The sequence below is a fragment of the Muscardinus avellanarius genome, assembly GCF_963383645.1.
Source record: "Muscardinus avellanarius genome assembly, chromosome: 4".
Lineage (NCBI taxonomy): Eukaryota > Metazoa > Chordata > Mammalia > Rodentia > Gliridae > Muscardinus > Muscardinus avellanarius.
The window spans coordinates 80,901,824-80,973,912 of NC_137789.1; the positions used below are offsets into that span (position 1 = coordinate 80,901,824).

At 41.7% G+C, this 72,089-nt stretch overlaps 1 protein-coding gene across 1 annotated transcript; it reads left to right on the forward strand.

The window, feature by feature from the left end:
* Nucleotides 1–12,589: 12,589 nt before the first annotated feature.
* On the forward strand, nucleotides 12,590–27,399 carry LOC308262334 (epidermal retinol dehydrogenase 2; the record flags this gene model as incomplete). Its single annotated transcript, XM_080694773.1, has 6 exons — nucleotides 12,590–12,922; nucleotides 16,834–16,965; nucleotides 20,047–20,146; nucleotides 23,054–23,198; nucleotides 24,197–24,322; nucleotides 27,306–27,399. The coding sequence occupies 6 exons, from the start codon at nucleotides 12,590–12,592 to the stop codon at nucleotides 27,397–27,399; spliced, it is 930 nt and encodes a 309-aa protein (XP_080550899.1).
* Between the last annotated feature and the right edge of the window lie 44,690 nt (nucleotides 27,400–72,089).

Consider the following 72,089-nt stretch of genomic DNA (forward strand, 5'->3'; position numbering starts at 1 on the left):
GCCTAGTGGAAGAAAGTTAGGTCATTGGGGAGGCCCTTGAAGGGGATTTGGGGACCTCAGCCCCTTCCTTCTTATTTCCTGCTCTACCATGAGTTCCTGCCATGATGTTCTGCCTTGCAAGAGCCTCCTCCCCAAAAAGAGAACCAACTGATAATGGACTGAAACCTCTGAAACCATGAGCCAAAATAAAATTTTTCTCCTTTAAGTTGACTATCTCAGGTATTTTTGTCACAGTAATGGAAAGCTAACCAACACACCATCAACTTGGGATTCCACTAATGAGGAGCAGATATGTTTTAGGAAGAAGATATACTGGGTTTCAAACTCACCAAGAGTAGAACATGGGTAGGAACAGAAAGGAAGACCTCACAAGAGGGAAGAGGTCAGGTACACTAGCCTCTGGTCCTGATCAAACTTTGGGGAAAAACAGACATTCCCATATGGCAACTCTAAAGAAGTGCTTCTCCAGAAGTTATTACTATTACCATTTTTAAATTATAAACATAAGATGGTGGAGGCATGACATGTATAAAAACTATAATTATTAAATTGTCAATGAGGAAACTTCCTGTGAATGAACCTACCTCAAGAACATGAATGTACTGTTAAACCTTTCAGGAATCAGAACTTCCGGGAAGATGGCGACCGAGAAAAGCGGGGCTTAAGAGCCCCGCTAACAACAAATCTCCATTACCACAAAACCAGCGCCTTTCATAGCCAGAAAACACCATCACCAGTGAAACAAAAAATCACCAGGCTCCAGAGAGAAAGCGGACTGAGAACAGAACCACAGAGGAGATACACTGGCCTCATGTCCGAGGACGCGGCAGACGCGGCAGCAGCGCCATACTGCCGGTGGCACCGGCGAATTCACGGGACGGCTACAGCAAGCCGAGGTGAGCCAATGCGGAACAACCAGGCGGGATCTCTCCGCGCAGAGAGCATCTAAAGCTCCCAGTGGCCGAGCTCAGCACACGCTGCAGGGATTCAGAGTGGAAATCAAAACCAAGAAGAAAAACACCAGCCCCACAGCCGAGGGCATAGCAGCGGCGCCATATTGTCACCGGCGGCAGCAGCAGAGAATTCACCGAATCCAGTACAGCTACATCTGCGTACTCAAGAACAGTGAGTCAAATTGCGGGCCAAAGAGGAGAAATCCCAGTACTGCACTCCCTGGGACTTGACCCAGTGGGGGAGGGGTGGTGGCAGAGATATCACACCATAGGAGAACAGGCAACCTGGCACCCCCCACAGTCTAAAGCAGCCTCTATCGACTCTCTGGGTCGGAGACTCTGAGATACAACCCAGTAAAGGAGTAGTGGGATCTGAGATACTACTGACTCGAGATCCAGAACACCTTAAGTGAAGTCATAGTGACCCAAGGGAAGAACCCAGAGAAGGCACAAACATCCGAAATCATGGGAAAGAGGAATAATACTGGAGCAATAAATGCCCACAACCCCACAACATCAGAACCCGATAAAACTGAAAATCAGAGATTTCTAGAAGATCAAATCAGGAAAATAACTGTAGAAATAATAGAGGTGCTTTGAAAAGAACTCAGAGAGAGCCAAAAAGAGATAAAGGATGCAATTAATGAAGTAAAGGCCTCAATTCAAAGCACAAACAACCGATTAGAACACATGGAGAACAGAATCTCGCTCTTAGAAGATGATCATTCCAAAAATGAACGCATAGTTTCTAATCTAGAAAAAAATACCCGACAGCAGGAATCTGACATTGAAGAAATATGGGCCCATTTTAAGAGAGCTAACCTAAGAATAATTGGAATAGAGGAGGGAAAAGAAAGTGAAACCAAAGGGATCAACAATCTCTTCAAGGAAGTAATAGCAGAAAATTTTCCAGACATAGAGCAAGAGGTCGATACACAGGTCCAGGAAACTTATAGAACTCCCTTTAGACAGGATCGGAGAAGAGGATCCCCACGCCACATAATTGTCAAAATGACCAATGTGGAAGCCAAGCAGAGAATCTTAAAGGCAACAAAAGCAAAGGGCCAAGTGACATTCAGAGGCAAACCGATTAGAATCACTCCAGACTTCCCAAACCAAGTCATGAGAGCCAGAAGGGCTTGGAGTAACATATTCCAAACTCTGAAAGAAAACAACTTCCAGCCAAAAATTTCCTACCCAGCAAAACTTTCTATCAAATTAGATGGGGAAATAAGAAGCTTCCATGACAAACAGAAACTGAAGGAATTTATGTCTTCAAAACCAGCACTAGAGAAAATACTCAAAGAGATTAACTACAAAGAAGAAATAGGTAACACACTCCAGAACTAGAGAAACAAGATTTTCCATCCAACAGACAACTAAGATTGGTTATCTGTGGAGATTCATTATTTATGTTAGTCTTTTACCTATCTCTAAAGGGTATTGTTTGCCTTTATTGTTGTTAATTTTTAGGATTTCTAGTTGGAATATTAATATACCTTCAGATATAGCAATTGGAAATATGTTATCCCATTCTATTAGTAACTGTTAACTCTGTTTACATTGTCTTTGGATATACAATATTTTTTTTATTTTTTAGGGAGTTTGTATACTCCTCTGTTGCCTGTGCCATTGAAATCATATCCAAGAAATCACTGCCAATTTCAATGTTGTGAGGTTTAATGACCCAGATTTTCTCCTAAAAGTTTATAGTCTTAAGATTTATATTTAGGTCTTTTATCTATTTTGAGTTAATATTTGTATATGGGATTAGGTAAGGGTCCAATTTTATTCTTTTCCAATGTAATTATTATTTTTTAACAATATTTAGTTAAAAGATTAATATTTCCACCACCAAATGTTCGTGGAAACCTTGTCAAAAATAACTTGACAATATAGGGAAGAATTTAGCTCTATGCTTTTATTTAACTCCAATGGTTTATATATCTGCCTTTAGAACAGTACTACACTGTTTCAATTATTGTAGCTTTATATGGTTTTAAATCAGAAAATATATATCTTCTAGCTTTGTTCTTTTTCAAGATCATTTTGGGTATCTAGAGTCCATATTCCATATTAGGATAGATTTTTTTCTGAAAATAAATATATAAATATATGATAGTTTCACCTAAAAAATAGAAAAGAAATATTCTCTGGTAAGAAATAAAGCAAAAAGAAATATTGAAATGTTATCTTTAAGTCATCAAAAGCTTGGTATCAGACAAATGAAACTGTTATGTGAGATTATCATTTTTAATTTTAGATAAATTGCCATAATACTAGATGTCAACTACTAAGCCAAGCATGAGAGGGAGGGATAGGGAGAGAATGGGGTGGGGATTGGGTGGGGGCTGACTGGGAAAAGTGTGCACGTATGTCTACAAAAGTATGTATCCTACTATAATGTATGAATACAGTGCACCAATAAAAAAAAAAAAACCTTTCAGGAATCAAATCTAAAAGCAAGATATTGCCTACCTTGATGCTGGAGATTCCTTCTGCACATGGAGAGCTCCCCTGGTAGGTAGGGCAGAGGAACTTAGGACAGGGGAGGAGAAAGATCAGGAGTAGGAAGCCAACATCAGTGCTGGCAATAGGGGGAAAGAAGGCTACCTGCATCAACAGGGCCCCCTGGGCCTCTGCCTAGGGCAAGGTTTACTGTGTTTAGGTGTATCTTTGGAAGCCAGCAACTTCCCCCTAGTGGCTCAGATCACAAAGAACTTACAGGAAAGTTTCACCAAATACCACACCAAGTGCAAGCCTTTGCAATTGGACAAGAAAACCCTCCTTTAGACCTAAAATTATCAAATTTTCTATCCTGCCAGAAATGAAAGATGCTGCAATAAACAGAGCTCAAATGAAACTTTTTATGTAATAATTCCACAATTACACCTTCTTAACAGTGATTGCTTCAGCCAGAAGGGCTGCAGATTGGCATGAATCCTTAACAAGGAGGAACCTGGCAAAAAAAAAAAAAAAAAAAGTGCATTGTTTGCACAGACTAAAGCTAAATAATATTCTAAATGGACAAATGTTCATCTGAATATCATCACATCAGCAACAATAAAAGATGAATTAATATAAGTTACCATGCACTGGCCTTGAACCTGCAATCCTCCTGTCTCAGCCTCCTGAATACTGTGATTATAGACGGGCACCACCGTTCCCCACACTCACACCCACTTCTTGCATTGGTAGTATAGCATAGCTGCCTTCCATGCACACCCAGCTTGTAGAATCCTTGAGTGTTCTAGATATTATTATGAAACTCAAAGAAAATGTTTACAAGAATAAATATTATTATTTCCATTTCTAGTTATATGGATAATGAGATGTTCAGAGAAAGAATTCCAGTATTAGATCTGAAAATTATAGATAATTTTCAAACTGTATTAATATAATTGGCTGAAATTTCAGGAAATAAGTAAGATCTATATCCTACAAAATAAGAAAATAAAAATCCTGAGAGTTAAGCCTATCTTGTGCTAAGTTAGTTCAGAGTTGGAAGAGGGGGATGTATTGGCTCTCCTAGATGTTCATACAATGGGGAGAATAAACATAAATATGAAGCCTGCGTCCTTGTCCATTTTCTGCTGCTATAACAAAATGCCACAAACTGGGTAAACTATAAAGAAAATAAATTTAATTTATTTCTCACAGTTCTGTAGGCTGGAAAGCCCAAGAGGCTAGTACCAACATCTGATGAGGATCTTTTTGCTGCATCATAACGTGGAGGAGGGCATCACATGGCAAGAACAAAGAACCCTGGGTGCTCAGATCTCTCTTTCTCTTTTAATAAAGCCACCACTTCTCATACAATATGAGAAAGAGACTATCTTGCTCCTTACACTGATCACATATCTATAAATGACTTTTTTCTATAACTAAGATAAGCAGTTAATTTCTCACTACAAGTATTTCCACTAATTAAATGTATAATCCAGATGCCAAGTGTGGTGGTGCATGCCTATAATCTCATTATTTGGGAGATTATTATAAAATTATTATTATAAAAGGTTGTAGGCCAGCCTCAGCAACTTAATGATACTGTCAGCAATCTAGCAAGACCCTGTTTCAAAATTAAAATTAAAAAGACTGGAGGTGTAGCTCAGAGGTAGAAATGTCCCTGGGTTCAGCCCCCAATGCCTGCTTTTCAGCCCCCAAAAAAATATCCAAAGGGAAAAGAAATCCCCAGAAAAGAAAGGTTAAGTGATGACTCATCTGGGCCATGAGAAAATGGCTGTATTTGCATTATCTTCCAATATGATTTAAGCTTGCCAACAATCAAGGCCAGATCTACATAAATCCATTACCATGCCATTCACACTATGATTATCCATTTTAAAAAAAAAGCTTGTTAGCAGTGATAATGATCTTGAAATAAGTAGGAGAGCAAGAACCTACATATAACAATGTGTCCTTTTGTCCTGTTGGTGAGAGGTGGAGTGAGCACAGGGCTCTGAGCCCAGCCATCCAGCCACCCAGGGAGCTCCAAGGGTCCTAGTCCTCTCAGTCCTGCCTAGTCATCTCATTGTCTTCCTCTCTGAAACGTTTGCACTTCTATAGCATATGATTACCTTTCCCAACAAGGTGGCAGGACAAACCTCTTGGGTTAATTACTCGCACTTATGGTTTGTCCTACTCTTTCACATGAATCAGATGAGTCTGTTTCCTATTTCAGTTCCAGCTAACACTGTTTCCTCTTATTATAGAACAAACAAGTCCCCCTTGACACTGACAATGTCCTTCTCTGAGGATTTTATAACTTCCTTCTAAAAAATCACATTTTTGAGCCGGGCGTGGTGGCATGCGCTTGTAATCCCAGCATTCAGGAGGCTGAGACCAGAGGATGGTGGTTCACAGACAGCCTCAGCTTAGTGAGGCCCTCCACAATTTAGTGAGACCCTGTTTCAAACTAAAGAATAAAAAATAGGTCTGGGTCTATAGCTCAGAGACAGAATATCCCTGGGTTCCATCCCCAGTACTGCAAAAAAATTTATTTTGGTTAACAAAAATATTTTTTTGGTTAACAGTAATATATTTTAAATATATCATTCAGTGACTGGGCTTCCTCCACTATTTACCAAAAATAATATGTTCTTACAGTTCTTTTTAAAACAGAAAGTTTGCTTGGTTTTTCATTTTATTTTCTGTTTGTTTTGTGGTACTGAGGATTGAGTGCTGGGCATTCTACCACCCAACTACATCCCCAGCCAGTTTCTCTTCCTGAAAGCAACAAAAAGTTCTTTGACAAAAAGTCCCATGGGTAGAATTGGATCAGAGGGTATTTTTGTCAATCCTTATATGTATATGATCTCCAGAATTGCGTAATTTACACCACTCCCGTATGAAGACATTCTGCTTTCTCAAAATAGTTGCCTATTTGAGAGGCAAGAAACTTCCTCATATGCATTTCTTGGGTCCTAAAATTCTAGAAATTGAAAACATGGCTGGACCATTTTTTCATATGCTCATTGGTCCACTGTGCATTTATTAGTCCTTTTTTTTTATTTTGAAACAGTCTAAGTTACAGCATGATGTTCTGGAACCTGTGATCCTCCTATCTCAACCTTCCAAATGCTGGGATTACAGACATGTGCCTCTGTGCCCAGCCTTGTTTTTGTTTTGTTTTTAATATCACAAAAATAATGCATGATATTTGTAAAGAGTCAAGCAATACAGAAACACAGGGGAAGATACCTCCACTGTCTTCACTCAGTCATGTTTCCCATCAAAGGTAAAAAATTTGTGGTCAGGCCGGGCGTGGTGGCGCACGCTTGTAATCCCCGCGCTTGGGAGGCTGAGACAGGAGGATTGCGCTGGTTCGGAGCCAGCCTCGCTGGCTTAAGAGATCCTGTTTCCACATAAAGTTAAAAAATAGGTCTGGGAGTGTAGCCCGTGGGAGTGTAGCCCGGAGGTAGAAGGGCTTCCAGGAACCCCAGTACCACCAAAAAAAAAAAAAAAATCTGTGGTCAGTTTGGTTGTATGATCCTTTCAGATACAATGGCCTATGCCTTTCCGTCTGAACATGCGCATGTGCACGCGTACACACACACACACACACACACACACACACACACACACACTGTAATTGTCATTAAACTTCAGTGGAATAATTCTGCATCTTTTTTTCCCTCTTGTGATACAGCAGAGAGCTGTCCCTGTCAGTAAATACATTTCTGGCTTCTTTTTGTCAGCTTCATAGAATTCTATTTCATGACCACACCATGATTAATGGAATAGGTATGTGTTTAAGTAGTTTTGAGTGTTTTGCTATTACAAATAGGTTTCAGTGAAATAAAAGGGGGAAAGCATGCTAGCTACTGAGCAAATGACATCTGAAAGATTCCATCAGCTCACACTCCCACATTGGAAGGTGTGGCAACAAGTCTAGATTCCTGTCTAACTTCTTAATACGTGAACGCTGATGGATGACAAAAAAAATGAATTTCTTTTGAACTTTCCTTTTCCTGAATACTAATGGAATCTAGCATCTTTTCTGACATTTCGTTATTTGTGTTTTTCTGCCTGTGCATTTTCTTTATCAGTTTTTCCTAGTTTTGTTCAAACTGGTGCACAGAAATGCTCCATATTATAGCTAGTTACCAATGGTCAATTCATTATGTAAAAAATATTTTCTACTAGTCTGTTATCATTTTATTTGGCTTATATTTTCTCACTATACAAAAGTTCACGTGTCGTATGCAGTCACCTGCATAAGTTATGCTGCCTGAGTTTCTGTCTTGCCTAGCCTCAAATTGCAAAATAATGCTCTTCCATTTTATTTCAGTGCTTTGGTAGTTGTGTTTGTCATATTATCTCTCTACTCCATCTGGGTGGCCCACGTCCCATTTCCACTCTGTATTGTTTACTGACTTGGAGTTTCTTTGGATTTCTGTTGAGAAGAATGAGTCATTTTTGTAACGCCTTCTCTGGGTGTGGTTTAGCTCTCAGTATCTTTTGCTCTCATTTCTGGAAATGAGATCCATGTGCTTACGTGCTTACCACCCTCTACTCAGCCCTTACTGGAAGTGCCATTTTCCCCCAGCATTATTATGTTTTTAATCACATTTTTACATCTTCCCTTTCATTTCAATGGAATTTTGGAAGAAAATAGGATAAAATGCATACATGTAGCCTGCCATCTGTGTATGTGTCTTCAGCAACATTTTTATCATGAAATAAAAATACATACATAATGAAAATTTTGAAAATGCAAAAAAAAAGGAAAAATTAAAATCAACCAAAATTCCACTATTTGACCATAAGACATGTTAAGATATGCTAAGTGAATCACTTTCAGCATTTTAATGCCTATAATTTTTTTTTCTTTTTCTGAACACTCAGAATCCATTCTACCTCTGAGCTAAACCCCAGCCCTATGTTTTTATTCTTTTTATTTTGAAACAGGACATCACTAAGTAGCTGAGGCTGACCATGAACCTGTAATCCTCCAGTCTCAGCCTCCCAAGTACTGGGATTACAAGCATGCACCACCATGTTCAGCTCATAGATAAAATTTTTATAAAAATTTGGGGCCAGCCATAGTGGTGCATGTTTGTAATCCCAGCATTTGGGAGGCTGAGACCAGAGGATCACAGTTCATGGACAGCCTCAGCTACTTAGTGAGGCCCTCCAAAATTAATGAGACTCTGTTTCAAAAAAAAGAATAAGAAAATAGGGCAAGGGGTGTAGCTCAGAGGTCAAATGCCCCTCGTTCCATCCCCAGAGCCTTAAAAAAATTGGGGTCACAGCATATATTAGTCTTTTATTATGTCTTTTTTTTTTTTTTTTGGTGGTGGTACTGGGGTTCCTGGAAGCCCTTCTACCTCTGGGCTACACTCCCAGGCCTATTTTTATACTTTTTTTTTAATTTGGAAACAGGGTCTCTTAAGCCAGCACGGCTGGCTTTGAACCTGCGCGATCCTCCTGTCTCCGCCTCCCAAGCGCGGGGATTACAAGCGTGCGCCACCACGCCCGGCTTTATTATGTCTTTAAAATATATACTATGTGAGGAGAATTTTCCATAGCCTTCAAAAACATGATTTTATAAATAGCTATAAAGAACTTCATCTACAAATACTTCTTAGAAATTAATAATGAATGTTATTAATATACCTGTTTTCCAAATTTAATATATTCTATGATTCAGTGGAGTAAAAGGCTTCTTTTCAATGTCTGATTCTCAGTGACCCAATCTATCTTCTTGACAGCAACAAACAATTCTTCAGTAAAGATAAAGTCCTGTGGGTGAAATTAGATCAGTGGGTGTTCACGTTTCTAGATCCTCATACATACATGTTCTCCAGGATTGCATAATCTGCACCACGTCTATATGAAGACATTCCTCCTTCTCAAAATAGTTGCCAATTTGAGGGGCAGAAAACTTTATGTCATCTCTTTGGTTCTAAGATCCAAGAAATTGAGAAAGTGGTTAGACCATTTTTCTACATGTTCATTAAGCCCATTAGACATTTTTCATCATAAACTGTTTATTTCCCTCCTTTGCCAAAAAGGGCCTTTTAAAAGTCCTTTCTTATTTTTCAGGGTAATGACCAAGCCTCTGTCTTCCTTTAGGAGCAGGGCCTCTAACTCCTTTAACTGCATCAGCAGTTCATCCACCAAAGCCTACATCCATATTTGTATTGATGAGATTTCTAATAAATCCAGATATTTCTTTCTTGAGGTCCACCCCCAACTTCTGACCAGAAAGAAGTGTGACAGCACAGGATCTGCTCAGAGAAGCCATGATGACGGAAAGTCAGTTTTGCAGCATCCGCCATCTGAATTCAGACAGCCTGCAGGACCTGAGGCCCATCGTTTGACTTCCCTGTATCTCAGCTGACTCTCATTCCCAGGTGTTGTACACCTCTGCACCTTGGCCCATTCTATCTCTGCATTCTGAAAGGCCCTTCCAGTCCAGCTACCTCTCCTCCTCCAGGTGGGCCAGCTGTCCATCTTTTACAGACCCCGCAGGAACCTAAGGTGCCTGTCTAACATCCTCACCACGCAGCTTGCAATGTGTCTCTCCTCTCACCCCTTCTGAGAAGCCTCGCAGCTCCCAGCACAAGGATCCCCATGATACCTCAACCAAGGCCCACAAGCCTGCCCCCATTTACCTTCCCACAGAACAGCCACTCACTTTCCTCCCCACAGGAGCCTTGAGTGTCTTTCCAGTGCTTCCGAAGTTGCAATCCCTTTTACCCCAGATGTATGTTAGCTAAGCCTGCTCTCCCCGGAGCCTTCAGTGTTCCTGTTCTACCTATCCCTCGGGTGAATCCTAAGTACAACCTCTTCCTCACTCCGTGTCCTTCAGTACCCCATACTTTACTGCCATCTCTGTTCCTTGTGCCACCCATCAGATTCCACCATTTATTATAATCCTTTCAGCTATGGCATGTTTTTAGTAGATCATTCGCTAATTTTACTAAAGGGGGCGGGAGTTGCTGGGGATGCAAGCCAGGGACCTCTGATATACACCCCTAGCCCTATTTTATTTTTTATTTGGAAACAGGGTTTCACTAAGTTCTGAGAGCTTCCAACCTTCCATCTTCCTCTCTCAGCCCCCCAAATACTGGGATTACAGATGGTTTATCATGCATGGCTTATTTATTCTTGGCTCATAGATCATGGTTGTATCGCTATTTTTTTATTTTTTATTTTTTTTTTTCTTAGCAGATAGATGGTGGCTGTATTGTCTGGATCTTCACACACAGAGATGTTCGCTTAACAGGTCAGACGGCAATGTTGACTTACTTTCATTTCTCAATTTCATCTTGTTAGAACAAATGTCTCTAGCCTTCTTCCTCTTGGCCACTAGCCAGCGCGATCACCATCCGCCAGACCCAGCCATAGCCAGCGGCTCGGAGTTCCCGCCCCAGGCCTGCTGCCCCTGGGCCCCGGCGCGGACCCCGGCGCGCAGGGAGCTGCCCTGGGCCCCGAGAGCCCCGGGCCGCCTGGGGTGCAGCGCGGAGCGCGGCCTCCGCCCGAGCTTTGCAAACGCCCCCGAGGAAGGAACTTTTAGGTGCTAACACCTGGGCCCCTTCCAACCCGGAAATTCGGACTGAATAATCCAAGGTGCACCCTGAGCAGCAGAAACTTTAAATTTAGGAGCGACCCCGGCGCAGGGTCTGGTGTCCAAGACCTGATAGGGAGAAGCCCGGGCGCGGGCGGCTCCTCCCTGCGCGGGCGGGCGCGGGCTCCGCCCCGGGACTGCTCGGCCGCGGGAATAAACCCGCCCGCCCGCCCGGGCCAGCCAGAGAGGCCGGCGGAGCAGGCGAGCGAGCGAGCAGGCGGCCGGCGAGGGCGGCGGGGGCGGCCGGTGAGTGGCGGGCGGCGGGCCGGGGGTCCCGCGGGCGGGGTGCGCCGCCCCCTGCGCCCCGGACCCCGCGGCTCTCCCCCGGGTCCACCTCCTTAGGGACAGAATGCCCTGGGGCCGGCGGAGCAGGGCGGGGCGCTCGCTTAAACTACCCGGAGTTAACTCAGCTTTGGGGCCCAGTCCGTGAGGGTGGACACACCAAAGTCTTCAGCCTTGTTAAATTTAATGCGTTCATATCTTCTAAGAAAAAGTTTTAAAAAAAATGTACATTTACTTTTGTTTGTAGTTATGTGTACAATAAAGTTGTTACTCTGGCTCCGCAGGAGTCCAGGTCTGTGGCACCCTGTACTGGGAAGTGATGGAGAATTGGTGGCCTGGGGTACTCAAAACACGGGGGAGGGGTAGATGGTGCTGACAGCAAAGCCATTGGAAAAGGCTTAGAACGTCTCAGTACTTCTCTTCAAACACTGTTATGGTGAGGCTCTAGAATGTCTCCCAGAAAGGCTCACAGGTTGATAGAATGGCCCCAGTGCAGGAAGGTTCAGAGGTGGACCATGTCTGGAGGAAGTGTTGCTGGAAGCCAGGCCTTGAGGACTGTGTCTGTCCCAGCCCTGCCTTCCTTGTCTCTAAGCTGTTGAGTGCCTTTCCTCTACAGACCTTTTTGCCTTGATATTTCTACCTTGGAACCGGCCAACTCTGAACTGAATCTTTGAAACCATGAGCAACTTTTCTAATTCAAAGTTGTTCTGGTTAGGTATATTGGTCAGAGCAATAACAAAAGCTAACAAACTTAACACTTCATACAAATAGAGTTTTACATATTCCTCTTGAATCTCACATTTTAAATAGCACCACAAAATCAAAGAAGCACAGAGCAAAAGGAAACCACAAACCTAAAAGGAGACAAAAATAAAACCAAAAGGTAGCAGTTATATCATAAATAAAATAATGTGGCCAAGTCTTCAAACAACAAATCGGCCAACCAGACTCACGGTCATTATAAAGAAAGGTTAAGTAGGAAGAAATAATGAGTGCATCCTTTGCATTAGATATGGGTGCAGTGGTTACAGTTTCTGGTTAACAAGCATTTCTAACAGGTACAGCCCAGAGTGAGTATGTAGATATGTGCAGAGCTGGGGCTGTGTGAAAACTAGACAAAATATTGTCCCTGTGGGCTCCTGTCCTTTCTGAGTCCAGTGTCTGCTACCTGCAAAGATATATGAACAGCTACTGGGTTGCTTTCACAGCTTTGGAAAGTGGAACTCCATGGAGTAAGAAAACTCTCTCTCTCTCTTGCTTTATAGGTGTCAGCCAAAACATGTCTTTCAACATAAAATCGGCACAGAAATTGCTTGTTTTCTTAGGAAAATCACTCTTTAGTATTCTGGAGGCTCTGGTTTTTGGCTTAATCCCAAGGCCACGGAAGAAGGTCGCTGGCGAAATAGTCCTCATCACAGGCGCTGGGAGTGGACTAGGAAGGCTCCTCGCCTTGCAGTTTGCCCGCCTGGGATCTGTGCTTGTTCTCTGGGATATCAATACAGAGGCAAATGAGGAGACACGGCAGATGGTTCTGGAAGCTGGAGCCACCAGGGCACATGCCTACACTTGTGATTGCAGCCGGAAGGAAGAAGTATACCAAATAGCTGATCAGGTAAGTCTTGGAGACACACTGTTTTTCATGAGTAGTGAAAACCCTATGTAAATAACTTTAGCATACATCAATTTTGTTGTTTATTTGTCTATCTCCAATGTCCCTTTAACTTAAAAATGTTGCAGGGAAATAAGAATTCGGATTTTTTAGTATTTACCATATGCAAAATGCTCCTTGGCTAAGTACTGTGCATCATAACATGACACCATAAAGTAAAACCCATTATTATTCTCTTTTCAGAAATAAAGCCATTGAGGCTAAGATATTGTGTATAGCTTACCTAAGAAATGCAAACAATAAGTACCCAAGCTCCAGCTAGGACTTGATCTTGTTGATTCCTGGGTAGTGCCCCTGACTAACCACTCTCTGACTGTACTGACCCCTGCTGCAGTGTAAGTAAAAGGAGAAGGTGGCAACAACCTTCTTTGAGGACAAAGAAAAAAAAATATTAGTTCTCTGCCTGGGATTAGAGCTAGTGCATGACTGAGCAGGATTTACACCCATATTTAGTCTGATTGTAAATCCAGGCTATATCTGGTCCTCCTCCAACACACACACACACACACACACACACACACACACACACACACACTTTATTGGAATGTATATTTTCCACAAAATAGTCATGAGAAAATCAGAATCCTTAGCTTCTAAGGTAAGTGTACAGATGTACATGTAAAGAAAGTTTCAGGACACCAAAACTACAGTATTCGAATGCTAAGGAGGGTCTTAGTTCATATGGACACGTGAGGATTTGGGTGAGCTCCCCTTGATGTATGACCACATGTCACTCTGCTCACCACTCATGGTTCCCAGAATGGCTCACCTTAGAGGCAGGAAACAAACAAGCTTATTGCAAACAGCCCACCTACTTTTCAAAGTTCTCCCATGGCTTCTAGGATCGCCTTGGTTCTTCCTTTCTCACCTCCTAGTGTAAAAAAAAAAAAGTTTGTGGGTCAGAGCCAGGTGAATTTTTGTCTTTCCTTTTTACATCTTACTTACTACCAGCTCCAATCACAGACTGTCCAATAGAGCCTGGAGTCCCAAACTGGACAAGCTCACACAGGCTTCTGCTGAGACCACCCTCCAAATGCAGCCAGGCCCCACATTCGCCTGTACATATACAAAGCACTCACCTGGCATGATGACACACTGACTGCAAGCAACTGCTTTAGCTGTGATTTGGTTCTATCCAGCTGCTCAGCTCCTGATGTAGTCAAACATATCATATTACTCATTTATTTTCCAGCTTTAATCACCTTGGAGTCTTGGAGAGAATTAATGATGTGCTCTTCTGAATCCAGGGGAAGAACATTACTTCACCACATTTATAAGCCAACCATTCCTACTTATTCTGGATAACCAGAGAGTGTCAGAAAACTTTTAGGAAGTATTTCCTAGGAGCATGACCAAGAGGGAGATTTTTAATGTAGTATGACAATATTTTATCTCTGCTGAGTCTCAATGACTTTAAAAGCTGCCCCTCAATCATAACATAGCCTTGGCAAGTCAAATGAGAGTAGTAAACATAAAGCCAGAAGGAGCTAAGTAGTTGTCATTTATCTTTGATGTGGCCTGTGGGAGCATCCTAATTGTATAATGGCTACGACCTTTAGACAAGTCCAGTCAGAATCAGTTTGGCTGGCATACTGCCCACTGCATTGCTACAGTCAACATCCAAAAAAAAGATAAAACATAAAATCTTGAGTTTACTTGTGCTATCTGAAAAAAATTTAAACTGATTACTTATTCCTAAAGTCCAGACTCCTAGAATGCCTGTATATTGATAGAAGCCTGCCTTTCCCACTGCCTGCTTCCACTAATGAGCAGTGGTTGGGAAACTTCATGGGTTGGGGAGTCACATTAGCCATAGGTTCCCAACATGGATGATACCATCTTCTCAGGGGATGCTGGAACAAAATTTAGACACATAAAAGAATGCAAATTTGTCACTGCATCTTTTTATTTATTCACTTAAAGAAGGTAGACTTCCAGGAGGGACTCTGCTTTGTGTTTGATTGTTTGTTTGCTTGCTTCTAAAAAGGGGGCAGTAAGCCTAATTTGTTTGGAAACCTTGGAGTTAGACAGTGTAATACATAGCAGCAAGGGCCTTCCAGTAGGTTCTTGTTTTATAGTAGGGACATGCAGAGGGAGAGCTCAGATAACAGACAGGCACAGCTCATGTACAGGTTCTTTGAAAGTTGTCATATAGGGCTCAACAAAACTGATGACTCACTTTTACATTGAGAAAAATAATAAATTCAAAAGAATAAAATTGCTTAAAAACTAGAATCTGTTGCATTCTCCCTCAGATATGACTCCTGGGCCCTTTGTAAAACAACACAGTACCAACAAGCTTATTCTCCTGAGAATGAGTATTAAACGATGTTATTATTTTTCATCAAGAGTTCAATTATAGTTCCTAAGCCTGTTTGTTTTCTTTGGTATAACCTCTGTTTTTTCCATCCTGACCCTGAACAAGGACATCAGCCTTTGATACTGACTGGTGCTGTCTTCCAGCCCAAGTCTCTTTCTGGCTTTTGCTCTTCCCTCAAGAAGACATGATCTACTTGTTTCTGACCTTGACTACTGTCCAAGTTGAATTTCATGAAATATTTCAGCTGTTCTCCAAACCAAACTTGTAGTTATATCGTTTCAAGTTCTTTTATCTGAAAACTCCAGCATAAAATGTGAGGCTACTTTAGTCTCTATTTCACTCTAACTTTTTCTAGGCTATGGAGTTGGCTAGTATAAAACACCTTACACACATTACACACTGCTAGATCCCAAGCCACAAAAACACCAGGAAAAAATGATGGCAGCTACTTCCTGGCCTCAGTAATACACTTTTCACACACACACACACACACACACACACACACACACACACACACACAGAAAGAGAGAGAGAGAGAAAGAGAGGGTGGGTGGGTGGGTAGGATTTCTGTGAGCCTCTAAGAGCACATGGCAGGTACAGTAGGTGGTTCCCTCTAACTTTGGGGCTAGGGCTGCTGCTGTGTGGTCTTAAGTACAGTGATAAGCCTCAGACCACAAGCAAAAACTCAGGGACAGTGCCACCTTCTGTTGTCAATCCTGAAAAAGCTTGGACCACTTTTACCTAGGAGCCAAGATTACACACTGACAGGTTATTATAGAATGGAGCCCCCCAATGTTATACCCATAATTTTTATTTCCTAAATAAAAGTGATTGAATGCCTATTTGGGCACATATTACAGCAGTGAACATGCCTTACAGATCTTGCACCTAAAGGTTTGAGCTAAAAAGAATAGAAGCAATCTGTTGATAAAAATGGGTCAGGCAGATTCTAATCTGTGCTTTGTGTTTAAGTATATATACTTATATATGCTTGTATATATGTGCATATACTGCCCACTACATTGCTATAGTCAACATAAAAAAGACAAAACATAAAATCTTGAGGTTATTTGTGCTATATATGCATATATATGCACATGCATACCTCTAAGTATGAACATATATTATCCTTTTTCTTCTGTTTGTTCCCTAATCACCCTGTCTTGTATGTGCTAAATTTTGATCTATATGCATCTGGTAATAGTAAAGCTGCTCCTACTTCCCATCATATTGATTAAAATGATACATTACTAATACAAAGCATAGAACAAAGCTATTAATCACAGCTTTTAAGCATAAAAGGAAAGTAGCATTTTAGTTGGAACCATCTTAAAAGAAGATGGAGAAATGAGAGAAAACCCATGAGAACTGGATCTCGAATGCAGTATAAACTCAAGCAAAAGAAACTTTATAGAGTACATAAATTCAGTCTACATTAAGGATATATATATATATATATATATATATATATATATATATATATATAGGCCTAAATTATATACTCTGATGGTGTTACTCTTACTTTTCAACTCAGGTTAAAAAAGAAGTTGGTGATGTTTCCATCCTAATCAACAATGCTGGAATCGTAACAGGCAAAAAGTTCCTGGAGTGCCCAGATGAGCTCATGGAAAAGTCATTTGATGTGAATTTCAAAGCACACTTATGGGTAATTATGTTTTCTTCTCATAATAAGTGTACGGTTGCTCTAGTATTTCAGAGTACTTTCCTCTTTAACAGTATTATCAAACACTAAACCAAGCACAGATGTCTTTTTTTCTTTGTCCCTATCTTCCTTCCTTCCTTCCTTCTTTCCTTCCTATTTCCAGTGCTGGGGATTGAACCCAGGCCCTCATGCCTGCTAGACAACATTCTTCCACTTAGTAGCTTTATTCTCAGTGACATCTTAGGTTTGGATTTGTCCTGGCTCACTTAATCTATAGCTCTAGAACCTCTGCTCAGGAATCCTACAGAGACAGAACCATCCTCATGGTCATACTCTCATGTGTTGATTGTCAGCACATGTTGGGGACTGTATCAGGCAGATCACAGATATAGTCAGCCCTCCATATACACAGGTCCCATACCCATGGATTCAACCAGTCATGTATCAAAACCATTTAAAATAAAACTGAATGTCTTCATTGTCTCATTCCTAAGCAATGTAGTATAACAACTATCTACACCGCATGTACATTGTGTTATATATTAGAAGTAATGTAGAGATTATTTAAAATACAGGGGAGGGTATGCATGGGTTCTAGTCAAATACTATGCCACTTTATTTAAGGTATTTGAGCTTGGAGTTTGGTGTCTATTGGGGCCCTGGAACCAATCTTCCATCCCAGATACCAAGGGAATGATATCTCTCTCTCTCTTAGAACAAACAGTTCAGTGAGATATTTAATGGCTCATAGAACTTGAAAGATTTTTTCAAGGCTACATACTGAGTGAGTACATTTTGGCCTGACCAGGGTAGCTTTATAACTTGCCTCAGCAGGGACATTTTCTTTAAATGGGGATCTCACTTTGTTGAACAGCCTAAACTCAAACTCCTGCATTCAAGTGGTCCTCCTGCCTCAACCTTCTGTGGAACTAAAGCCATGTGCTTCCTCACCTGACTCTAGCAGGGACCTTTTGAATGCGAAAAGGGTTGTTACTTATTTATTGGGGCTTTATAATTGTACGTAATTGTGGGGTCCTTTGTGATATCGTGATACATGCACAGAACATAATTTGGTCGTTTCATTCTCCCGTACCTCACCTCCCCCTCCCCTACCACATTCATTTCTTCTACCTTACTGATCTCCCTTCTACTTTACGAGGTTCTTTTTTTATTCAAAAGGATGAAAGTATTAAAAAGCCAACCTGTTCTGGGTAAGACCTGACTCAGTACCTAACTAGAGAAAGAGGTCCTCCCAATAGTGACAGGTGCTGCCAGGCTTAGGGGCACAGCCCTGACTTCCAAAGTGATGTGCCACTTCCAGACACCACGTGTTCTGGCTTTGCTGAGACCAGCCATCTGCATGCCCCTGTGCCATACGTGAAGCCTCTTACTGCCCCTTCCAGCTTTTGACCCTTAGGTTCCAGCCCTGCTCGCAACCTGTCTTGCCCTCAGCAAGGATCTCTCCTGGGAGCATTGCTCTGTTCTCTTCATACCTGTCCCATCCAGCTCACCTTTGGCAGCCCTCAAATGAAATTTGGAGTTTATAGATTTTTCTGATCCCTACTTTCAGTGAAAGTACTGGTGTTATTTTTGGTGTTCTGTATAGTTCTCAGAAAAAAAATGGGAAAATCTAGAACATGGTGATCAAAATGGTTCTAAAAGAACTACTACAAATAATTTATCTTGTCTCAAATGTCCTTCGTGTTTTATATATCTCTATACATATATAATATATAAATATATATTACATATTTATACTTACATAAATAGTTCATCTTTTTGCTATATTCACATATATATGCTGTTCTACACTATGAATATGTGTATATATAGTGTACATCTATACATATGTGTATATAGGGTTAGAATGAAGACTAAGACTATAAATCCCATAAAAGTCTTCTCAGATGGGTGTGGTGGGGCACGCTTGTAATCCCGGTACTTGGGAGGCTAAGACAGGAGGATCACAGGTTCCTAGCCAGCCTCAGCTACTTAAATGAAATATATTTCAAAATAAAAAAGAAAATGGGCTAGGGACATGACTCAGAAAGAATGCTTCTAAGTTCAAGCCCCAGTACCAAAACAAAAAACAAAAGAACAGTGTGTACTCCTGTGGCTTTTGTATCCATTTCTTGCCTCTGTTTTTTCCAGGTCAGTCTCCTTCCTGGTCTCCTCCGTCTTTTCTTTCTCTTTCTCTTCCTTTAGCTGTTCCTTAAATGCTGTGCTGCCTTGGCCCTCACCATCCACACCTGTGCTTGCTGTTTAGTCTTTCTGGACAAGTTCACATTCATTCTTTGAGTTCCTGCATGTGGCCAGTCACAGAGTATGGGACTTCATTATCAGAGGGTCAAGAGCCATAGGACAGCCAGGCTGCGGGCCGGCCCCTAGGCAGCCTCCCAGCTGAGAAGCAGACGGAGTCCTTGCAGGTTCTGAATGAAGGTGCATTGTGTCCTTACCTCTTTAGATTTTTCACTTCTGTGTGTTAGTTTCTCTCTGAGCCCTAACGCAATGCAAGCAGATGAAGGGGTATGGCCTTCATGAGAGACAACTTGTCTTAACATGGTTGTCTGTGCATGTGATTAATTACTGCTTTGTTTCAGATGTCTTCTCCAAAGGCTCATTTCTCTCTCCTTGTACATCCTTTCTCCAGGTCTCCATTCAAAGTTGAAAGTGTTCTACAGATCTGAGACACAGCATAAGTCCTTTCTTTCTAACAAATCCTCTCTTCTATGAATTGGAATAAAAATAAGAAAGAAATGGTTCTTCAAAGAAATAAAGATAGCTGGGTGTGGTGACACACGCTTGTAATCCTTGCATTTGGGAGGCCGAGACAGGAGGATCGTGGTTCGCAGCCAGTCCCAGCTACTTAGGCCCCTTACAACTCAATGAGACCCTGTTTCAAAATAAAGAATAAAAAACAGGGCTGGGGGTCTAGCTCAGAGGTAGAATGTCCCTGGGTTCCATCCCCAGTACCCTAACAACCCTAACAAAAAAAAGAATTTTTTAATCACAATATCATATATGCATCTGAGAAAAAGATACAATGTGATATTAAATGTTAAAGTTTTCCTTTGCTCTCTGTAGACTTATAAAGCCTTTCTGCCTGCTATGATTGCTAATGATCACGGGCACTTGGTTTGCATTTCAAGTTCAGCTGGATTAGTTGGAGTAAATGGGCTGGCAGGTAAGAAAAATATTTTTCAGTTGCAAAATTCTTTATAACCTTAGCTTACATGATAGCTCTGAGTAATCAGCACTTGCTTAATCCCCTTATGATTTGTGGCAAACTTTAGTTTGTAGGTAGAATTACTAAGATAAGTAGTTGAGAAGTTTGTGGTACAGCAGAACTGCCCATCAGATATGTTGGACTGCCCTTTGGAATCATTAGGTCTTATGCAATCCCTTGAGTTTAAAAAGAGAGAGAGTTTGTGTCAGTTTCTGCATTTCCACACACATGGTTAAATCTGACACTGTTACCAGTAGAGTAACACTATTCTGCCTTCTCCTGAAGCGTCCATTAAGTGGTCTCCTTTGCTCTGAATTTGGAACATTTTGTCATCTAAAGAAACCTAAAAATACTTTTCCTCTTCTCCCCTGGTTGGAGAACTGCAGGAAGTAGCACTCATTTTCATCACCTTTATACCTTTACCCAATGAACTTGAGAAGAGCAGTGGGCAGGGGGCAGAAAGGTCCACCAAGATCCTTGGCCAGGAATCCCCACTCAGGAGGAGCGGAAACCTTGACCTCACCTTCCAGGGGTCCCCAAGAGCAAGTGCCCTGGGTCCTGGCTTTACAGGGATTGCTGAAACTCATCCAACAGATGCAAAGGTCTGGTGATCAGTCACTTCCTTGTGCTTTTAACCAAGCATCATGGCTCAAGGTTCACAAAACTTGTCTCAAGAGGCTCAGTACATCTCAGATACGTGAATAGTGTTTTTAGAACCACCAGTCCCCTCGACCTTGGACTCCTCCCACCCTGTCCTTCTTAGAATTTGTCAGGGTTAGTCTTACCTCTCTCTTGCTTGTCTGATAAGTTGTAGGCTTTTGAAATTATACAGGCATATTTATATCAAATGTTAATCTTTTTTCTGATACAATATCCTCATCTTCAGAGATAAGAATTGTCCACCCCCTTGTCACATGGGAAATAAATGTAAGCCTTTTGTATTTAGCACAGTGTGAATCTTGGCTTCTATACGTAAGAGCCACCTACCTGCCTACTAGTTGAGAAAACAGACTCTGTCCTGGGCCCAGTCTGCTTATCAGAACCTTGGAGCTCAAGGGCTCAGTGAGCTGCGACTCAGGTGATCCTAGAAGTTGCTCTAGCCTTCATCTCCCCTCTCTTCCTTTAACCTCTTACCTACTATCTGAGGCACCACTGAGGCCTGACAGTCCCATACCTGGCACTTTTATCCTGGCCCTTTCCAGTTGTAATAGCTACATCTCAACATAGCCAAGAAAGTATTCCCATTTGGACTGTGAAGCAGAGGAAAGTGTTAATCCACCTAAATACTATTTCTTCTCCAAATTTTTTTTGTTCAGCAAGTTGAATATTCAGGTGATTTCTTGACGTAAGTGTGATTAGAGACAGAATGCTGGAAGCTGACATAAATAGCACTCGCCACTTTCCCCTGCATTTTGAAGGTATTTAAGACATGGCGGTTGAAGTTAGGAAGTCCTTTGTTTTATTTTTTTTTCTGGCTTTAGAAGAAAGATTTATAGTTGAAGGTGCATTTTGCATCTTGCAGACACAGCAAGCAGTTTGTTTCCAGATATTTGCTTTAAACATTGAGAATGTTTGTTAAATATGGTTTCACATATATGTATGCTGTAACATGAGTAATAAGAATCATTATATTCCATTCCCCGTTTTGATTATGCTATTACACACCACGTTGACAATAAGTGAATTATGGTTAGAAGAAAACTATCTGAGTATCATAGCCAATGCTGACCTCTCTTGATCATATTTCTACATCAGTTGCTCTTTTATTTATTTTTGTAGGGGAGATATCTTCACACACCAGTGATGAGGTTGAAATTTTTTTGAGATAGGGACAGGATGCACATCTTGTGCTTCACAAAGCAGCTAATACAGGATCAGACCATCACCAGCTTGTAGGCAGAGACTACAGTGTGACCTTCAGGGTATCGCTGCAGCCCTTCTTGTCTTGGAGTACGCTTAACCATGATCCCCTAACCATCTATTGACCACATTCCAGCCTGTTCACTCCCTACTTCTTCCAGTGAGAGTAGACCAAGATTGTACAAAGAAGAACTGTGAAATTATTTTCACATTTTCTGTTACTATTAGTTTTATGAGTAAATGTTACTGTCATACTATTTACAAACTTTAGAATGCAGACAGGCCAGCCAGACATGTGGTGCACAGTTGTAATCCCAGCATTTGGGAGGCTGAGACAGGAGGATTGCTGTTCAAGGACAGCCTCAGCTACTTAGTGAGGCCCTTTGCAACTCAGTGAGACCCTGTTTCAAAATAAAGAATAAAAATAGGGTTGGGGGTGTCGCTCAGAGGTAGATGGCCCTGGGTTCCATCCCAGTACCCAAAAAAAAGAATGCAGACATACCTCAAAGCTAATGCAGGTTTGATTCTAGACTACTGCAACAAAGCGAGTCTTATGATTTTTTTCTAATTTCCCAGTGCATATAAAATTATGTTTAGCTGGGCGTGGTGGCACACACTTGTAATTCCAGCATTCAAGAGGCTGAGACTGAGGATCGCAGTTTGCAGACAGCCTCAGCTACTTAATGAGGCCCTCCGCAACTTAGTAAGACCCTGTTTCAAAATAAAAAAATATTTTAATTATGTTTATGCTATACTATACTTATAAAGTTTAAAATAGCATTTTGTTCTAAAAACTGCATATATAATAATTTTAAAATGTTACAGAACAAAAAATACTAATGATCACCTGAGTTGTTGGGGAAATGGTGCCAATAGACTCACTCAATGCAAACTTGCGGTGAACCTTCAATTTGTAAAAACCTCAATATCTTCAAAGCACAGAGAAACAAAATACAATAAAAGAAGGTGTGCCTGTATACATCAGCATTTTTTGTCTCTTCTCAGATTATTGTGCAAGTAAATATGCAGCCATTGGATTTGCCGAATCTATGTTTGTAGAAACATTTGCCCAAAAACAAAAAGGGATCAAAACTACAATTGTATGCCCGTTTTTTATCAAAACTGGAATGTTTGAAGGCTGTACTACTAGGTAAGATTTTTTTCTTCAAAAGATTGTTAAAAAAAAAATGACTGGCTATCCATTTAATTTTGTTCTCTTTTTTAAAGTTGTTGACAGATTTTTCTAGGATTCATCCTGATGAATAAATCGTTTCAGAATTCTCCCTTCTCATGTGTTTATGTTTAAGACACTGAGTCCAAAGAAAATAATTTCTCAAAGTGCAACATCCAGGTCCTGGATCTGCTCATTTATCTCCCCAGCTGCCCTGCCCTTGGCCCCTTTCTGCCACCAAATTCTGTTCAGCCCTCTTGCTTGATTCCAGGAAAACTAGAGCTCACTGCAGGAAAACCTAGTCAATAGTCCAGGTTGCTATAACAATGCCATAGACTACAGAATGTGGCGTTAACAACAGAAGGTTCTTTCCCACAGTTCTAGGCAGTTGAGGGCCAGGATGTATCTGGTGAGGGTAGTCGTCCTGGCTTGTATATGGCCACTTTCTCATTATACCCTCTTTTGATGGAACGTAGAGGTTGGAATTATTGAAAACAAAGAATCTGTCTTGTGGCTTTTCTCATAAGGGCATTGATCCCATTCATGAGGGTTCCACCATCATGGCCTAATTAATTTCCAAACACTCCTACCTCCTAATGCTATCAAATTGGGATTAAGTTTCAACATGTGAATTTTTGAAGGGAGTGGGGACACAGTCATTCCATAGCAGACACGAATGCCAGTTCTGCCCCTGGTGAAGCCAGCATGCAGTTTGACTTCAGTGGCTTGCTTTAAAACATCTATATAATTTGTTTACAATATAATTTCACATTGATGTTTATTATAAGTATGTTTATTAGGATTATTTTCCATGTCAGATTCTAATTATATTGTTACCACATCGATATTAAGGGAGTAAATATAGACATAGATAGAATCTTGAAGGGAAGTAAATTAGTGATAATGTCTTACAACCCTTTGATCCATAATTTGAAAGAAAGATTAATTTGAGTTTTGTGTGTTTATTTATCTTCTAGGTGTCCCACTCTGTTGCCAATTCTGGAACCAGAATACGCAGTCAAAAAAATAGTAGATGCTATTCTACAGGAAAAACTATATTTGTATATACCAAAGTTTTTATACTTCATAGTGTTCCTGAAAAGGTAGTGGTATCAGCTTTCATTCCTTCCCTAATGTGCCAATAAGCCATTTACTGCAGATGCTGCCAGAAGCCACTTTAAAATATCTGTTAAATTAATGAATTTTCAAAATGAAAATCTTCAGCTGGGTGTGGTGGTACATGCCTATAATCCCAGTAGGAGGCTGAGACAAGAGGATTGCAGGTTCAAGGCCAGCCTCAGCAATTTAGCAAGCCCCTCAGCAACACAGTGAGACCCAGAAAATAAAAAATAAGCCAGGCGTGGTGGTGCACACTTATAATCCCAGTACTTGTGAGGCTGCGACTGGAGGATCCAGGTTCTTTGCTAGCCTCAGTTACTTAGTGAGGCCCTCTGCAACTTAATGAGACCCTGTTTCAAAATAAAGAACAAAAACTGGGGCTAGAGATGTAGCTAGGTGGTAGAATGCCCCTGGGCTCAATCTGAGGTACCAAAAAATAAAATCAAAAAAGAAAAATCTCGCCGGGTGTGGTGGTGCACGCTTTTAATCCCAGCATTTGGGAGGCTGAGACCGGAGGATCGCACTTCGCGGACAGCCTCAGCTACTTAGACCATCCGCAACTCAGTGAGACCCTGTTTCAAAATAAAGAATAAAAAATTGGGCAGGGGTGTAGCTCGGAGGTTGAATGCCTCTTGAGTTTCATCCCCAGACCCACTAAAAATAAATCTATATCCTATAGATTCCATTTTTAGACCCCATTTGGTGCAGAATTCCGTATTTGCACACTTGTGTTGCCCCCTGCCTTAAGTCCTGAAAAGGAATTGGGCCCTCCCTCCCATCTTAGTTTTTCATTGTTGCCAAAAAGAAGTGAATTTCCTGAATTATCTATGCATAGGTTAAAGTTACTTTAAATGATATTTTTTTTTGCATGTATACCTATCATAAAATAATCATCCTAGAACAGATACTCTATGCATGCTTCCTGGAGTACATAGTCCCAGTGTCAACACCAGACAGTCAGCCAGATATCTCAGAAATGTATACTATTAGGAATATTGGCAGTAGTTAATCAGTTTGAGCAATAGGACAGTTAAAAAAAACTCAAGGGGAAAAAATTGAAAGAACACCTCCTTTTAAAAGCACAAGAAAGCATTTCTGACCATTCTTCCGCACTCACCATTGAGTTTCATGACTGAAGTTTATCAGCTACAGCTTGTAAACACCTGCTCCACTTAACAGGAATGGTAGTGTCGACCAGTGCATCATCAAAGCTGTGATGGGTCCTCTATTTACATTTCTCTCATAGAGGTCTCTCCTTTGCAAGAAGGCACATTCTACTACTCTCTCTTGAGGTGAAATCAGGCTCATTGTAACTGTTTCGTGGTGATTATAGCTTTGCTCCCCAATCTATGTGTAACTCCACTCCTCTTGACTAACAATTCTTCAGTTATTTGAACATAAGTAAAATATTTCATGTTCACCTTATGGCTAGCAGCCATGACCCTTCCTACATAGAGAATGTACTTTCTCATTAGCTAATTACATCCACTTTGTACAGTGAGCCAAAAGTCATTCTTACCTCCTGCCCCTTTCCGTCTAGTGCAGGAGGGACCACAAGGGGTACAGGAAGGCTGTGTAAAGCAGAGCAAAGGGTCCCAAACAAGCAGTTTGAAATCCAGCATTGTGATCTCACATTTACCAAGTCTGTGGCTCTTAGCTGCCCTGTACTCCCCAGGCCTCGGTTTCCTCATGTACCTTGTAGAGTCAGTGTTTGTCAAGCATGGGAGATTAGCATTTATTGAGAAATGTTCATTGGGCAATGTATGTGTTCGCAGTACAATGGATATTTCTTGCACAATAGCAGATTGTAGCAAAGCAAAGCCCACTGTAATAATATGGGACTTGGTTTTTCTACTCTGATAATTGTGGCAGTTTTATATGTTCTCATGGCCTCTTAGTCCTGGGCCATGTTTTGAAAGGGCTGGTTTCTGAGAAGGCTCAGTAAAGGGGGGTCCCATTAAGCACTCCTCCAAACATTTGCGCAAAACATTTAGAGAGTGCTGTGTGTGTGCCGAGCCCCACTCACCATCCTAGGAACTGGGAATGCAGCAAAGAACGAGACCCACCGCAGTCCTTATCAACATGGATATTGTCTTTTTGGAAGGAGCGCGGCAGGGAAGAAACCAAAAAAAGTAAAGAATAGGTGTGATTGTGGTTCTAAGTGCTATGAAGAAATAAGTAAAGCCAAAAAAGAGATATCAGAGTGGAGGGGGCAAATTGAGACTTAAGTAGGATTCTTAGGGAGGGGGATCCCCATGACATTAATATTCAACCAGAGACCTGAAGTTGGGGAGGGCACTTGGAGTTCTTCGGAAGCCCGTTCAGAGGGACAGCTAGCACAGGGTCCTTTCCTTTACCCCATACTTAGGACTAGTCTAAGGTTGACCACACACACACACGCCCAGTGTTGAATGGTTGAATGTCACATCAACAGGGCCTGAGTGCTTTCTCTAGATGGTGGTCATGGGTATCGTGGGCTTGCAGAGGGGAAAGTGGGGATGGAAATTAGCTTCCCTGAATTGTGAGGAGCTTGCGTCTCATCCCCCTAGCGGTACGAGAGGGAAAAGTGGGTGCCCTAGATTTACGCCCCAGAACACTGAGGCTGACGAGTGAGTCAGTTGCCTGAGCTGGCTTTGCCAATGACAGGGCTGGGATTCCAGCCAGATGCATCTCCCTGCAGAGCCCCTGCCTGCAGCACAAGACTTCCCTGCTTCCTCTCAGTCAGTAGATAGAATCTGTGGAATCTGAAGAGAGAAGTGAATTGAACAAACCTAAGAGAGCTATAGAGGCCTTGAGCGAGTATCCCCTGTATTACAGTGAGGCCCTAGAGACCCTGGGGCAGATGGTCCCAAGCTGCACAATGTGTATGAGAGAGTTGTCTTCTGAAATATGAAACTACTGCTCTCGGGTAGTTAAAGATGCTTTCAAGGAATGATAACCAATACCTTACTTTTGTATTCTCTTTAGTTTCCTGCCCATCAAGACGGGTCTGCTTATAGGTGACTATATGGGTGTCTTTCATGTAATGGATGGCTTCATTGGCAAAAAGAAGAAAGTCTAAAAAATCACCTTTGTGGCTGATGTCATCTGATAACCAGCACTACTTCATGCTTATGTCAAAGAAGGAACATTTTGTCCAACAATAGTATATACCTGGCGAAAATTTCCATTACTATTCTACCATTTCAAAACCAATGGCTTTAAAAATAACATTGCTATCTCCTTTTTTGTTGAGTTTTGGTTGTGTTTGTATGTTTTAAAAATAAAGACAGTGCACATTTATCATTTCCAATTGCAGCATCTATAAGATAGACACTCCTTATCTGAGCTGCTTTGAGTTCTGGTCCTTGAGGAGGTGGCTCCCATGGAGCAGGTGGCTGTGGTTGACCCTGAAAGAGAAGCGAGGGGCAGAGGAAGTACAGCAAGTGGCTGGAACACCCTTTCTCCAGAGGACACCAAGCTCTGGAGATCCTGTCACCTTGCTGAGCTTTGGCCCTATGGAGCCCAGATCACCTGGTATAAAAGGAACAGGTCCTCCTGTGCCTTTCTTTCCAGAGCAGATTCACAGACATTTCTCATGTCCTGGAGACTCATATCAAGTGCCAGTTGCCCAGCTGAAGGTCATGGTGTCAGGGAGCCTTCCCGTGCCATCACGAAGGTCCCTCCAGAGTTCTCAAAGAGGCCTCATTTATTTTTCCCTAGCAGAGATAAAAGAATGATTGCTTCTTACTCTGAAAATGAAATCTCATCATATTAGAACTACTGCTACAAATAGATTCAAAAGACACTTATGTGGTAAATTTCACCTGTTAACTCAGTAGTTCACGTTGGGATTCTTGTTGAGGGGCTTTCTGCAGGATGAGCGATTGTGTGCAGTTGTATTCATCAGCACAGCCCTCGCCAGAGACATTGTGTTCCTACAGTTTAATCAACTGGCAAACTGTTCTCATGCTTTAAGGATAATTAGAAAAGCAAGATTAAGAAAAGGCTGTTAATTATCATATCCCTGGAACTCCTTCCCAGGCTGGTGGGGGCACCTGCCCGGTGAGAGAAGCAGAGTCTTTTTGCCCCTTGCCCTCTTGGGGAGCAGGAAGGGATATAAGGTACCTCAGAAGAACCCATGAAAGTAAAAAAAAAAAAAATAAGAATTTGGATGTCTTGAGAACAAGATGCTCTTAGGAGGCAGTGGCCCAAGGAAGTGTGTAGCCTAGCATATACTGCAGATGGAACCATCTTGTACCTGTGGAATCCTAATAGCCCCCTTTATCTCCTTTCCACTCAGCCTTATAAAACAGTTTTATGATAATAGTAATAACTATTATTTATTATGCCTGGCACCAAGCTAAGCACGTTTCAGACATTTCTCTAACAAGAGTATCACATTATGACACAAAGAATGAGAAAGGTATTTGGTGCAGGACAAAGAATGCAAGACACTTGATTTCACAGAGAGGCGTCCTACTCAATGTAGATGTGTCCTGAGATCAAAGGTCCTCATTGACTAATCTGCTGAGGTTCCAAATCCTTGGTTAACAAGGTTAATTAAAAGAGAGGCTCAATATTGCTCCTATGTTACAGTTCCAAGAACGTATGTTCTGGGGGCCTGTCTAGTTAGTTGAAGAATAAAGAAAATACTCAGGGGATTTAGCAGAACAAAAGTCTAAGGGGCAGAGTGGGCACTTAGCACATCACAGCATTAGCAGCAATTATTTCTAATTGGAGTCTATCTTGGCTAGACAACTACAAAGGCCTAAAATTCAATTGTGGTTTTACAATACCCATAACACTGTCTAAATGAATTCACATTTACTTGAGATGATTCTATGAGAAAAGACCACGTGTAAATTAGAGGATTCTAGAGGGTAATAAATAACAAGGTGATTTAATGGCCCTGGGGAGCAAGTGCTCTCAGCTGAAATTTCATCCTAATGAAGCCGGGAGCAAGAGCCCAGTACCTAACAAGACTGGAGGAATAGCAAGCTGCAGGCCAGGCCAAGCCCAAGGGCATGGCAGCTGCCCTGGGGTACACCAGCAGCATCCTGGCCTCGCTGTGTTGCTCAGAAATCAAGAGAACCAGGTATTGTGGCAAAAACCTGTAATCTCAGTACTAGGGAGGCTAAAACAAACTCAGCAACATAGCAAGACCAAAAGCAACTCTAAAAGACCCTGTTTCTACTTAACAAAAATAAAATACGGCAGAGGGCATAGCTCAGAGGCAGAATTAATTTCTCTGGGTCCCTAATGTTAGAAGGGGTTTGGCTGGGTAAAAATATGTACTCAGATTTATGTCCTCTTTATTTTTCTAAAGTGGGGTTTTACATTGTGCTGCTGTCTTAGTTTATTCAAGCCACCATAACACAATACCACAGACTGGGTGAGTTAGGTGACAATTTTATTTCTCACAGTTCTGGAAGCAGAAAGTGGAAGCTCAAGCTGGTGGTGGTGCCACACACCTATAATCCCAGTAGCTGGGAGGCTGAGGCAGGAGGATCACAGGTTCAAGGCCAGCCTTAGCAATTTAGTGAGACTCAAGAACTTAGTGAGACTTTGTTTCAATATAAAAAAATTATAAAAAATTAAATCTGAGGGTATAGCTCAGAGGTAGAATGCCCCTGGGCTTAATCCCCAGTATAAATATAAATAGAGAGAGAGAGAGAGAGAGAGAGAGAGAGAGAGAGAGAGAGAGAGAGAAAAGAGAATGTTGTTCAGAGAAAGATACTTAACCAGGTAAAAATCTATGATCATGTTCTTATTTATTTTTTTAAATGTGGTTTTACATTATGATGTCGTCTTAGTTTTCTCTAGCTGCCACAAAATACCACAGACTGGTTACCCATGCTTAAATGACAAATTTATTTCTCTCTGCTCTGAAAGCAAAAAGTCCAAGCTCAAGCTGGTCATGGTAGTGCATACCTATAAACCCAGCACTTGGAAGGCTGAGACAAGAGGATTGAAGGTTTGAGGCCAGCCTCAGCAATTTAGTGAGACTTTAGAGACCCTGTTTCAAAATAAAAAGAGCTGAGAATGTAGCTTGGCAATAGAATCCCCTTGAGTTCAATCCCCAGTAATACAAAGGAAAGGAAAGGAAAGGAAAGGAAAGGAAAGGAAAGGAAAGGAAAGGAAAGGAAAGGAAAGGAAAGGGGAAAGGGAAAGGAAGAAAAGAAAGAAGCCCAAGTTCAATTGCCAGCTAGTTTATTTTGTGGTGTGTGTTCTCTTCCTGGCATAGGAACAACTGACCTCTATGTCCTCATGTGGTCTTTCCTCAGAGTGCAGAGAGAAAGAGATCTTCCTCCTCCTGTAAGGACAATAACTCCACCATGAGGGCCCTAACCTTAGTCCTCATCTAATGGAAATCACCTCCCACAGCCCCTCCCTCCTCATACCACCATGTCAGCTGTTAGGGCTTTAACAGGAATGCCAACACATGCCAGGTTAGAAAAGGAAAGCCAGGGGATGCCTGGTCTTACATTCCTTAGAGTCCTGATGCTGAGATGTTCACAGTTAGTCCAATGAAACCTTCTAGAATCTTGGAGGCAGAGTGAACCGGGCATACTTGAAGGAGCCTAAATTTAACTTCTGAAAGTAAAGTCACCACTTGAGAATATTTGGGCCACTAAATAAAAACTGATGTGAGGCCAGATATCCTATCCAGAGCCACACATGGTCACCTCAGCACCCTCCATGTATCCACACTAGTGGCCAGTCGTGATTTATACAAGCATTCCTAGTTCAGTTACTGTTCTGTTTGGATATGAAATGTCTGTCAGAAAAGCTTGTATGCAGAAATGATCAGAGGTGAGACAATTGAATCAGGCCTTTAACCTCCTCAGTAAATAAACCCAGTAGAGGATTCATAATTTGAATGAGTTCACTGAGTGATAACTATAGGCGAGTAGAGCTTGGGGAGGTGGATCATTGGTGTGCAGCCTCGGGGACTGCATTCCTGCTCCCTTTCTGAGCTCTCTTTGATTCCCAGCTGCCATGAGCTGAGCAGCTCTCCTCTGACACACCCTAATGCCATGATGTTTCTGCCTTAGAGCCAGCCAACCCTGGACTGGGCCTCTGAAACCATGAGCCAAATAAACCTTTCTTCTTCTAAGTTGTTCTCATCAGATATATCAGTCATGATGGTAAAAAGCTGAATAATGCATCTCCCTTCCAGGTTTCCACGTGATTCCCTTTGCTGTCAGTGAACAAATCACAACCAGGCCATTGAAGAGGAACCAGTGTCCACGTTCTTCTTTTGTTCCCTATGACCTTGCTAGCATAATAGGAACAAAACCAGTAACAAGTGCACTAGTCACTGGTTGCTCATCTCTTGAGGAGTTTGTTTGCAAGGCTAGAGATGAAGAGGAGCCTGCCATTGTCTCCACACACTCTGCATGCGCCTGGATATCCTTCCTGTTCATTGCTACTAACTGAAGCAGTGGTGCTAGGGTTGTATTAGCTCATTTTAATGTCATTAGTTCTTGCTATAATGGACTCAGAGATAGGACCTTCCTGGTCCCTGGCACCACAAAAATAATCTATAAATATTAAAAATATTCAGTTAGATTTTAAAGTAAATGTATTAGGAGGGATTAAGATTTAGGTCCATCTTAAAATGAATGCAGTGAAGATTTTTCTACTAGGCATGAAGGAAACCACAAATCTCTTCCAGAACAAAAATAAAAATCTTTTAAAGAAGCCATAGAATAGAAATTGCTTGCATATAAAAGAACAAGCCTGGTCATATGGTGGTTCCATTACTAGTTTTCTGAGGAACCTCCATACCAACTTCCATAGTGGCTGTCCTAGTTTACAATCCCACCAGCAGAACTCTATTTCCCCATATCCTTCTCAGTATTTACTATTGTGTTCTTGATGATTGCCATTCTAACTCATGTTAGAATATCAGTGTAGTTTTGATCTACATTTCCCTAACTACAAATAATGTTGAACATTTTTTAATATATGCATTTGTCAATTGTATTTCTTCTTTAGAGAAGTGTTTTTGCTTATCTGAAGCTTGGGTAAAGACAGAGTCTGCAACAAGAAAGATTTGAGAAGCCAAACCTCAGAAAGAAGGAATGTGATTGAAATATCAGGGAGATAGAAGCTGTTATTGTACCCAATTTATTTCTTAATCTGTCAACCAGTGTATGAGGCTTTTGGGCATAAAGATAGCATTCTGTGTTTGCTCCTGAGCAGTACAAAGCTTGGTGCAAATGTCACCACTCAGTGCTGGATTTGATTTAAACCCTGTCTGGAGCCGGGCGTGGTGGCGCACGCTTGTAATCCCCGCACTTGGGAGGCTGAGACAGGAGGATCGCACGGGTTCAAAGCCAGCCTCAGCTACTTAGTGAGGCTCTCAGCAACTTAGTGAGACCCTGTTTCCAAAAAAAATATAAAAAATGTCTGGGAGTATAGCCCAGAAGTAGAAAGCCTCTGGGTTCCACCCCCAATACCACCAAAAAATAAAAAATAAAAATAAACCCTGTCTGGAAAAAAGGGGGGGGCACTATTTAAAACTCAAAAAATCTCTTTCTCTCTCTCTCTCTCTCTCTCTCTCTCTCTCTCTCTCTCTCTCTCTCTCACACACACACACACACACACACACACACACACACACATGCACTTGGGTAGTGGCTTATGTTAAGAAGGCACCAACGGTCATGGCAATGTTTGCAGTAGCAATGTCTCCTTTGGGGTGTATGCACCTTTCTCTTGGTATGATGCTCACCTGTTTATGTTACCTGACTTCACATGCCACGCAGATGTTAGAATTTTTGGATCCTGACATACATTGTCCTTTCACAATCTTTATAAACCCCTCACCCTGTTGCACAGACCCTCCAAGTTTCTGGGATGACTAGCCTCCCACACATTCTCTGCCCACACCTGTCTACTGACGACATCAACTTGGTGTAATAATAGATAACCCTATCCAGACCCTTATATTTTAAATATCATATAAAATAAAATCAGAGATTGCTTCTAGCTCTTAAATTTAACTTTTCATTATGGTGAGAGTGTTTAAATGTTTGTAAAAAAAATTATGTTTGTAAAAATCGTACAATAAATGGTAAGACTGATATAAACTGTTTTTAAATACAGAATAACAAATTGTATATAATCACAACTATGCCAAATAAAGGTTAAATTTTCAAAATAACTTGAGGGAAAATCTTATGGAAATGCACCGAAAATGCCTCAGGTTTTACTCCATAGGTAATGACTATGGGTAAATTTTTTTTAATTGTGTATTTTCTGTGTCTTTCAGTTATAGGAGAATGCCATAAATGCTGTTGGTATACAGATTGATACCCCTGCTACCCCACCCACAGCTACTACAAGTGATTGCTAGCAGTTTGTTCCTTTTTTAGCAGAAGAGAAGGGGGAGATTGAACTCAGGGGCATTCTATCTCTGAGCTACAACCCCAGATCTTTTTATTTTTTATTTTGAAACAGGGTCTTGCTAAGTGTCTGAGGGCCCCACTAATTACTGAGGCTGGCCTTGAATCTGTGAACTTTTGCCTCAGCCTTCCAAATACTGGGATTAAAGGGGTGGCAGTTTACCTCTGTAATCTTCTCCCAAAATTCCAGCTTGGCTGATTAGAGAATACACACACACACACACACACACACACACACACACCAGTGGCCAGATATTGTTTGAGGATACAATATGAGATGCAATAAGAGTTCCAGAATGTCTTGCATCTCTACTACTTAAGGCAACTTGCCCATACTCTTGCCAGATCTAACCCTTTCCCTATTTAGATTCCCAAACTGCCTTACAAGTTTTCAGCAATCAGCCGTTTATTGGTGATGTTGACATCACCATTAGTGTTAATGCTGCTGGTTTTGAGCTCCCCACAATCATAAAGGGCTCTATAGTAGAAAGAAGCTATAGTATAGACCATTTGGCCAGATGATCTGAAAGTCCCATGATACTAGAAGCTTCATCCTAGAGATGCAGGTGTGCATCCAGGTTCCTGGAGCATGATCTTTCTCTCAGTGGAAGAAAATCAGCTGTGGGCATCCAACTGGGCATTGGTAGAGATGTCAAGTAACTCTGTGGCCAGAACATCATTTGTGGGATGAAGACTCTCAGATTCACCAAGTCATAAATCAGGCAAGAACAATAATAATCCAACAAATGTAGGGAAATAGAAACTTTTAAACACTATTGGTGAAATGATGAAATTATAAATTGGTATAAACAATATATATATATATATATATATATATATATGGTACTGGGGCTCCTGGAAACCCTTCTACCTCCGGACTACACTCCCAGACACCTATTTTTTATATTTTTATTTGGAAACAGGGTCTCTTAAGCCAGCGCAGCTGGCTTCAAACCTGCACGATCCTCCTGTCTCCGCCTCCCAAGCGTGGGGATTACAAGCGTGCGCCACCACACCCGGCTAGTATAAACACTTTAAAGATCAGTATAGAGGCTCCTCAACAGACTAGGACTGGAATGCCATATAACTCAGCTATACCACTTCTTAGTATCTTTCCAAACGAATTAGTCAGAACACTATAGTGAGATATCCATGTTTATAGCAGCACAATTTACAATAGCCAAAATATAGAACCAAACCAGTTGTCCATCAAAAGATGAATAAGTAACAAAAAATGTGACATATACACACAATGGAATTTTACTTAGCCATAAAGAAAAGCAAAATTATGGCATTTGCCAGAAAATGGATGGAACTAGAAAATATTACGCTAAGTGAGATCAGCTGGTCTCAAAGTCAAGGGCTGTGTGTTTTCTCTCATATGCTCAGATCAATGAGGAGAGGGACTAGTAGATAGTAGAAGGGGGTTGGGGAAGGGAGATGAGGAAGGGGAATAGGAGAACTAATGAAGGAAACGGTTGAAACAATGTTTTGTCCACATATGAAGGTATCACTACCAATCTCACATGTACAGGGAGAGAGAGAAGCAGGGGGCAATCTGGAGGAAAACACACTAAGTGCTATGTGTGTGTATGTTTGTATCACTCTGAACCACACTATTATGTGTAATTATAATGCGCCAATAAAGGTCTAAAATTAAATAAAATGATTTTAAATGATGGAATGGGATATTCAAGGGCTTGGTCAGGCCCAGAAAGACAGCAAGTGCACAGCCAGGTGCCTAGGGCTCCCAGGACTCCTTCCACTGTTGCAGTGATGCCTCCTTCCACCCGGGCCTCCCTCGGGGAAGTTCCCTGTGACCATGTGATACAGAAAAAAGCCTGACCTCTACTCACAGATGGGTAGGCACAGTAGCTGACACAAGTCAACAAAGGTTTGCTGCTGCTGCACCCCCTGAGGGGGTGGGAGAGGTAGGAGGCAGTGGTGAGTGGAAATTCTTTTGCTGGGAGTAGCTTCAGGCAGTTTACCTGACCTTCTTTTTGTGGAAGTACAAGGCACAGATAAACATGGTCTCCTGTTGGAGTAGGTGGCGGCTTAGTGAGTAGTCGGGGCCTAAAAAAAAGGCAGCCAAATTACAAAAACAGAGGGCAGAAGGTCTGGGAAGGAGCACTAGATGGATATGTGGCAGTGGTTATGAAGAGTGGGGATACTTTTATCATGCAGGCACTCGACAGGTTTAATGCCTTGAGGAGGGGCATTCAACAACTAAGCAGACAGGATGACTTGGTTCAGGGGGCCTATCAGCATTTGTCTTCAATTGCCACTAGGGTAATAAAAAAATTTAAAAACTCAGTATGGTAGCATTCGTGGACTGGAGGTGGTGCCCTTCATCTCAGGCTCCCTTTCCCTCTCGATTCCTGACATTTGTCTAACAGCTGTTACTGCCCACTCTCTAACCCATCAGCTAAGGACACTTAGGCTGATTTCCCCCAACATCACACTATCCCTTATGGTGACAAACCAGGCCCGAGGCGGCAAGTTGGTGACAATGGATCCCCTCCACCCTGGCAGGATCAGTTGTACGTCTCCACAGCCTGGACAGAAGGCAATATCATGTATTGTAAAATATATCAATTGGAATTACTTTATTACATTGTTACAGATGTAACTACTCATGATACCTGTCTTTCCACAAAGTTAGGGCTAAGTGGAATTTTAGTGAATTAGATTACGTTCCCAGTTTTCTTCCCATAATAGTTTCTTACTCTCCCTTTCTCTCTCTCTCTCTCTCTCTCTCTCTCTCTCTCTCTCTCTCTCTCTCTCTCTCTCTCTCTTTATACTGGAAATTGAATCCAGGGGAAGTCTACCTCTGAGTTACACCCACAGCCCCTTTTGAAACAGGGTCTTGCTAAGTTCCTAAAGCTGGCCTTGAACCCACATTTCTTCTGTCTCAGCCTCCCAAGTACTGGGATTACAGGTGTGTGCACCACCACACCCAGCTAACTCATTTTATTAAGAATATATTACATTTTCTTTATCCATTTATCTGTTGACAGACATATGTTTGTACACACAAGGAAATTCTACTCAGCCACAAAAAACAAAATTATTTCATAGGAAAATAGATAGAAATAGAGAATATGCTAAGTGAATCAACCAGATTTAGAAAGTCAAGTACCATATTTCTCTTTCATATATGGAAATTAGGGAGAAAATCAGAAACAAATGGTATTGTAGATAAATAAGACCAGTAGACTAGCAGAAGGGAACTGGGGGAAGGAAGTAGGGAGGGGAAAAAGAAAAACAGATAAAGGAAACACCTCAAATAGGATTGCGTCCATATATGAAGGTGAGATTACCAATCTCACCAACATGTTCAGAGATGGGGGAGCAGGATAGGGTGTGGAGTGAAATACACCAAGTGCTGTGCGCATGTATGAATGGATCACTTTGAATATTATTATGATATATAATTATAGTGCATTACTAAAAATATGAAAAATATATGTGAAAAGCAAGGAATATTGTATTCACTTTAAAAAATAATGATCCAGGATTTCTTAGGGTTCTTTGTTAAAATTGGGACAAGCTTTTTAAGACAAATATTCCAAATTATGTTGTTTTGTTTTATTGTGGTACTGGAGATTGAACCTAGGGGCATTCTACCTCTGACTTATAGCCCCAGCCTTATTTTTTGTTTTTTTGTGGGGTTTTTTTTTTTTTTTTGGTTTTTGGGTTGTTTTTTAAGCAAGGTCTCAGTACTTGCTGAGGCTGTCATCAGACCTGTGATCCTCTTGTCTCAGCCTCTCAAATACTGGGATTACAGGCCATACACCACCATATCCAACTTTCAAATTGTGTTTATTAAAAACCTCAGCACCAGCCGGATGTGGTGGCACATGTTTGTAATCCCAGCATTCAGGAGGCAGAGACCAGAGGATCGCAGTTCATAGACAGCCTCAGCTACTTAGCAAGGCTCTTTGAAACTAAGTGAGACCCTGTTTCAAAAGAGAAAAAGACTTAAAATAGGACTGGGGGTGTAGCTCAGAAGTATAATGCCCTTGAGTTCCATCCCCAGTACCTTTTCCCCGCCAAAAATGCCTCAGCACTAGTACTCTGAAGGATGAAATTACAATGCAGTAAATATTTCCTCTTCTCCACTTTCCCCTTAGGAGAGAGTAGATTTCCGTGTTCCGCTGACCTCGAACTTGATCATGTGTCTTGCTTTGGACAGAGGAGTTTCAGTAGAAATGATGCAGATGCCTTATGAGCCATGGCCAACTATGAGCTTAGAGCAGAGCCTCCCAGCTGACCTGCAGACCTGTAAGCAAAAAGTGAACAAAGAAATGCTTGTCTTTGTAAGCGCCTGAGCTTGGGGGTGGTATATTGTAAAAGATGATAGGATAATAGCTGACGACTAGAAAGAACACAGGGGGAAATAAAATATAATTTTAATATAAGAACCTGGTGTTAAAGCTCCTCAGACCTTTACTTTCCAAACCAGTTCTCTTTCCCAAGACTGTTTCTCCCAGATTCCAAGGAAATCTGTAAATCTTCAAGTACATATAATTTCCCTGTGCTGTTAATAAGACAGATACAATATCTTGAGAGAACTATAATTTAGGGAAGTTTATAATTTAGGAAGCTTCTCTATTGACCAGATAATGATGACCATGATCAGCCTGAGGATCCTGAGGATGACCAGACACCAGAAAACAGTTTTGAGCCAGGCGTGGTGGCACACGCTTGTAATCCCCACGCTTGGGAGGCAGAAACAGGAGGATCGCGCTGGTTCGAAGCTAGAGGTAGAAGGGTTTCCAGGAACCCCAGTACCACCAAAAAAAAAAAAAAAGAAAGAAAGAAAGAAAAAGAAAAAAAAAGAAACCACTGTCTTGAGACCACTGGGCTGAGATAACCTCACATACCTCCTTCTGCCCACCCCTCATGAAAGTCCCCTATAAATAAGAACCCTGCGCTTCCAAAGCATCTCCCTCACTTTTGAGGTGGCTCAATTTCTCCCTTGAATGTGTATTTCTTTCCTAAAAAAATTTCTATGCCTCTGATTGGGATGTACTGAAATTCTTTTGTTATGTAAGCTGATGATGGAGGACTCTGAGCTGAGGAACCAGCCCTTCTGTGAGCATACCACTCTACCAGGCTCACTTCCTGCCTCCCTCACAGCTCCTCCTGCATGTTCTGTGAAAGCTCACCTCATCTGTTCTTTACATGTTACTCTTTCCAGGTCCATCTTCAACTCCCTTCTTATCCTCTCAACATATAACCTCTGATGGCCTCATAGCTGTTGCGTTCCTAGGGCTCCGGCCCGCAGAGCCCCAAGAAAGAAGACACAAATGCCGAGTCTGTTGACGATGCTTCCTCTTTAATGCTTCCCTTTAATGCTTCCCCAGCGTGCCCCTGCGTTCCCCCGGCGTTTTTTCTCAATGCGCACAGCAGGCAAATATATCAGTCTCATAACCCCTCCCTCATCACTCCACCAACCCCAAGCTTCCCACAGCTAGGGCATGTGCATTTCTAACCCTCTCATAGGCGGGCTGGTGGTAGCACGAGGCGCTGCATCACTGATCATCCGTAGGACGCCTGATAGGGCTCACTGCGCAGGCTCAGGGCACCGCCAGCCTCGTGAGCCTCGTGACTTGGCAACATGCCTAGGCGCCATCTTGAGTCCACGCTGGCAACAAGCCTGGGTGCCATCTTGGTCCAGCCGAGTGGGCCCCGACACATAGCTATAATCATGATTTAATTGGTAATGAGTCCCAACTACGGATAAAATAAAAATAATTTTAACATGAGCATTTTTTGGTGAAAGACTTTGGATTTAGGGGTGGGGTTTGCTTTTCATTATTGTTGTTTTATTTGTTCCTTTATTTTTTGATACAATGAATTCAATGAACAAAAACTAGAAATGCTCAAATCTTTTCAAAATGTCTTTTTAAATGTATAAATGACACAGCCAAAGATGGAGGATTCCAATAGCACAAGAGCCAAATAGAAATCAGAGGTCAGAGAGACACTGACAGCACTGGCTGGGCCCAGGGACCCCTCCCCACACCATTCCCACCCTCTTCAAGCTGGGGAGTCAAGTAGGAGATGCTTCTTTGGAGACACTCTCAGGTTAAAGGGACTGCAAAGAACTTTTGTTCCAACCCCCACCCCCCGAACCTCCACTAGGGGAAAGGACGGACATTTTCCTATCATGAAACCTGGTATAGAAAAAAAAAAAAACTATAACCCCTGAGAATTAGTAACTTCATAATAATACTCTCAAAGTTGTGTCCTCTAAATGCATCCTAAATCAAATATTTAAAGTATTAAGCCAAGAATTTAGCTGAAAATACTCCAAGTTCTAATTGCTCCAAATTTGCAAATGCAAAAATGTTCAGCAAAATTCACCTTAATATTAAAGCCTCTTATCGTTGTATGCAAGTTTAGGAAGAAACGAGAGACTCGTGAGTTCATGGGAATGGGCCGCTTGAAGTCTTTATTAGCTGGCAAGTGGCGGTGCCCTCAGTCTAGAAGTCTGACTGGAGGGGCAGTTGAGGCAGGCAACAGTAACCTTTTATAATAACAGAGAATCAGCTGGGTGTGGCGGCACACGCCTGTAATCCCAGCATTCAGGAGGCTGAGACCAGAGGATCACGGTTCATGGACAGCCTCAGCTACTTAGTGAGGCCCTCTGCAACTTAGTGAGACCCTGGTTCAAAATAAAGAATAAAAAAATAGGACAGGGGGTCAAATGCCCCTGGGTTCCATCCCCAGACCTGATAATAATAATAATAATAATAATAATAATAATAATAATAATAATAATAATAATAATAATGACAACAACAACAACAGAGAACCAATCAGATTAACCCAATCACCATGTGCGTTATTGCAACAAGCCAAATATAGAAGCCAATTAGCGGTCAACAGGGGGGTAGGGCGAGACCACAGCTATGAGCCATATATGGTGATTATTGAGGCCAATCAGAATGTTGCAGTTAGCCAAACAACAAGAACCACATGTTCCAATCCTCACATGATCAACTCCATAGTTACAAAATGGCAGAAAAAAACAAAATGAAATTACTCAGGTTTTACATTTCCCACTGGGTTACTCAGGTTTTACATTCCCCACTCATAAAGCAAATCTTTGGTTTATACCATATTCTGGTCCTCCATTATGGCCAGATTGAGTTTGGAGTACCATTAACTTTTTGTGTTTTTATATACCCAATGACACAATTGATGAGAAAAGGCCCTGTAAGAGCATTTAGGCAGATTACTACCACAGGGCCCAAAAAAGCAAAAGATAGGGGAGCCATCCGTGTAACCCTATCCACAGAAACAACTATCCAATCCCACCCCTCATAGACATCCTGTAAAATACCAGACCCCTTGGCACAAAGGCAACATTCCTCTCCCAAGAACAAACAAACCCACCTTCCCCAGCAGTAAGAATGTTCAAACCCCTTCTATTTTGTAAAACCACCTTGGCAACAGAATCTAGCTGGGCTGGAGGATTTATTCCAACCAAGATCTTTCAAAAGGGGTGATTCCCCAGAGAAGAGCAAAGAGGAAGAGCTCTACCCAACTACCACCAGTCCCCAGAATCAGCTTAATGAAGACTTCTTTGAGGGTTCTGTCCATCCTTTCCACCTGCCCTGAACTCTGGGGTCTGTACGTGCAATGGAATCTTGTCTGTGAAGGCTGGGCCATTGTCAGACCCCATAGTAATGGGCATGCCAAATCAAGAAATCTTTTTTTTTTTTTTTTTTTTTTTTTTTTTGCGGGTCTGGGAATGGAACCTACGTGCATTCGACCTCCGAGCTACACCCCCTGCCATATTTTTTATTCTTTATTTTTGAAACAGGGTCTCACTGAGTTGCAGAGGGCCTCACTAAATAGCTGAGGCTATCCGCGAACCACGATTCTCCAGTCTCAACCTCCCAAATGCTGGTATTACAAGCTTGCACCACCACGCCTGGCCAAGAAATAATTTATACTGACTTTTTACTACCTGGGTGGTCTTAGTCCTGGTGGGAAAGACTTCTACCCATCCTGAATAGGTGTCAACAAAAATAAGGAGATACCTGTATTTGCTGGGCTTTACCTCCATGAAGTTCATCTCCCAGTATTCTCCTGGACAGCTACCTCTCAACCAATGGAGTTCGGGGCAGTTTCATGCCACCAGGAATGTACTTGAGCACAGATCAAGCATCTTGACACAGTGTTTCCGATAAACTATCATAGCTTGCTAATGTAATGGTCTTTTCTGTGTGTGCATGTGGTACCAAAGATGGAACCCAGGGGCTTTTCTATTTCTGGGCTATACTCCCAGACCTGTTTTATATTTTATTTGGCAACAAGGTCTCACTAAGTTGCTGAGAACCTCACTAAGTAGCTGAGGCTGGCTTTGAACCTGTGAGATCCTCCTGTCTCAGCCTCCCAAGTACTGGGATTACAAGTGTGCACCACCACGCCCGGCTCAGTAATATTACTTTTTTTAAGAGTTTATAAAGCTTAGTCTCTCCCAGGTGAGTATAACAATGGCTGAAGTGGCAAGAAACTTAACTCTGTACATCTAGGAGTAAGGTCTAATAATGAGTCGATCGAGCATTGGAGATCCACTGATCCAGGAGGGCTCTGGGAACAGTTTCTTCTCAGGAGTCCCAGTTATTGACTTGCTGAACAATTTCTACTAATTTGACAGTACCTTACCCTCAAATTCTTCTAATTTCTGTAACTTTTTCCTGATATCTGGAGCCAACTAAGAAACAAAAGCCAGATTTATGGCCTATTTTGGGGGGCCTCAGGATCTATGGGAGTATAAAGCCAGTAGGTTTTCAGAAGACACTCCACGAAAGCACTGGGTGCTTCTGAAGGGCCTTGGACAGTTTCACTCACCCTAGACAAATGTGTGGGCTCACGAATCAGGCAGTACTGGCCTAGAGACTCCTTACTTTTGTCCTCATTGGGGTCCCAATGGGGCTTGGCACTTGAGAAGACATTCTCCAATCAGGCAGGATCGACAGTAGGGTGGCCATCAGGGTCTTCAAAAAATTGACCCATTTTATCCACTGGCCTAGCTCTGGTAGTACAAACAAATGTAAACCATGTCAATCTTTGAATCAAAAAAATCTTATTGGTCAGTTCACATACAAATATAAAACACACACCTTTTAACTTGTGAACTCTTGACACATTTAGATGAATCTAGATACACAACGCATTTAGCTCTCAGATAGAGATGCATCTATGGTCACGGGTATATATTTTATGTTTGGCTGTTGATGTTTAGCTCTTAGCTTATTGATCAAGAGCTGCACCAACTGCTCGCAAGAATAACCATTCACACCCAGGCAAAACAATAAAATCCTTTAAGACACAAACACCTGCACTTAGATGCACACCCATACAACAAGACACATCAAACAGAGAGAACCAACACAACAGAAACAGAGCAGATCCCCCTGGGAGCCCAGACAGAAGCCAGGAGGCTGGGGACATCTCTTGAGCCTCTGGAGGCCAAGGTTACTGATTGCGTCCAATCAACTTTGATCCCCCCAAACGAGTCAACTCACTACATAAATCCTTGCAGAGGGTACCAGACCTTCTGCCAACATTGGGCGGGTGAGGGAGGCAGGATGCCAAATGCTCTCCTCCCTTGGGACTGGAAGAAACCTCCCAGTGGCCACCCTAGAAGAGGAGCTGGTTCAGCTCTCCTGCTCCAAATCATCGTCTAAGGTATGAGTGGAGTCCATTAGGATTTCAATTGTGTTGGAGAGTGAGGCTGAGGAACATCATCTCAGGTGCTCCCCCTCTACCCTCTTTGCCAGCCTTAAGACCTAATGAGGGCCGGGATGACATCTTGTCCAACCCTAGAGTTGGAGTGAGCAGTGGCGTCCAGCCTGTCTGGACTCCCCAGATGGTTGATCTACCAGAAATCTAGGCAGCTTCATCAGAGAGCATCTGTTTGTGGGTTTAGGGCAGCGTTGGAAAGTGAGGCTGAGGAACGTCATCTCAGGAGCTCCCCTCTACCCCCTCAGCCAAACCAAAAAACCACGAAAGGAGGCAAAATTTGGTTCTCACTAAAAACTCTAAACTTCTCTCGAAAATCTCACTGGGGCCTCCAAATGTTGTATACGAGTTTAGCAAAAAATGAGAAGCTCAAGAGTTCAAGGAAATGAGCCAACCGAAGCCTTTATGAGCTGGCCAGCGGTGGTGCTCTCAGTCCAGCTGACTGAAGGGGCACTGAGGCCAGGCAACAGTGACCCTTTATAATCACAGAGAATCAATCAGATTAACCCATCCACCACACAAGCATTGCAAACAAGCCAAGTACAGAAGCCAATTAGCTGCTGACAGGGGGCTAGGGTGGGAACACATAGCTGCCATACATGGTGATTATTGAGGCCAATCAGAATGTTGCGGTTAGCTGGACAACAAGAACCACATATCCCAATCCTCACAAGATCTACTCCATAGTTACAAAATGGCAGAGAAAACAAAATGAAGTTACTCAGGTTTTACATTATGAGTCCCATAGATCAACTTCCAAGGGGTTGAACTTCATGGTTAAAAATATAAACATACAAGAAACAAAACACTGTGAATAAGAGAAGACATAAATCCATGGATATATCAGATTTTTACAACTATCAGATATAAAACAGAAAATAAGAATGGATTCAAAATTTTCTTGCAATAAGCAGGTGACATTAAAACATCATTTTTTAAAAACAAACTACAAGGCCGGGCGTGGTGGCGCACGCTTGTAATCCCCACGCTTGGGAGGCAGAGACAGGAGGATCGCGCAGGTTCGAAGCCAGCCGTGCTGGCTTAGGAGACCCTGTTTCCAAAAATAAAATAGGTCTGGGAGTGTAGTCCGGAGATAGACGGGCTTCCAGGAACCCAGTACCACAAAAAAAAAAAAACTACATAAAACTTCTAGATATCTTTAAAGCATAATTTAAATTAAATATCAGTGAATGGGTTTAGCTGGATGATGATTTATTGAATAAGAGCAGAGAATTAAAGAAATTTTCCAGAATCTAGCCCAAATAATAGCAAAGTGGGAATGAGAGAAATGAAGTTTAAAATGTCAAATTCTTATATAAATGTCACATTAGGATTTCAGAACAAAGAGAAAATTGAAGAAGTGCAATATTTGAACACATAATGACTTAGAATGTCCCAGAATAGATGAACTAATAAAAGAACACCAGTCCTAAGATTTAGGAGTTTTAAATAATTTCAAGAATAATAAATCAACCCCCAAGTATGTCACAGTAAATATACAGAAACTTACAAAAATAATTTAATTTGTAATTCAAAGGAAAATATGTAAACAAAAATGGAAGCCAGGTGTGGTGGCACACACTTGTAATCTCAGTACTTGGGAGGCTAAGACAGGAGGATTCCAGGTTCGCAGCTATTATTTTCTAAAAGTCAGCTAAGAACAAGAACCCAGGGCTCCATCTCATACTGTTTTCCTGTTTACAAGTAAAGAATAAAAAATAGGGCTGGGGGTGTAGCTCAGCGGTAGAATGAATGCCCCTGGATTACATCCTCAGTACAGAAAAAAAATAAATAAATAAATAATGGCAACTAGACCTCCTACCAAACTCTCAAAAGCAATCACTGAAGTCAGAGAGAATGAAATGCTATATTCAACATGAGAAAATTAACTATCAATAGAACTCTGCAAAATATCTTTGTATGAAACAAAATTTCAAAGAAATTAAAAATATCTTTAGCAATAAGACTAAGCTATCTTTTTCTTATTTACAAAATATCTTTGTCTTTTAGATAAGAGAATGAAATAAAATAATTTCAGAGAAATAGAGAGAATTACCACTAGATAGCTTTCTCTAAAATAAACACTAAAAGATTCTGACATGTATAGAAGATAGATGGCCTCATAAAGTGCAAGCAAAGAAGGCAGTGAAGTGTGAATAAATCTAAATAAACATTAACTTCAGAGAACAATAAACATATTGTGTTGAAGGGTTAAAATAAGATAGCACCCACACATCCAAAACAAGAGCAGCTGGAGATGATCAGATCCAAAATGGCCTGAGGCCACTGTACTGCTTGAGAGGAATTTCTGATTTTAGATCTTAAAGAATTAAATGTACATGTTGACACTGCCTAGATTATTTTAAAAAGTAGAGTGTTTTAAGTACTCCAGCCTGTAAGGGGACTGCATGTTCAAGACCAGCCTCAGCAACTTAGCAAGGCCTTGTTCCAAAATAAAAAAATAAAAAGGGCTGAGAGTTCAGCACAAAGATAGAATGCCTGGGTTCTATCCCAAGTAAGGAAGAAAAGAAGGGCAGGAAGGAGCGAGGGGAGAAGGAAAGAAGGGAAAAATATAGTGTATGACTATAATAAAAGAACAAACTGTGAAATGATAACTATATTTATTCTACAATTCTCAAAGTGAAAACAGAAGTCATAAGAAAGAGACTAAATGAACAATAAAGGCAGAACAAAGGGTGTGAGAGAAAGAGGAGAGGCCGTGCCAGAACTCTGTGGTAGACCCTAATCCTCACAGAAGACATAAACAAGTAAAGCCTCTACAGACACAACTAGAATGCTGTTTTTGTTGTTGTTGTTGTTATTATTGTTGTTTGTTTTTTGGTTTTGGTGGTACTGGGGTTCCTGGAAGCCCTTCTACCTCCGGGCTATACTCCCAGACCTATTTTATATTTTTATTTGTAAACAGGGTCTCTTACACCTGAGCTGAACCTGCGTGATCCTCCTGTCTCCGCCTCCCAAGTGTGGGGATTACAAGCATTTGCCACCATGCCCGGCTAGAACGCTGTTTTAACAGCATTATGTGAGAAGCCACTGAGACCTGCATGGCACCCAACTTCTGTATGGGAGGCATTAGTGGAGAACGATGGCTTGTAGAACAAGGGACCTGAAAGAGTCAACAGGGAGCACACTAAAGGGTGTTGGGCTGACATGAAATGAAGCACAGAAACAGAGGGGTGGACCCACTCCTACAGGGCCAGTGTCTATAACAGCGACCAAAGGGCTGAAATGGCCTGATCCCCAACAGTTCTGCTAACAGACCCACTGGGGCTCCTTTCCAGGACAGTACCCAACAATTAGGAGAAATTTCCAAATGTGAAGATGAAATCATACATGAGAAGAGTGATAGAAAATAATCCAAGGAAAATTCCAGGCCAAACAATGAGAGGTGAAAGAGCCAGGAGGGCCCAGAGAGTCAGCCACTGATTGAAAACACTATAAGAAAATAATTAAATGAAAAGAAGAATTATGAATTTAGAATGGTACCCTGGACAACATGTCTCCTTATAGCTAAAAAAAAAATACTTTCTTATTTTAAAAAAATGCAACAGTTGGACATGGTGGTGCATGCTTGTAATCCCAGCATTCGGGAGGCTGAGACAGGAGGATCACAGTTCATGGACAGCCTCAGCTACATAGTGAGGCCCTCCACAACTTAGTGAGACCCTATTTCAAAATAAAGAATAAAAAATAGGGCAGGGGGTGTAGCTCGGAGGTCAAATGACCCTGGGTTCCTTTCCCAGACCCACAGGGGAAAAAAAAGAAAAGAAAATGCAACTGAAAACTATCATAAGCATGGATTCTTTGAGAGCTATTAAATGTCCTAAAACTGATGGTAGTGATGGTAGTGCAATGTTATAAATATACTAAAGACTATTGAACTACACACTTTCAATATATAAATTACACAGTTTGTGAATTATGCTTCAATTTGAAAGTAAATAAATGAAAAACTTAAAATATTATTAAGAGAAAGTGGGACCAATAATAAAAACAAGCAAAGTAGCCAGGTTTGATAGCACATGCCTGTAATTCCAGTACTTAAGAGGCTGAAACAGGAGTATTACAGGTTTGAGTCCAGCCTTAACAATTTAGTGAAATGCTCAGCAATATCAAGACCCTGTTCTAAAGATAAAAGATTTTTTAAAAACTAGGAGTGAAGCTCAAAAATACAATGCACCTGGATTCAATCTCCAGTACCAAAAAAATTACACAAATTATCCACCACATTACATAAAAGGAAACTCTGAAGAACAAAACCAAAACAAAGGAAAAGAATACTTAAAAATCAAAATTCTACAAAAATTTCTGAAATAGATAATGAATTAATGAAGTTCAGAAGGGAGGTAAAGACACCAACCAGGTTATCAGAGACCACCGCTTTATTTGGACCCAACCCAGCACCCTCCAGGGAGTCAGCAGGCCACTGGGGAAGGGACCAACAAGCCATGCTTTCTGGAGAGTCATGCATAGTCCTAAACAGCTGGCTGAGTCACCCTGTTGGGGCCAAAGTGCCCGTGATTTAAGCAGGGTGGTTTGGGGGATGGGGCTAAGCATGGGAACACTGATTCTCTTGCAACATCTGGAGCCTCGTGATGCCTGGGATCTCACGGCACCTGGATTCTTGTGATATCTCCACTTCTTGCTTTCAAGGTTCCACCTTCTGTCCCTGCTATGTGGCCACGTGGAGGGAAGAGGGGGGAACCCAACCTATCATCCTGGCCTTTTGGTGATAATGGGTGAAGACTGAGTCCATAACTACTACCAGCTGTCAGGGGGCCCCTTGGCTGGGAGAGGTCGAGTCCTTTGAAAGTGGGCAGGTGGATATGGCTGCAGGGGGAGTCAGAAGTTACTCTGGACAGCTTGGTAATGCACAATTAAATAGACTTTAACAGATAAGGAGCTATTAAAAGAAAAGACAAATTGTGAGATTGGGTCCTGGGAAAGGCAGAAGCCCATCAGCTATTGGCCCTTGCCTGGAAGGGAAGGAGCCCAGCAACTGCTGGCCCTTGGAACCCTTCCAGATATAAGGTAAACTGTCACTAAATTTATTAATATCATAACAGTATTTTTCCTGAGAGACATACACCACCCTTTTTCGCAGATTTCTTCATTAGGCCAGAATCATTAATGTAATAGCAGCATTTTCCCTGAGAGAGACACATGCCACTCTTTTCAGAAGTGAATGGGTATGGGTCAGTTTGGTCAAATGGAAAACATGCTATTGGGTCAGGAGCATCAGTAAAATATTTTAGAGTTTAATACTGATGGTTGTCTGGCATCTGGAGAGGGAGAGCACCATACTATGGAAACAAGTGGACATGATGAAATAAAAGCATTAAGAGAATTATGCCAAGAAAACTGGAGCTTAGTGGGCCCCAATACTGTACAAGAGAATTTGTCATGAGGCTGTTGTAACAGAGCCCCTTTTAGCCAAGAAAGATGATACCAGTTGGGGTCCCCCAGCAGATTGGCTGCTGTAAGTGTGATGAGGATCACTGTAAAAGGCCCAGTTCACCATGGTTGGAGATGTTTTGGTTGAAGCGACTAGAGGAGGATTTGATCCCCTGGCTTACGGGCCTTGACTGCCAGGTGTGGACCTGCTTCTTCAGTTTGAAGGTAGGGAAGATATCAGTCAACATGTTCCCTAAGAAGTTGCCTGATAAAGACAAGTAAAGGAGATAGGAAGCCAAAGGAGAGGGGTCTGAAGGGAGAGTGTGATTAAGCACAAAAGGGCGACCATACAACAATTCAAAAGGTCTCATGAAGGTGGGGTTTCAAGAGGTGGTCCTCACATGGGCCAGAGCCAGTGGTAGGAGTTCAGGCCACAATACCTGCAGCTCCAGCGAGAGTTTTGTTAGATAATTTTTTGTGTGTGGGTTTTGCATAGCAATTGGCTTACCCACTACCTTGAGAGTTACCGTGTGCTGGCATGGATGATCAAGGTTGAGGAATCTTGAATCCTTCAGTCTTCGGCCAGGCCAAGTAGGGCCAGTAGCGGGGCCTGGTCTGGAAGGGTGGTTCCCCTGTGTTGAGGCACCTGGGGCTCACCACATTTCCAAGGGCACTCACTTTTCCAATGTCCCTCCTGGCCACACACCAGGCACAGTCTGGTTGGTGGACGCAGCTGAGGGCAGCTACGGGCCCAGTGACCACTGAGTCCACATTTAAAACAGGCTTCTGGAAGTAGTTGTCATTGCTGTACTCCACCCCTAGGTGGCACTCATTGCCCCAAGGCCTACGCCTCCTCCACTGGCTACAGGGCAGCTACAAGAGATAGGGCTTACAGAGCAGGGCATGGTGGCACACACTTGTAATCCCAGCATTTGGGAGGCTGAGACCGGAGGATCACGATTTGCAGACAGCCTCAGCTACTTAGTGAGGCCCTCTGCAACTCAGTGAGACCCGGTCTCAAAATAAAGAACAAAAAATAGGGCAGGGGGTGTAGCTCAGATTTTGAATGTTCCTGAGTTCCATCCCCAGACCTGCAAAAAAATAAAATAAAATAAAAAATAAGAGGGCTTGCAAATCTGCCTTCTGGCAAAGTCAGAATGCACATTCTACCTCCACCTGTTCCTCTCTGGAATTAAAAACTTTAAATGCCATATTCACCAAATCTTGGATAGGGATTTGAGGACCGTCCTCAGCCTTTCTTAATTTTTTTTTTTCGAATATCATGGGCTGAATGCCTAATAAAATGAGTTGCCAGTACCACAAATCCTGCCTCAGAAGATGGATCTAAGTGGGTATAGTGGGTAAAAGCCTGTAACTGATTAAGAAAAACAGCTGGGTTTTCATCTGGACCCTGGGTGATTTCCTTAAGTTTATTATAATTAACCACTTTATGGGAAGTATCTCACATGCCATCAAGAAGGCATGGTATTATATGGTCTCTCTTTTTTACTCCCTCATCCCTACCATTAGGGGCTGACTGATAATCCCAGTGGGGATCCTCAGAAGGAATTGCAGCTGCTCCTGTATGGAGTGCTGGGTTGGTTAAATGAGCCTGGTCAGCCTGTTCCCCAGCAGCCTTTACAATACAGTCACGTTCAAATAACATGAAGATCCTTGGGGGCCCGCTCGGCTAGACCGGGATGGGGCAGTGGCTCAAGATGGCGCCTAGGCATGTTGCCAAGTCACAAGGCTCATGAGGCTGGTGGTACCCTGAGCCTGCACAGTGTGCCCTATCAGGCACCCTATGGATGATCAGTGATGCAGCGCCTCATGCTACCACCAGCCCACCTATGAGAGGGTTAGAAATGTGCATGCCCTAGCTGTGGGAAGCTTGGAGTTGGTGGGGTGATGAGGGAGGGGTTATGATACTGATATATATTTGCTTGCTGTGTGCATTAAAGGAAGGAAGTATCATCAACAGACTCGGCGTTTGTGTGTTCTTTCCCAGGGCTCTGCAGGACGGAGCTTTAGGGACGCGACAATCCTGCCATGTTAAATCATACGCTTGTACGATGTGTTGGAATTCTTTAATAAAACCAGATGGATTGGTGGAATAAGAACCCAGGTATTTTTTTTTTCTTTCCAATTTGAGTAAGGTCATGAAGGGAAAAAGGAACATGGATGCGGACTACACCTTCTGCACCAGCCACCTTATGGAGTGGGACCAAGAGAGAAGGGGTGTCCCTGGAGCAGGTATGGTGACCAGTACAGGGGAAGGTGATGAGTAGGTAAGAGTTGGTTCCTTAAGGGAGGATGGTGAGGGGGAAAGGAGTGAGCTAGAGTGGGAGGCTGCTCTGAAATAGGATCGTGGCTGGGGTGGTGAGGAGAGATCCTGTGGATCAGGGTCCTCAGAAAGTGGCACCTGTAACCCAGCCGGGTCAGACTTGGGCACCCACGTGTCACCACAAAATGGCAACTGTGCCTGGGACTCAGCAAAATTGCAGGCTGGCGTGGACAACTGCGAGTTAGCCTCTAACCCAGAAAGACCACCAGATGGCATCTGTATGGTGCCACTTGGCGACCAAAATGGCAACTGCAACTGGTGGGAATCCCCAGCCAGCATGATTTGGGCAGCAGAGCAGAGTGGGGGACTGGGGGGCTAGGGGGCTGGGGGGAGGGGGAGGGAAAGTCAGGAACCCCTGTACATAAAGAACTTCCAACCATTTACCAGACCACTTAGAAAAGTTGCTGAGATTGGTCAAGATCTTAAAATCTAAATTGCCACTCTCAGGCCACTGCGACCCATTATCTAACTCGTAATTAAGCCAGACTTTCATGCAATAGAAAATGAACCATTCTGGGCTGGGCGTGGTGGCACATGCTTGTAATCCCTGTGCTTGGAAGGCGGAGACAGGAGGATTGTGCAGGCTCGAAGCCAGCCTTGCTGGCTTAAGAGACCCTGTTTCCAAATAAAAATATAAAAAGTAGGTTGGGGAGTGTAGCCTGGTAGTAGAGGGTTTCCAGGAACCCCAGTACCATAAAAAAAAATTAATCGTTCTGGGCATAACTCCTCTGTCAAACCTAGAGTTTGGAGATTAGAGAGAAGATGATGCAGTGGGGGCTGGGAATCTCTTTTGGAGGTTTGGCTCCCCATAAATTGGTCTGTGGGCGAGAATGAAACACAGGACATGGGCGTCCCCAATGATCCTTTTCAACTTCCAGGAATGGGGGTGCTCAAACCAAAGATCTAGCCATCACTGGGATCTTAACGAATGAGTGGCCCCAGTGGAGCAGAAGACAAGGCTCCCACGTGCTTGTTTTGGATCCCAGCAAAACTGTAGGACCTAAGTCTGGAGGCAGAAAGCCAGAACCCACTGACCAAGAAAAGAGGGAGCTTACCTAGTGCCAAAGTGCAGAGATCTGTGCCAGCCAGGGCTGGCAGCTGTGGCCCCGTGCGGGGGTTTGGGCAGCAACAGGAGTGCTGAACCAGAATGGCAGTAGCGGGTGCACAGCTGTCAGGTGCATGGTGAGGCCCAAGTAGCTGCCAGGCACACAGTAAGGCCCAAGTGGCAGGTGCCAGAGCTGGCACCAGGGGCAGCTGGGCAGGCTGAGGTTGCTGCTATGGCCGTGGGCAGAGGTTCTGGCAGTGGGAACAGAGCCTGCATGCCGTGGCAGTGGCAGTGGTGGCAGTGGCAGGCAGAGCCACGCCTGCAAGCCGAGCTGCAGGAACTCATGGTTGAGCTGCTGGTGGGTCGGAAAGACTGGGGCTCAAAAGGAGAGAAAAAAGCCCGGCGTGGTGGCCCATACTTGTAATCCCTGTGCTTGGGAAGTGGAGACAGGAGATCATGCAGGTTCAAAGCCAGCCTCAGCTGGTTTAAGAGACCCTATTTTCAAATAAAATATAAAATAGGTATGGGAGTATAGCCAGGAGGTAGAAGGCTGCTGGGTTCCATCCCCAGTACCACGAGAAAGAGAAAGAAAGAGAGAGAGAGAGAGAGAGAGAGAGAGAGAGAGAGAGAGAGAGAGAGAGAGAAATACAAAAAAATAATCCAAACGTCCCGGGTTTTGGTACCAGATGAATGAATGAAGTTCAGGAAGGAGGTAAAGACACCAACCAGATTATCAGAGACTGCTGCTTTATTCGGACTCAACCCAGCACCCTTCGGGAGTCAGCAGGCCGTGGGGAATGGGACTGACGATCCACACATCTGGAGAGTCACACGTAGTCCTAATCAGCCAGCTAAGTCACCCCTGTCAGGGAGAAAGTGCCCGTGTTTTAAGCGGGGGAAGGGGAGGGCTAAGTGTGGGAACGCCAATTCTCTCACGACATCTGGAGCCTCGCATGCCTGGGATCTCAGGACACCTGGATTCTTGCGATATCTCCGCTTCTGACTTCCAGGGTTCCGCCTTCTGTCCCTCCTGTGTGGCCACGTGGGGGGAAGCAGGGGGGACCCGACCTATCAGACAATAGTCTCAAATATGTCAATTAAAATAGCACATCACCTACCTGAAAATATTTACCCACAATGACAAATGTGCTAGTTTTGGAAACTTGCTGTGGTATTAATTTCCAAAATGTAAAAATAAAGCAGTCAAAGCCTGGATACTCTGCCAACACTCAGACAGGTAGGGGCAGCAGGCTGTTACAATGCAGAGTTTCTCTCTCTCTCTGCCCTTTTTCCTAGTTTTTACCCATAATAAAGCCTTTAGCTCTAAAAGTATGTAGATACCATTAAAAACCCTAAGGCGAGATGCTTCCCCTAATCAGCAATAACTAGGAGGAAAGGGGCAACAGGAAGAGGTCGAGCTATAGAAAGGGCCCTATAGTGAAGCAACTAAGATGACCAATCAGAAGGTATGGAATAGGGGAAGGATGGAGCCTCTTTAAAACTCAGGAGGTACATAAACAAATGTATCAAAGTTAATCACCAAACAAGCATGGGATCGAGGGAGGGGGAGGGAATGGGATGGGGGCTGGATGAGGGCTAATTGGATGATGTGTGCTTGTATATCCTCTCAAGTCTTGTATTCCAATGTGATATATGATTACAATGCACCAATAAAAAATAAATAAATAATAAATAATAAATAAAATAAAAAATAAAATAAAATAAAATAAAAAAATAAAAAAAAACCTAAGACTACAATGATCCTGCCTGGGTCATTTCATAGCCACAAAGATAGGATGGAAGCCACATAGATTGTTGATCCCTGCACTTAGTAAGTGCACTGCCCAGAGGTTAAAAAGTTCTTACCTGGCTAAGAAATAAATTACTAGCCATTGCCTTGGTAATGCTGATAAGAAGCTATCAACACAAAATCTACTTAAGGATTGGGGTCCCGAGAAGAGGTCAGAGTTCCATTTTGGGGCTCTCCATCTGGCATGCTAATTTTTCTTCTCTTTCCTTTCTATTTCCTACTGATTTTGTAATAAATATTTGTTAAAGCTACAACAATCTGCCTAATAGTTTAATTTTCCTATTCACCAAATTTTAGTTGAATAAATTAAAAAGTGCCCACAGAGCCATTACAACTGTAACAACAAAGTGTTACTCCAGCCGGGCATGCAGTCTTAGTACTTGGGAGGCTGAGACAGGAGAATCACAGGTTTGTGGCTAGCCTCAACTACTTAGTGAGGTCCTCTGCAACTTAGTGAGACTCTATTTTAAAATAAAGAATAAAAAATAGGGCTGGGGATATAGGTCAAAGGTTGAACAACCCTGAGTTCAAACCTCGGTATTGTGAAAAAAAAAAAAAGAATTATTCTAGAAAAAAATCACTGGGTTTTATGTTCAAACACCTAAACCAAAATACCAAGTTATTTAGAAAACAAAATGAGTTCTCTCAGGCCAGAGATGTAGGTCAGTGAGAGAGCACTTGACTGACTTGAGCAAAGCCCTTAATCCAGTCTCCAGTTCTTTAAAAAAAAAAGTTATTTTCAGATTTTTCTATAGCAGTATTTATGCAGGAAAAATAAATAGCATATATACGACACAGAAAGAAAGAAAATGTGAGCCAAGGATTTTTATAGTAAGAAAATATCAGATATAAAGAGCTCACACAAAAGAACATTTCAAATAATGTTGTGCCCATATACAAAGGTATCACTACCAACCTCACTGACAAGTAAAGGGAGGGAGGAATGGGGAGGAGGAGATGCAGAGAGGAATGCACCAAGTACAGTAAGGGTAAATGAAGGCATCATAAATAAAGACAACATTCTGAATCTCACTATGATGTATAATTATAATTCACCAACAAAAGTATTTAAAGTGTAATCAACATGCTAATTCTCAGGGAATACTGTTTCTGAGTCATGTGTGTGTATGCGCACGCGCGCGCGCGCGCGCGCGCGTGTGTGTGTGTGTGTGTGTGTGTGTGTGTGTGTGTGTGTAATCTTCTACAAAAAGCCCAAACTTTAGACAGGCAAAAATCTATGTGTAGTAAAGAACTTTGCATTGGCCTCTGAGAAAGTAATCTCTAGGACCTTGGTCTCTCGGACCTGATAAAATAATCCTGAAGCTAAGCTTGTTGGCACACACCTGTAGTTCCATTGCTTGGGAGACTAAGACAGGAAGATCCTACATTCAAAAACAGCCTCAGAAATTACTGAGACTCTCTCATTAAACTAGTAAGACCCTGTTTCAAAACAATCTTTGTTTTCCTGGGATCCTGGAGTTACACAGGATAATCTAATGATATAGTTTAGGGTGGGGATCAGGAGCACCAGAAAGAGTAAAGGAAGACCTTGCAGCACATGGCATCAGTTGACCTGAAGATCAGTTCAGTGGGCAACCAAGCAATCAGCCAATCATGCCACACAGCAGGGCCCCGAGAACAGCACAGTCTGCATATCAGCCACACAACCTGTGCCAGGAAGGTCATGCATACTGACTGCAAGGAGAGGCTGGTGGGAGTTCTCTTTATTCCCCCAAGCTCCAACCCATGCACTTTGCCCCTGAGCTGACTTTAGTCTGTTTAATTTTCCTAAACACTAACCATGAGTATAATAACTTTTGGTAGTCCTGTGAGCCCTTAAAGCAAATCTTGAACATGAGTATAATTTGGATAACTCTTCCAAAGTTGCAGTTGGTGTCAGAGTGAAGGAGGTCTATGTGGATCTGCACCTCCTAACATCATCTGCAGCCACCCAGGCCTCTGCAGCATAAGGACTGGTTGTGAGCATCACACAGAGCATTACTGTAGAGCTCAGGTTAAACAGGGGCTAAAAGGGGGAAAGTCTGGCGTGTATAATATGTTTACTCAATTTAGATATTGTATAGCTATATAAATGGAGGTTGACCAGGCACAGTGGTACATGCCTGTAATCCCAGTATGTGAGAGACTAAATTATAAAACACACATATAAACAACACATGAGTCAAAAAGAATTCACAACAGCAATAAAAAACTATATCTGAATGTTAATAAAAATACTACAGATTACCATGGATATGATGTTATCAAGGCATTTCCCTGGAAAATGCAAACATCTATAATTACATTACAGAAGAGAGTAAATTAAAATCAATAAGGTAACTATCTAAGTTAACTTATTGTTTACAGAATAAACCTAAAGACAACAAAAGGAAGAAAATAATAAGACCAAAAACTTATGAAATAGAAAACAGACAGAACTGAGAGAATAAAAAATATTCTGAATTGTTTATGTGAAAAGTCTAACAAAGAGCTGGACACGATGGCACACACTTGTAATCCCAGCATTTGGAAGGCTGAGACAGATGGATCATAGGTTTGTGGGCAGCCTCAACTACTTAGCGAGGCCCTCAGTAAGTGAGGTGTGTGGGCAGCTGCAACTACTCAGTGAGACCCTGTTTCAAAATAAAGAATAAAAATAGGGTTGGGGGTGTAGCTCAGAGGTAGAATGCCCCTGGTTTTCATCCCCAATACCACAAAAGAAAAAAGAAAAGACTAATGAAAAGTGAAATGAGCCTACAGATTTTGCAAAGATATTAGCCAGAATATTTAAACTCTTAGGCCAATAAATGTGTAACTTAGGTGAGATAGACAAACTCTTAGAAAAATATAGCCTAACAAGCTATACTTCAAAATGAAATATAAATCCCAAATGTAACTATAGTAATTAAGGAAATTAAGGAACACAGGAGTTTATAGGTGGGTTTTACTAAGCATTCAGGAATATGAAAGGAAAGGAAAGAACATCCCACCATTCGTTTCTTAATGCTTCGTAACCCTAATACCAAAACCAACAAGGGCAGTTTGAAAAAGAAAAATAGCAGACCATTGCCACTGCGTAGCATAGATGCAAACCTCTCCAACCAGTGGCAAACTGCATCTGGCAGTGCAAAGACAGAGGAAGGAGAAAGATCAATCGAAACCAACTTGGAATTTCTAGGAAAGGAAACCAAAGGAGAAAAAAAAAATATGGTTACCTCAATATATATGAAGAAAGAGTACTTAATACTAATGAAATACAAAAGAAACTTAACAAACTGCATAGAGAATGGTACCTTAACCAAACAACTGGAACCTACAAGAGCCCTTTATAAACACCGAGGGGAAAGGAGCATGCAGATCCAGAGAGGTGAGGATGAAGGCAGAGGTGATGGCTGGGAATGGCAAAGGCGGCTGACGCACAGGGGCGTGTGTGAAAGCCCAGGCTCTAGAAGTAGAGAGCTGGATACGCAGAGATTCCACTCTGGCTAGGGTTGTGACCTGGAGACTACTCTTTCACCGCATCTGAAGAGACACTAGGATTTGCCCTGTCAAGCTGTCATGAGGATTAAGTAAGTTAACTAACGTGGGTGAAACAACTATAGTGCAAGTGTATAGTAGGCATTTAACAAGTGCTAGTTAACGGGGTGCTAGACAATTACTCCTGCATCTTTGAGTGAACAAAGGTTTTCTTGCCATCCTTTCATTCCACCATCTGTCACTCTGGTATCTCCCAAGGTCCTCAATTTTTCACTCATTCAAAGAAGAATTTGAACCTGGTTAAATGGTAGTTTAAAATGGCGTCAGTTCACCCACAATGAGTCCAGTACTCCAGCACACTGTGCCTGCAGGGTCCCTTTGTTTGAGGACTCCCCTATAGCCTGCCCACCAGGTTGCAGCCCTGAGGTCTCGTATTTTCATGTCCTGTTCCTCTAATGGTCTCACATTTACATCTCCCTCCCCTACTTCAGCAGGTTTCTCCCATTCTCTCATGACCATACTACATTTCTTTTAATGTTACCACCCACGAACATTTTTTCAGTCTGCTAGTCTAACAAAGTTATCTTCCTTCTCTCCCTCACTGACACTCGCTCTCCTAGTAGAAACCTCCTCCCATCTTACTGCTGTTTCTCTGTGTTTTCCTCCACATTCTCCTTCATCTCCTGCCTCTGAGGATGGGGACACCTAGGGTCCTTCCCCACGTTACTACTTCTTGGCACCTTGCTTGGTTAGACAGATGGCCACATCTACTTCATCCAACAATGACAATTGTTCCCTCATCTTGTGGTAGCAACTACTAATATCCCTATATCTTGCAAATCTGTATCAGAGGCCTTAAACTCTTGCCCCTAAATTTGGATGTCCAAAAGCTTGATAGGCATCTGTACAAATCATTACCCCCCTCCTGAAAAAATAAGAATAAAACAAGACTCTCCTTCCACTGTTTTTTCTGCGCCCACCCCCAGAACCTCAGAAAATACAGGTTAAAATCCTGTGATCCTCCTCTCTCTGCCTCCCAAAAATTTGGATCATAGACTTGCACTACCCCAGTGGCAATAATGTTATTTCTGAATTTTTAGGAGCCTAAAAGTCTGTCCTGCGCTCCTCTAGCACCTCAACCTACAGAATGGTTGCAACCAGATATACCTACAGTCAGCTGAAAACACACTAAGCAGAATAGCGCACTGAATACCGTAACCTACTGACCATCACAGCTTAGCCACACAGTAAACTGTAGGACATGAGGACTTCCCTTTGGAATCCTGTTGCTGACTGGAAGCTGTGGCTTGCTCCTGCCACCCAGCACCTTGACAGGGTAATACTGCCTATATCTAGCCTAGCAGAGATCCAGATTCAAAGTATGGTTTCTACTGAATGTATATGGCTTTCTCAGCATCATCATAAAATAAAAAAGCCACAAATCACATCATCATGACAAGCCCTGGAACATCTCTGTAGTATTAAACTTTCCAATAATCAGATCTAGTGTATGTTTAGAAAACAAAGAACACAGGAAAAAAATTGGAAAAAATTAATATTTGAAATTGAAAAAAATTATTACAGGAAAAAACTTTTAAAACTTTGCTGAATTCCTCATTATATAGTCCTTATAGCTTATTCTATTTTAAAATGTAAATTATAATGCAACATATTTATTCTGTGTGTGTGTTTAGTAAAGATCAAACCCAAGCATATTCTACCTCAGTCCTGTTATTTTTTTCTTTCTTTTTTTTTTTTTTGAAATGGGATACTACTAAGTTTCTGAAGGCCTTGCTAAACTGCTGAGGTTGATATCAATCCTGTGATCCTCCTCTCTCCACCTCCCAAAAACTTGGATCATAGGCTTGCACAACCACCCCAGTGGCAATAAAGTTATTTCTGAATTTTTAGGAGCCTAAAAGTCTGTCCTGCGCTTTTCTACCTCCTACACATTGTCAGTTCCTGACATTTGCCATTCATACCTCTCACCCAGTCCTAACTGCCACCTCTGGAATCTTAGCAGAGCGCGCTTGGCTTTCCCTGTCCTCCTGTCCCACCATCCTCTCCACAGGACCTCTGCAATGGCAAGAGGGTCTCTGGTGTAATACTGATCCCATCCCAGTCCCTTGCAAAACCAAGAAGAAAAGCAACCCTCTTTAATAGGACCACACTGGCAACAGGACTAAGTTCAAGCACCTTACTATAACCCTCAGGTCTTTCCCTGATGTGCTCTGTTGCTTCCCAAAGTGTGACTCTGACCACTTCTATCAGATTCACTTGGAATCTATAAAGAGATTCATATTCCCAAAATCCATCTCAGATCCACTAAGCTAGAACTGCTGGCAGAGAGGGCCTGAGTCTATCTACTTATAAGCTTCCCAGGATCTTAAACACAATACAAGTGAAGACCCCTTTCTCCCTTTCTCAGCTCTTAGGCTTTCACTCCAACAAGAATCAAGGCTCCTACCCCTGAAGATGTGTTAAAATCGCCTAGAAATTATTTTATTTGGTGGGGGTGAGGTGCTGGGGATTTAACCCAGGGGCATTCTACCTCTGAGCTACATCCCCTGCCCTTCTTTATTTTTATTGTGAAACAGGGTCTCATTAAGTTGCTGAGGCTGTCCTCAAACCTGTGATACTCCTTTCTCTGCTTCCCAAGTACTGGGATTACAAATGTGTACCACCATGAGAAATATTTTTAAACACCAGCATTCAGGCGTATCCAGAATATTTAAGTTAAAAATCTAGCAGTTAAGTCCAGAAATTGTTCGGGTTGTTGTTTGTTTATTATAGTCACGAGGTGAGTGTCGTGTGTAGAGAGAAATGAGAACAGCTGGCGGTGTTTAAGACCAAGCACTCAGGAAAGAACCTAAGCACCTGTGATGAGCCTCCCCTTCCTGCCTTTGAGGTGGTGCTCCATTCAGGGAATGCAGCTCTGCTCTGAAACGTGCTGAAACACTTCCTCTTTCTCTCTGGAAACTTAGGGGTGTTATCTGCAGGAAGTCTCCTGCACCCATACCCCACCCCTCCCACAATCTGGGTCTGGTTCTCTGTCTCTGGGCGCCCTTTCTACCCATTGCATATTCTAATATTGTAAAAAGCATAATTGTATTTATGATATAATTGTGTTTCTCTGTTTCCTCCAAATAAGTATAGAGCTATAAAAGCAACAACCATAATCCATGCAGCTTTAATCCTATGATCAAAGCCTAACAAAATAGAGACTGAATGAATGATTATTGAATGAATGAATGAATGGGAAAATGAATGTCTTAACCTTCTTGATACAATAGTAGATGGTTCACCTGCCTAGAGTAAGAGGTTTGAGGTAAAGGGGATTTTGCACACTGAAAAGAGGAGACTATTTGAAACTATGGCTGCCCCATCAAGAGATAAAAGAATCAAACTTTGCAAGTAGAAATATAAGCTAAATTTTGTTACTTTAGTTAAAATGTTAGTTTAACTGTAAAGTCCATTCTACATGCAAGAAACTTGGTGCTGTAGGGCTGCAAGTAATAAGCTAAGACACAGAGAATTTAGTCACTATTGTAATGAATTGTCAGCGCTTTAGGCCTTAGTGTAAACAAAAGCTTTAAAAGTAGGAGAAGGGTGCCATCTGCCGAGAAAATAGAGCATAGCAGCAGAGTGAAAACCAGAGACTCCCCGTTTTAAAATTGTTTCTAAGCGTGCTCCTACCTAATTACTTGTTCTGCCCATGACTTAGCATGTTTTTCCAATTATTTTAAAAACATTAATACTTAAGAGAATTTTCTATCAGAATAAATATTTTATGCCTGTTTATAAAGACGTCACACTTTGTTCATAGTTTCCTTAAATTATGTAGTGTTTTCCTAAATGTTTTAAAATTTTAATATAAATTAGTGAATAACACAGCTCCAAAGTTTAGATTATTATGCATTAAAAAATAAAAAGTTCACTTGTTAATTAGTTTGGAGAAAAGAAACAATCTTTGACAAGCCCAAGTCCAGAAATGTTCACATTACTTAAGGCAAAAGTCTAATGTATACTTGTACACTAAGATCCCTAAGAAATAAAGTAGTCCATTTAAATTGGTTTGTCCAAGGTTTCATGAGGAATGCTCCTGTGACATATTTAACCTTCCAGTAAACCCTTTATAGACTGTTGACCTAACCTGTGAGGAGTAATTGTTGGGTTCTAGGCAGGGGAACAATATGATTACATTTTCATTTTTGACTTTGTCAGATGCAGTTCGGAGGGATTCAATTTGAAGGGAATTCAGGGCCTAAAATAAGGATATCTGGAAAATAGAGGTGGAAAGACAGGGAAAAATAAAGAAACATTTAGGAAGTAAAACCAATTGGAAACTGGGTGTGGCAGCACATGCTTGTAATCACAGTATTCTGGAGGCTGAGACCAGAGGATCACGGTTCGCTACAGCTTCAGCTACTTAGTGAGGACCTCCACAACTTAGTGAGACCCTGTTTCAAAATAAAAAATAAAAAATAAGGCAGGGGGTGTAGCTAGGAGGTTGAATGCCCCTGGGTTCCATCACCAGACATGCAAAAAAGAAGGAAAAAAATATATATATATATATATATATATATATATATATATATATATATATATATATATAAAATGACTTGGAGATAGATCAGATATGTGAGAGAAATAAGTGATAAATATCCCACAAATGTCTAGCATTTGTGATGGGTTAGATGCTATACCATACAAGGAAGAGAAATTGGGTTCACTTTTTTTTTTTTTTTTTTTTTGGTGGTACCGGGGTTCCTGGAAACCCTGCTACCTCCAGGGTACACTCCCAGACCTATTTTTATATTTTTATTTAGAAACAGGGTCTCTTACCAGGCGTGATAGCGCATGCTTATAATCCCCGCACTTGGGAGGCAGAGACAGGAAGATTGCGCAGGTTCGAAGCCAGCCGCGCTGGCTTAAGAGACCCTGTTTCCACATAAAAAAGTATAAAAATAGGTCTGGGAGTGTAGCCCGTGGGAGTGTAGCTGGAGGTAGAAGGGCTTCCAGGAACCCCAGTACCACCAAAAAAAAAGAAAAGAAAAGAAACAGGGTCTCTTAAGCCAGCGAGGCTGGCTTCGAAGCTGCGTGATCCTCCTGCCTCCACCTCCCAAGCACGGGGATTACAAGCACGCGCCACCATGCTTGGCTAGAAATTGGATTAACTTTTTAAATCTAGCACTTTCAAATGTATTTAGCCCTTACACACATGCACATACACACATCATGACATATCTCAGGGAACTTGTGTTCCATTGAACACTCTTTCAAGAAACCTGCTATGAAAAAAAGAGATTTGCAAAAGGCCAACCCCCTCAACAATAATAAATAAATAGTAAATGGCCATTACACACACACAAAAAAAAAAAAAAAAAAAAAAAACGCTATGGGAATATGCATCTGAAAGGCAACCAGCCCAGAGAATATGCATGACATCATCCGAGTTCTATGGGGCAAGTCCTAAAAAATTTTATGAAGATAAATGAATTTTGCTATACAAATTTACAGTGTCAACATGATTTTTAAAAATACCAAGGGACATATATATCTAACAAAAGAAAAGTTTATTTTAGGGATAACACTATAGGATTCAGAGCAAAGAACTGTGGACCAGCAGATGTCAGGCCAAAATCAGAGCACTGACTGTTTTTGTAAATAAAGTTTTATTGGAATATGGCCATACTAGCTTGCTTACACACTGTGGCTCTTTCATGCAATACTGGCATCACTGAGTAGTGAAAGCAGACTATAAAGCCTGCAGAGTTTGAAATATTTACTATGTGGTTGTTACAGGGGAAAAAAACTTTTCCAAACTCATGCATAATCCATGGTTCTTCCTTTAATTGATTAAAAAACAAAAGAGAAAATGGATACACAGAATCCATGAATACAAACACCAATGAATTTGCAGCCCAAGTTTCCTCCTCCCTCCTAGCAACAACCACGCTGGGTTCGCCCCTGCTGGTCCTGCCAGGGCCTCCTGCCTGGCTCCTGCTTCCCAAAGTGAGCGAACCCATCTGGCCTCGAACACCTCCTAGTGATCATCAGCTCACTCCCACATTTCATGGGCCCTTTGCTAGTTAGAAATGTGCTCAGCAGCAAGTAACAGGAATTCCTACAACAGAGGCTTCAGCAAAATAGGTATTTGATTTTCCAGTCAAAAAGATGTTAAGCCGTAAGTGTCCAGGACTGGTTCCAAGCCAGAAGAAGAAAGAAAAAGAAAGGATAAGAGACTGAAGAAAGCATGTTTTTTTTTTACTTTTTTATTTTTATAATGCATTTTTAACTTTTTTCTTTACTTTTACTTATAAGTGGAACATATTGAAAATGGTATACATTTAGACTGTGCTTGGTGCCCTCTCCCTCACAACCCCAGTTCCCCTTCTCCCCCACCCAACAATGAGTGTCCAGGTTAACCATATTCATACTTTTACACATATTTGGATATAGCTCTTCCATTAATCAACCTCAGCCTTCTACCTCTCCTATCCTTCCATTCTAGCTTTGCTGAGATTTCTCCTCCATTATCTGGAGTCCCTCTGGTATCCCCAATGCTCCCTAGTTTGGGCATATTAGAGAGAACATATGTCCCTCCTTTTTCTGTGCTTGGCTGGTCTCACTTAACATAATGTTCTCCAGATCTGAAGAAAGCATTTTGACCAGCATTGTCCTTTCTTTTCTTAACATGCTTTTATTAGTGTGTTATAATTATACATCATAATGAGGTTCAGAGTGACAGGAACATGCATGTATAAATTTTTTAATTTATTTTGGTGCATTGTAATTTTACATCATATTAGGGTACAGAGTGTCAAAAACGACATGCATACAGCTCTCGGTGCCCTCCCCACCGGGTCCCTCACCCTCCCTGTGCAAGTCTTTGATATTGGAATTGGTAATTCTGTACACTTTCATAGCACTGTGTCGACCCTGGCATTCTTTATTACTTCATCCGCACCCCTCCCCCCAGTCCCCTCCAGTCACTCCCCTGGAGTCTGCTCTTCTAGCTGATGTTGCCCTTATTTCTAAGTATCTGCCCAGTTCCACATATAAGAGAAAGATACATCTACTCAGTTTTTGAGAGTGGCTGTACTCATTTAGTATGATATTCTCAAGTACAATCCAATTTCCTGCAAATGGTGTGATTTTGTTCTTTATGGCTGAATAAAATTATATATATCAAAGTTTTGTGACCCATTCACCTGGTTCCATAATCTGGTTATTGGAAATTGTGCTGTTATGAACATAGATATGCAGATATCATTGTAATATTCTCATTTCATTTCCTTTGGAAAGATGCCCAGGAAGGAGCACTATCACTGGGTCTTACGGAAGTTCCATTCTCTGTCTTCTGAGATACTTCCACACTGATCTCTATAGTGGCTGTACTAGTTTGTAGGTTTACCAAAGTATAATAGGGTTTCTATTTTCTTATATCCTTGCCAGCATTTATTATTGTTTGTGTTCTTGATGATTGGCATTCTAACTGGAGTTAGATGGAATCTTAGCGTAATTTTAATTTGCATATCACTGATCGCTAAAGATGTTAAACGTTTTTTCATTGTTCTTTTTAAAAATGCTATTGGAGCCAGATGTGGTGGTGCACGCCTAGAATCTCAATTGGGAGGTTGAAACAAGAAGATAGCAGGTTTGAGGACAGCCTCGGCAACTAGTGAGACTCTCAGCAACCTGGCGAGACTGTGTTTCAAAATAAAACTAAAATAGGGCTGGGGGTGTAGCTCAGAGGTAGAATGCTCCTTGGCTCAATCCTCAATACCAAAAAAAAGTTATTGATGGCACAGCCTTTTACTAACATCACATTCCCAGAACCAGGTCACCCAGCAAGCTTTCCTGCAAAGGAATCCAAAAATGTGAGTGTTATGGTTTAGATCTTTCACGGCCCCCAAAGGTCAAGTGACAAAGGCTTGGCCCAAGCCTGCTGCACCACTGGGAAGTGGTGGAACCTTCCGGAAGTGGGGCTTAGTAGGAGGAAGTTAGGCCTTTGGGCCTGCCTTAAAGGAGATATGGGGACCCTGGCCTCTTCCTCACTTTGCCCTCTGTTCGCTGAGAGGTGAACAGGCTTCCACCACAAGCTTCCCACTAAAATTCACTGTCTTGCCACAGACCCAAAGTGACGGGATCAGGCAGCCATGGACTGGAATGTCTGAAAGTGGGAGCCAAAATAAATCCTCCTTCACAAGGGAGGTCTCTAATAGCACTTTTAAAGCCGTTTTATCGGAGGAATTTTGTCACAGTGACAGAAACCTACTCAGTGCATGGACCAGCCCCCTCACACAGGAAGTGGCCAGACAGACCCCAACCCCCAACCCTGCACCTTCATTCTGTACCACTCCTGCATCCTCTCCCCAGCATTTAGCCAAGTGGGGATGATGGTCTTCACTCTCCCGGGCACCCCACTTGGATACGGGCCTCGCATGGTCCTGTCAGGCGCACTCAGCAACTCTCAGAGGCGAGGAGGCTATGGCCTTGCGTGGAAGCCACAGTCTCTTCTCCCCCGCAGACTGGACATGGGGAATATCATACTGTGGGCAATACCAGCTCACCATACAGTCTCCCCGTGACCTCTCTCCCTTTCTGCTTTGAAGCTTGTTACTGAAAAACCTTTTTTCAGTATGCCAGGTGTCCTAGAGGAAGCGCTCTCCTGTGCTGTGCCGGCCCCTTGTGTCAGTTCACATCTGGGGGATTTCCCATACAGCTTCAGACATGGCTGCATCTGTGGGTGTCCACAGCTCAGGGTCACACTCTGGGATCCTGGCAAATCAAAACAGTGGGGGGAAAGAAACTGGATGAAAAGAGGGTTTCAGAAACACAACTGCTCAGGGCGTGGGCGTGCTCCAGAAGGGAGTATTTATGGAACACTTACCACTTGCCACAAGCTTTAAGTGTGTATTTTAATTATGAATATTTTGTCTATTTATAAAATAGACCAAAAAAATTACTGGAAATATGGTGACTAGTACCACATCGTATTCATAAGTTTAGTAAGAATCGGGGTTGGATAGTTGACTCTTATTTTTGATTAAAGTATATGGTAGGAAATAATACAAAATATGTAATGTTTTTGAATATCCTGAAAAATTACCTTGCTGTTAAGTCAGAGTTCTGACATTCCCAGTTAGGTCAGTTATATTCAATTCACATCCATTATGAATAAATATCTACCCCTTTTCTAAACACATTGCATTGGTCCTCTGTGCACATAAACTGGAAATCTGTTAAATATATCACATAGCAATAATTAATTTGGGCAACTGAACTCAGCCCTTTTTTTTACTTTTTTTTTTGTGTGTGTGTGGTACTGGGGTTCCTGGAAACCCTTCTACCTCCGGGCTACACTCCCAGACCTATTTTTATACTTTTTTATTTGGAAACGGGGTCTCTTAAGCCAGCGCATGGGGCTGGCTTCGAACCTGTGCGATCCTCCTGTCAAGCGCAGGGATTACAAGCGTGTGCCACCACACCCAGCTTACTTTTTAAATAGGGTCTTGCTAAGCTGTTAAGGCTGGTCTCAAATCTGTGATTCTCCTTTCTTAGCCTCCCAAGTACTGGGTTTACAGTTATGTGTCTCTACTCCCTTAATTTTGTCTTAATTTTGGTATAGAATATCCAAATCCGACTCACATTTATATCTCATTTGATTTTCACAATGATTAAATTACTCCATTTTCCCTTGATTCATTGTGCACCTTCAGGGGTTGTTTCTTCAGTTACAGGCAGATTTTGAGGGGCACTGCTTAGTATCTTCCTATATCTCCCAGATATTTTTGCAACCTGCTCACTAATGCTTTGCACCTTATCTCGTAAGAGATAAATCCTTCATCCCCACAATTAGAAATTAAACTAAGCCAGGTGTGGTGGCACACACCTATGATCATAGTACCATAGTAGTGGGAGGCTGAGACAGGAAGATCACAGGTTCGAGGACATTCTCAGCAAATAGTAAAACTCTCATCAACCTGGCAAGACCCTGTTTTAAAATAAAAATAAATAAATAATAGGACCAGGAGTGTAGCTTGGAGGCAGAATGCCCCTGGGTTTAATCCTCAGTACCAAAAAATAAAAGAAAAAGAAATAAGACTAAAGGAAATTTCCCCAGGATGGGTAATATGTTATTCAATTCATTTGACAGGCAATATGTTATTCAGTTTCAGAGTAAGGTAGGGGGTATGGATGTAATGATTAAGAGAGCTCTTTCTCCAGCCAGATGGGCCAGTGATCCAACATAAGCAACCATTGTTGACTACATTTCTCATCTGTAACATGAAATAGATCATTGAAATTCCCCATATGGTTTTTATATCAACCTTCAATAAAATTATATTTACAAAGAACCTATTGAGCAGGAGGCAACTAGGAAGGACTCAATAAAGGCTAGTTGTTTTTAGTTTTGTTGTTGGGCAGTGGGAGAAGAAATGCATACAAAGGGCACCAAGTTATTGGAAGGGAGGGAAGACATATTCTCTCCAAAAGAAAATAACATCAAATAAAGATAGAAATTCCTATGGCGCATGTTGAACAAACAACCTAAATGTCCCAATTTTTTATACTAGCCCATGTGGACCCCTAAGGGCCCCTGGACCTGCTTGCCAAGCTGGGGAGGCGGTGCAACAGTACACCACCAGATGGCAGCATGGAGCCACCACCATTTTCACCCTTGGGCAGCACCGCAGATCTGAAAAAAATAACTACAAGAGGTTCCCAAGAATTGGTTCACAGCAAAGACAGTAAGTTATTACCTAGCCAGGCTCCCTGTATTTTATCATCTAAATCCGAGTGCTAGCGTTCCTGAGACCCTATTTCTACCCACTTTCTCTCACTCCACCTTACTATCCTTGGGGATATAGAATGACTACTGAATCTTTTTCTAAAAAGAGAAACATTTTGCGCAAAAGAATTACCTGCTTCACTCAGCAGTAAGCATTTTGGCTCTTTTTTCTAAACCCATAATGACTCAGAAACAATTAAAAATGTTATTAAGCCGGGTGTGGTGGAGCACACCTGGAATTACAGTACTTGGGAGGCTAAGATAAGAGGATCATAGGTTCGAGACCAGCCTCAGCAATTGAGTAAAACTCTCAGCAGCCTAGAGAAACCCTATTTCAAAACAAAAAATAGCTAGGCATGGTGGCTATACTTTTATCCCAGCATTTGATTATACTTTTAATCCCAGCATTTGAGAGGCTGACACAGGAGGATTGCGGTTCTCAGACAGCCTCAGCTACTTAGTGAGGCCCTTTGCAACTCAGTGAAACCCTGTTTAAAACTAAAGAATTAAAAAATAGGGCTGAGCATATAGCCCAGAGGTAGAATGCCTCTGGGTTCCATCCTCTGTACTGCAAAAAAAAAATTTTTTAATTAAATTAAAATAAATAAAAAATAAAAAGGGCTAGGAAAAAATGCCTCTTGGGTTCAATCCCCAATACCACCAAAAAAAAGTTATTAAAATAAAGCATTCTTTGCCATGCTTAAAGAAAGTCAAATCACATTTTAATACAATTAGTTCAAAACCAAAGATCGCTCAGAAACCTAACGGCATTTTTGCAGAAAAGTCAAGCATTCATTCACCCACATTTTTCAGGACTAATTTTCAGATTCTGAATAGCCTGTATGTGAACTCATAAAAGTAAAGTATATTTTTCCCCCCAAAACCAAAGTCTTTATGAAATTTTACCACTGATCTAAAGAATCATTTTCTTTTATAGCTAAAAATGGAAATAAAATTACAGTGATCCATCACAAATTAAAATGGTATAGGACCTTTATGAATCCATTCATTGTGAGTTTGGGGCTAAGTTATTCCAAGTAGGTTGAAAATATACATGATGTCCCCAAATGCTATCATGTATATTTGGCTCATAGATGAGAAAACACACACACACATCCAAATAACTCCCTAGAAAATACACATAAGCAGAAGCTAGAAATAACGAGATATTCCATCTTGTCTCAGCATTGACTTATATTTGAATTTCCCTGGTGTGCATTTTTATTGTACTATAACATGGCCAGTATTATAGTTTTGTGGGCATCCTGTTTCTCTGGAAGCATGTGCAGCTTTAATGTGAATGGAATGTGAGCCCATGTTAATGTAAATAAGTATTTTATAATTTTTTAAAATAGTGATACTATTTGGAGCTGAAGAAAACAAAGTACCCACCACTTAAAATATGTAGTCTTACCTTAAAATCAATAACACCAGTTATTAACTTAGCAATCTTAACAAACCACCTCTTGTGCTTCCAGATACAATTCACTGAGGACACCAGAGCATATTGGGTCCACCTGCCAAAAACTCAGAGCCCCATGTAGTGATGGGAGAATGGCAGATAGCTCCGAATCATGAGGAATTCTACAAATGAATGATCCATGCTGTCAAAAATGCCAGTTGTTTCAGGCAAAACAAAAATGAGAACCTGAATTCGATGAAAGGAAACCACAGGCACATGAAAATTAAATGCAACATGTAACCTGGAAAAAAAAAGCCTATTTACAGGACATTACTAAGGTAATTTTCAAAATTCACTTAAGGTCTGTATATTTGATAATAGTCATGTTTCAACATAAAATTTCTTGATTTGGGTCATTGTATATAGTTATATAAGTGAATGTCATTGTTCTTATAAAACCTATATTTAAAGTATTTAGGAGTAAAGGGCAATGTACTCTCAAGTGATTCAGAAAAAATATATAATTATATGTGTAGGAGGAGAGAAAGACAAACAGGGAAAGAAAGAAAATGTGCAAATATAGCAAAATGCTAACTGGTGGACCAGAATAAAAGGTCCAAGAATGTCCATTGCACTATTCTTACAAAATTTCTGTAAGTCTAAAATTAGTTCAAAATGTTAATTAATCCATTAGCAATAATAGCTGGCTAGGTTTGGTAGTGCACACCTGTAATCCTGGTATGTGGGAGGTGGAGACAGCAGGATTGCAGGTTTGAGGCCAGCCTCAGCAATTTAGCAAGATTCTCAGTAATTTAGGGAGACCCTGTTTCACAATAAAAAAAATAAAATAGGGCCGAGGGAATCAGGCTTGTTGGCGCTAACTTATAATGTTAGTACTTGCAAGGCTGAGACAGAGGATCACAGGTTTGAGAACAGTCTTAACAACTTAGTGAGGCCTTCCACAACTTAGTGAGAACTTGCTTCAAAATAAAATATGACTTGGAGTATAGCTCAAAGGTAGAATGCCCTTGAGTTCAATCCCAAGAACACACACAAAAAAATAGGGCTGAGGGTATAGCTCAAAATGTAGAACATCTCTGGGTTCAATCCCCAATAAAAATTATATATATATATATATTTATTTATTTATTTATTTATATATTTATATATAAATATATATTATATATATTATATAAATATATATATACACACACATATATATACATATATATAAATAAAATGATTATAACCATATGGTCATTCCAGGCTAAGATGCAGAAAGCAATTTTTACTTAATAATTTGATGAATAAAACCTTGTGCTAAGAGAAAGAAGAGGTTTTTTAAAATAAAACAAAATCACCCATAGTCTACCTGCTTGTTCTGCTGGGGTCAGTTTTCCCTCTCCTGCCATGTGTCTCTGCCTCCTCTTTCCGAATGCTACTTCTGTCCCAAGCCTCCATCATGTCTGGACTGGAGACTGGTGTCCCCCATCTGCCTATCTCTTTTCCCTGGGGTCTCACCAGAGCAGGTAGCCTGCGCCTTCTGTGCTTGTCGCCCAGCCAGGACTTGACAAGCATTTAATGAGTGATTGAGTGAATGAATAAATTATAGTGAAAACACCACTCTGCTCTTTGCTTTTTAGGTAGAGCATATTTTATCAGTGTTGTACAATTTACCTTTTGAAAAATTACAATGGAGGTTTTGGCAAAAATACATTGAGAAGCTTCTGGCTTGTTGGCGCTAACTTGTAATCTTAGTACTTGGGAGGCTGAGCGTGGACAACACTCAAACATTGTTAATCTAGTTTACCGTGGCTCATGCTTTACCTTCTGTTAATCAAAAAGGCAACCAAGTTCCCCAAACGCTATCATTATTCTCCTCCTTCTACCTCTGTCTTTAGCTGCCTGCCCAAGTTCCATATTCTACTATGGTTCCTACCTGAGCATATCTGAAATAGAGCATACCTGGCTCTATCTATCTGATTTGAGAGATTGCCTTCTGGTGAACCCAGAGCCTTCCAGTTTCAATGGAATGGGGAGGTTACAGAATCTGCAGATGAGGAGGTGGGCACTCGAGAATGAGCAGGACTCTGCCACTATCTGTAGCCCCTTAGTAAATTGCAGCCTTTTCTGTTCTCAATATTAAATTAAGTAAAACAGAGATTAAATAATTTCTGAAATCACCGTTGACTCTGAGAGCCTATGATCCCACCACCCTATGGGCAGGATAAGAATAAAAAATCAGAAAATAAAATTCGGGAGCAGGAACATTTGGAAATGCGGCTGAATGTAAGCAGGATGGC